This window comes from Saccostrea cucullata, unplaced genomic scaffold (assembly GCF_032062105.1).
Source record: "Saccostrea cucullata isolate Sc308-1 unplaced genomic scaffold, CSIRO_AGI_Scuc_v1 ctg961, whole genome shotgun sequence".
Taxonomy (NCBI): domain Eukaryota; kingdom Metazoa; phylum Mollusca; class Bivalvia; order Ostreida; family Ostreidae; genus Saccostrea; species Saccostrea cuccullata.
In genome coordinates, this window is record NW_026941621.1 from 59,064 (window position 1) to 131,152 (window position 72,089).

General features: G+C 32.4%; 2 protein-coding genes across 2 annotated transcripts in view; both read left to right on the top strand.

The window, feature by feature from the left end:
* Nucleotides 1-9,208, top strand: part of LOC134258176 (multiple epidermal growth factor-like domains protein 10) — a 16,259-nt gene extending 7,051 nt beyond the window's left edge. Inside the window, exons 4-9 of the mRNA XM_062740721.1 lie at nucleotides 5,204-5,338; nucleotides 5,424-5,561; nucleotides 6,664-6,804; nucleotides 8,085-8,228; nucleotides 8,699-8,804; nucleotides 9,006-9,208. Of these exons, the coding sequence (XP_062596705.1) occupies nucleotides 5,204-5,338; nucleotides 5,424-5,561; nucleotides 6,664-6,804; nucleotides 8,085-8,228; nucleotides 8,699-8,804; nucleotides 9,006-9,141 (800 nt within the window). The 3' untranslated portion in view covers nucleotides 9,142-9,208. The remainder of the gene's footprint in view (nucleotides 1-5,203; nucleotides 5,339-5,423; nucleotides 5,562-6,663; nucleotides 6,805-8,084; nucleotides 8,229-8,698; nucleotides 8,805-9,005) is intronic.
* A 25,383-nt stretch (nucleotides 9,209-34,591) lies between these two features.
* LOC134258177 (receptor-type tyrosine-protein phosphatase alpha-like) lies at nucleotides 34,592-49,534 on the top strand. The gene is made up of 20 exons (XM_062740723.1): nucleotides 34,592-34,702; nucleotides 34,812-34,949; nucleotides 38,556-38,664; nucleotides 38,903-39,003; nucleotides 40,480-40,667; nucleotides 41,615-41,702; nucleotides 41,930-42,003; nucleotides 43,159-43,195; nucleotides 43,602-43,699; nucleotides 43,860-43,982; nucleotides 44,324-44,533; nucleotides 45,887-46,045; nucleotides 46,620-46,772; nucleotides 47,053-47,146; nucleotides 47,336-47,406; nucleotides 47,530-47,664; nucleotides 48,132-48,251; nucleotides 48,354-48,502; nucleotides 48,650-48,785; nucleotides 48,886-49,534. The coding sequence occupies exons 4-20, from the start codon at nucleotides 38,952-38,954 to the stop codon at nucleotides 48,997-48,999; spliced, it is 2,001 nt and encodes a 666-aa protein (XP_062596707.1). The 5' UTR covers nucleotides 34,592-34,702; nucleotides 34,812-34,949; nucleotides 38,556-38,664; nucleotides 38,903-38,951; the 3' UTR covers nucleotides 49,000-49,534.
* The last annotated feature ends 22,555 nt before the right edge of the window (nucleotides 49,535-72,089 follow it).

Sequence of the window (72,089 nt, forward strand, 5' to 3'; positions counted from 1 at the left end):
CCTCTCTCATATTCACTTATTTCTGTAGGCATCTCATGAAACATTTGGCACCACCACTGCACATATTGTCGCGCATTGGAAAATGTTGCAATACTATGCATGACAATGCTTCTATGAAAAATTGACTATTCATTGCTTTATTTTTTTGAAAAGAGTTTGAAAGAATACTCTTATATACCAATATCCCTATTGTGGCCTCTTCCTTGCATTTGGAATTCATGATTTGAATACAAATATGCAATACTGAAGATGCTTTCATATTTACATATACATAAACTATCACAGGTCTACACATGTTTTCAATGGTAGATCGAGAAATTTGGAAATTATGGGGGGAGTAGGTCAGAATTTTTCTTTGACAAGCCACAATTGCTATAGTGTGTAATGGAGTATTGCTTTACACGTTAAGTATACGTGATATGAACAGGACGAAAAAATGTCGACAAAATGATCCGTTACAATCACGCTGAAAGAAAGAGCATTTAATACACGAAAGGTTTTACACACCCATTACATTTTCAAACTACCCAGAAGGAACAAAAAATCTCAAAAATTCATTTTTATGGGACAACAATATGTGCAAAGAATGGAAGGCAAATAATGAATACCTTTAGAATAGGTTTTCAGAAAAAGCACTCTTTGTTGACTGGACATACCCACAGTGATCCCTCTGTATTTATCAAATTAATTATGCATGTATAATCAAAGTCTTAACAAGTCAGCTAAAATACGACCCATCGATGGGTCATATTGCTAACAAGGCACTCTACTGTCTCTCAAACTCACTTATAACTGTAGGCATCTCATGAAACATCTGGCGTATGAGAAAAGTTCCTCTCTCAAATTTAATCATTTCTAGTTAAATCTTATACTTGTTCTTACCTGATACTTACATTTATGAGGAACGTTCCTCTCTCAGATTTTAATCTGTTTATACCTTATTCATATTAAATCAAGAACGTTCCTCTCACAAATGGTTGTATTTCTGTTTATTACTATACCTCATGACGCTTGCGACCCGTGCATTTAAGGAACGTTCCTCTATCATATAATGGATATCTGTTGATACATTGCAAAGTCCACTTAAAAATAATTTTCGAGGAACGTTCCTCTCTTACAAAATCATGTTCCTTGTGATATCCTTTTATTATCAACTAATCAGTGAGTAGCACGCCTCGATTTAAAAATTGAATATACTAAAAGCGATCAAATCCCTGAGTATCAAATGAGTTGAGAAATGTAAATACTATATACAGGTGACTGTGAGAAATATCACTGCAGAACAATTTTCATGCAATTTATTTGTTGGTCCTTATTGTGTATAGCCAGTAAATATGAAACAGATATGGCAGGCTCTCTTGCATGATTAATTTCAAGTTAACTGAGATATATCAAGTCGACATATAATCAAAGTACTGAAAGTACTGAAAAGCGGTTAGCGTGCTTTCATCGAATATGTACAGTGTACAATAACAAAAAATGTATTGAATGGTGTTATTAAAGTAAGCATGCATATCTATGTCCAATGTCATCAGCGAAGAGAAGACACACTGAGTTTTGTAGTACTTAACTAAATGGTAAAATCAATAACATCCCAGACTGATGTCACAAATGTATGTTTCAAAATTTTCAGTTTGAAAGACAGGAAGTTTAATTTCAAATATTTCTCCCTAATTGTCTTCCTTGGTGGCGTCCAAAATGCTCAGAACGAAAAAAAAATATGTTGATGTTGCAAATTTAATTTTCTTTCATGCTCTATTGATTCTGAAATTAGGTAACTGTAAAGGCTACTAGAGCAAACAACTAAAACGAAAATAAAATGATAATCTAAATTCTTTAGATTAATTGATTTGGAGTACTGTACATAGATCTTTAGCTGGCTAGTCTGAGAAAAACGGATGGACGAGCAGAGAATTTGTAAATTAATTAAATTCAGAGAGTTTCAGTTTCGTAGGCTCACTGCGGGTCAGCAGGTGTGACCTGTCATTGGGGAAGCTTACTTCTCCTAGGCACCGGAACTTTCAAGGATCCGTTTTTCTTTTCAGACTGATCACTGTTCATTCTGTATTTTGATACAGATACTGAGTACATCTGTTTATCAATATTATGAACTATTTCTCTCACAGGAAGAAAGACAAGTAAACAAGATAATAAAGTTTTTAGAAATGTACATTATTGACTTTTCTTACAATTAAATGTTAGAATAATTAAATGGTATATGACAATTATTTAAAGAAGAGTCTTGCACGATATGTATAAACGAACATAAACTCAGTATTTGGCAAATATTTTTCATGCAATATTGATATAAAAAAAAAAACGTGTGAAAAAGGAAAGTTGTTGTTTAATCCATCAATACTAGTGTTTTAAAAATTCAAACATTCACTAAAAGTCAATGTATAACAAACAATTTAATTGTCCATTGCAAGAATTACCTAGGTATCATTGTCACTTTCTTCAATATGTCGCATAAGCAATACATTGGTTTTTTTTTTTTTAACTAAAAACAAGTATGCGAATTTCTATCAATATGCCTCTAAGCATCTGTAGTTTAATTTTTATTTCTTCTCAAAGGCTCAAAATGATAATTAACAAATTGGACAAATTCAAATTTAAAAAGTATTTTTACAACTTATACCTTGCATAGGAATTTTGCAAACTTTCAAAAATAATCATTTATTAGATATAATTTTCAATTTTGGCTAATTGTCAAGATTTTTCATGCCCCTTTTTTCTGTGCATATTTAATATCGGCTGATTATTAGAAGAGGATCGAACGCCGAATAATTTTTTTTTCAAATTTTTTAAAATTAATTTTACTATTTTCAGGGTCCCATTATTTTTTTTAATAAAAATGTGATCGTTTATAATCGTTTGTAATAATTAGACTGAGTACAAAATTTATCCCTGGAAACAAAACTTTTATCTTTTAAATAATTTCAATTGAGAAAATAAGGAGAAGAAAACAAACGTTTCATTATGGAAGTAATCCTATTGTTTCCATAACTGTACAACTTACAGATGTATTAAGTATTTTTATATAAAGGCTTTCTTCATGTACTAGTATTACTTAAGTTAATTAAAGGGATGCCTTAATATTTTGGCAAGGAAAATCACACTCGATCGAGAGATTCTCCGATGTTTTGCAGTCGGTAATAACCTTCAACCCCTTTAGCCAGTAATTAACCCATCCTCCCTATGCCCAGTAGCATAATTAGGTCAAATATTTATTGTTCATGAGGGGTACCTTATAATTAATCACAGGCACCTGAATTTTTATCAGTAAGTCTATAAATTAGCCAAATATCGAAACATTCTACCCCCTCTATATATAAATACACAAGGTGTGCAACGCCATCTTGACCCCCTGTTCGATTCAGGCTTCAATTTAACATATAAATCGGATATGCCTACTGGTTTTCGTGAAGCATTGGGTTCAAATATATTTTTCTCGCTATACATTTCTTCCTAAAGTTAAAATCCAACGCGTTGATTATGTTATCAGCTAAACTTCATGCTGACTTCGAATTTCGTTACAGGGCCCGATCGCCGTCAGCTGACGTCAAGGAAATTTAATCTCGACACCAAATGCTCCTATACATAAACTTTTTTAATACAACAATTAGAAATTTATTTCATTGACAAACAAAATCAGAAAAAAAAATTAAAAACCGAAAACTTATGTTGTTTGATAGTCTTGATTTTATTTAACATATGTTATAATTATGTTTTAAAAACAAATCATAGGTAGAGGCTTTGTTGAAGTTTCCGTTGTCGATAGGTAGCGCCTTATGGAAGTTTCCTGTGTCAATAAAAATTGCGTAATATCGTTGGACACATGCCATAAAGCGGTTAGCGAATACGCTAACCGCTTAAAAATAGCTATTGTTGATTGATAAATCACACAGATTTGTTAGGGCTTCCCGGAACATTAAATTCCATTCAAAACATATAATAAAACTGGAAGCTTTGTTTTGCATTTCAGTATGTAGACAATGAAGTTAACTACAGACAAAGAGATCTCTTAACTATCACATGGCGCGTTTGAACTGTGACTTAGTTTTTTCTTTCAAAATTTGCACATAAATCGATTTTGCTCGTGGGAATAGCACTAATTTTATCTATATCTTTATCTATAAAATGTAAATGAAATCCTTACATCCGAATGTACATGAAGAGTGCTTGGGACGACCCGTTGTATTTGTAAATGAGCTTTTTCATGAGAGCTCGAACGGGCCAAAAAATTTGAGAGTAATTTCTCTCTTTATTGATTGATTGATTGTAAATTGTTTAACGTCCCTCTCGAGAATTTTTCATTCAATGGAGACGTCACCGATGAAGGACTACAAATTTTGACCTTTTCTCGGCACTCAGGGCCATAGAGCAGTGAGGGATCTTTATTGTGCAAACGCCTGTCGCTGACACGGGGCCTCAGTTTTTAGGGTCTCATCCGTAGAACCGCAACCGAACTTCAACCACTGCTACCCATATTTTATGGACTTAGGTCAGTTGCAGCCGAGATGTGAACTCACGACCTCCCAATCACGGAGCGAGCGCTCTACCGACTGAGCTACCGTTAACGGTCTCTCTTTATTGAAATGCAAAGCGAATATACGTCCATTCCAAGCAAGATTCATTAAAAGAACAATTTTTTCTTATAACTTTTCACATATCTAAAATTATTTTCTTAACCTCTTGCGCCAGCCTCTTTTATTTTGCACACATTTCACCTCTAAATTACGGTCCACTAAACGGGGGCATTTCAATACATATGATTTAAATCAAGATAAATTGTACAAAGTCAAAATATTCAAAAATAAATACACAACCTCTGACTTTAAACTACAGTCAAGTTATGTTGATTTTACAATAACGCTATGGTTGGGAAAAAATTTTTATTACACTTTCCACGCCATATTAACTAAATACAATTTACTTGGCAATTGCGGGTATTAATGTACATTGCACATTTACATGCATGAAGTATGTAAGGATTTTTACAATTCATGTTAATGTCAGTATGATACGTATACCACGAATCATATCGGAAATTGATTTGCATGGGGAAGAGATCTATAAAAGATTGTAATATGTCGCCTAAACGAACATACCACAAATGAAAAAAAAAATTAGAGTGGAAATCTCGAAATAAGCATTTAATAAACAAACAAACAATGAAAGTATCTTTTATTTTTGCAAGCAGAATGTCCCTCGGGCTTTTATGGTACAAACTGTACAGCACAATGCAGCCCTAATTGCCTTAATGGATGCAATCACGTGAAAGGAACTTGTAAAGGCGGATGTAAAATTGGATATAAAAGGGAACTTTGTGACAAAAGTAAAAAAATAAATGCTTTTCTGCTATTTGTCTAATGTCTTATATTTCAATAATGTTTTACTTTTGCTAAACATTTTATATAAAGTTTGTGACAACGGACGCTTCTGGTACAACTGTTCGAAACAATGCAGTCAAAATTGTGCAAGTCAGTCTTGTGAAAAGGAAGTCGGCACATGTATTCATGGCTGCAATCCAGGATGGAAAGAATTGAATTGTTCTGAAGGTATTTTAAGACTTCGATTGCTAAAATTCTAAAAGAAAAAGTAATATATCTTTACTTGAACCTGTAAGGTTCTTTTAACTTTGTTGCTTTTGAACATTTTTGTATGCTATATACAAAGGCAAAAGTGGCTCGCATGATATTCATATGAAATTCGGATGTGGAACTTTTCGCATGGTTTTTATATGATTTTCGCACGAAATTTATGCGAAAAGGCATTCACATGAAAATCGTGCGAGCCACTTTTCCCTGTGTATGTATGCAAACGTTGAACGTCTCCACACTTATATGTGTAGATAATAAGAATATGGTCGTTCATGCAGCCCATATTGAGAACGAGATCTACATTAGTTCTGGATAGCAAACAATCTTTATTGAATAGCCCCGATTATCCTTTTTTTTATCCCTTCTTTTTTTAGTTACTCTTGAGTTGTTCTCTCCATTTCATGGTCTCTATAGCCTACATGGTTGTTTAATACTCAGTTGATCGTTTAAACCCTTTTACCTTCTGATCTTATTGATGAAAAAGTCACTCATATTATTTGTGGATTTCTTTCAATCATATATATATATATATATATATATATATATATATATATATATATATATATATATATATATATATATATATATATATATATATATATATATATATATATATATATACATATATATATCATCTTATCTTAAGTCTATTATACCTTCATAGATTTAAGATCTAACCTTTAATTAGTATTCCTTTGAGACTGCAAGTTATGGAATTATTTGCACCGGAACCAACCTCTCATGTTTTGAAGGTCTGTGTTTGATCTGCTCCTATTTGCAATATTTTTGAGCATGAATACTGTTCCTTATCTCCATATATTTCATTAAACATGTAGGAATATTCTGATTTTTTCACATTTTGAAAAAAAAGAGTATTTGGGTACACACCTTCATAATACTAATAGTAAATCGTATTAAACTCAGTTTAATAAATTAAAACGGCTTCTTTATTTTGAAATTTCTTTATTTAAACACCGGTGCAGATCAGAGATTACAAGTAACATAAACAAAATACTCTTTATCCTTATTATCCCATACAAAGATAGATTTATATTTTCAGCGTGTCCACCAGGAACGTATGGAAATAAGTGTCAACAGCATTGTAGTGGTCACTGTGCCAATGATGAGACGTGTAATCACGTGACCGGGTTCTGTGAAAATGGGTGTGTAGATGGATATAATGGGTCATTATGTGATTCAAGTAAGTTTTATGTCACGCAACATAAATTGTTTGTTTTATACCAGTATAAAATATGCTAAACAAACGATTTCATGTTACATGTTTCACGATAAACTATGTTTGTAGCGAAAAAATCAAAGACCTTGGTCTATGGATCATGAAAAATATCTTAGACTTTAATCATTTTTATGTTGTATTAAAATGTTGTAAAAATCAAGTACACGTACGGCTTGATCAAAATAACTTTCAACAATTGTTTTCATAGTTATGCTCATTAAAGATGTACATAACATAAATACACAAACATGTTTGCACGTCCTCCAAAATGTCATGTAAGGAATACTTTAATGTGCAAATATTGAATGGAAAAAAACTCAATCACAAGTATTTCAAGTATTTGAAGATAGAAAATTATATATATAATTTTTTAGGGATGTCAACGAATATTCAAATATTCATTCGATGAGTTGATATTCGAATATAAATTTATGATTCAAATATTGGTTTTTTAAGTATATATGCATTTAAAACGGACAAAAATCTGTCAAATTTCAAAAAGGTCTCTTTTGTCTTGCAACTAGACAAATAGAATCGAGCATATGATTTAAAACAAAATTAGAATACATTCAACTTGGATTTTTTTAAGGTGTGAAGAGTGTTTCTTTTAGAATAATTCGTTTGATAATTAAATTAATGGTATAACAGTGTCCCGTAATTACAATTACTTTTTATTGTGGTATGGACGCAGTTTTACACATACACATGGATCCGTTATGTTTTTTGATCAAAAATCATTATCAGGAAATTAATCAACTAAAAATAATTGCTTTTAACTTGTTTTAAGTTATTTGTTTTTATTTCAAAACAATAGATCAAGATAATTTTGTCCAGTAAGTAATTGTTATGCGTAGTATAAATTTGTACAAGTTATCAGTGAAGTTTTGAATTTTCACAATAATTTTTGTTTAATTATGTTTTAGATGCTTACCCTTGATATAATCCATAGAATATTTTGAAATATAATTATAAAGACACTTTAATAACTGTACATTTACAAAACTCTACAAAAATATCATTTCATAATAATGGTATATGATAAAAAATATACTGGTCAACAGGAGAGTGAAGATATATATATATATATATATTAGAATTCAAAACGTATTTATTTCATTTCGAATATTGAATTAGAGTATATGTATATTTGAATATCAATTATTGACAATTTTGACATACCTACATTTTATACAAACTGCCTTAGTTTATTTTGAATTCAATATTATGGTTTCTCCTCGTTTTAGAATGTTCTCCGGGGTTTTATGGTAAAAACTGTCATTGTAAGTGCACAGGACACTGTTTCGAAAATACAACCTGTGATTCAGTAACGGGATATTGTCTGCAAGGATGTATGGAAGAATACAGTGGGTCGAGATGTGATATACTCAGTATGTATATTATAAAAAGGTATCCCCAGAATAAACGAACAATAATCAATCGAATAATAATTATGTTTCTCAGTGTTGTTATTATATCGTCTGAGTCCGTAGATTTTTAGGATATTATAAGATTTTCTGTGGACCTGTCCCACTAACTTTAGTCATGTATTGTGCAAAGCATTTTTAGCGAAGGGGAGCACTAGCGGTTTTTTTTAACTTTGCTTTGTGCCACTTACTTAGACTCTGATAATGTATTTGTGTAACTTAATTTATTGATGATTAAATCGAACAAAAGAATTTCAATTTGTTGATCCTTAATCGTACTATTTTTTGTTTGGGAGCGAACTATATCCTATTATCAAGTGATTATGTTGAATATTGCAACTATTCAATTCATGCATCCTTTGAATAGCTGTATTAAACCAAGGTGACCGTTAAAGCAATCTTGGCCTCTTGTTCATTCCCGCTTTTCATTGCAGCACAGATGACTTATATAGCATACTTACATAATTGGATATATGGATTATCAGGCAGTACAGCTGGACTTGCTTTGTTATTTGTATGCTGTGTAATAATATTTTGCAGGTAGAGTTTTCATTTTCGTTGATATAGTTTTTCTTATCTTTTTGTGACAATATTTTGTTTCCTAGACAAAAATTCATCCTACAAAAAGAAAAAAAGTTTTCCCCCTTTTTTATTGAAAGGTGTGTTAAATGCGAGGATTGTCTTTTCATTACATAAATTTATGGAAAAAATACAATTACTCAACATTTATTTGATTTGTAGACAGAAAAATAAAACGAAGAAGAGCAAAGCCAAACAAAACGCTGCTCGTTATGTGCAGAAAGAAGTAAAGTTGACACCTTCAGATGTGACAAAAACATATCGCCAAGCTCCACATGTTTATCTAGAGCTTGAATAATCTTATATTCAAAATATCTTTATTTAGCATTGTAGTATTCGTAAAAGCTTTGGAAATAAATACTTATATTATGTACCCAACTAGTGAAAGCTAAATGAAAACCATTTTCTAATTGATTTGTTTAAATATATTTCTTCCATAATGAAAATTGTATGAAAAAAACGCTATTTAACAGTGAAGTTTACATTGATTATTTGTTGTTAAGCTTAAGATTATAAAAACGGCAAAATTGAAATCTTTTTCTATATACATGTAACATTGTACTAAAAATGAAACGATTCAAATATTCTTTTAAAAACAATGATCGGCATATTGCATGAAATTATAAAGTCTGCATTATAAAATGTCCTGACTTAAGTTTACATTTATTTGAATAAACTTATATTTGTTTAGTATGATATGTAAATATAAATATCTGGCTCTTTTTTAATCATGAGTAAAAATTCTCAAAATGCACGGACCTTTAATTTCAAGCAAACAAAATCATTATGACAGAAATACTCAAAATACTTCTAATACTGATCTTTGAAAATTTAGCGTTTCTGTAAAATAGATAATTACTGCTGAAAATCCACGATGTTGTAAAGATTCAAGAGAATAGAATAAATGTACAAATGCGTCGCACTTTCTTAATTTGATCTGATCCGAATGTATATGAACAAATAAAGTTCTTCCTCTACAGAAATGCACTATCAGATGAAATTGTAACAGAGCAATCGCCCAAGTTCATTAATTGTTAATAAATGAGAGAACAAGAAGGTCTGATAAGGTTGCAGGTGCACGACGCTGGCGTTGTACCCGTGTTTCCCAAGAGTGTCATTTTAGCTACATTTAGTTAGAGAGAAAGAGAGTGAGCAAACATGGAATTATAACTTGTTGTAGACCATTTCTGCTGTCGTTTATTTATAGTGCTTGATAGAGTTCTAAGAGATTAACATTAGGTTGAATTTTGTAAGAAACTGGGAGAATAAGTTTGAAAGTCAGTGAGAGTGGATGTGCCTTTTAGTTGTGAACTTTGTGTATTATTATAAATATATTTATGTATTCTTATGCTTATAGGCAAGCTCACCGCAGCTTGTTTTTGCTAATTTTATATAAGTCAAATAAAACACTTTCATAGAGATGAATAGTGTCATTTATTAAAATGGCGGTATAAATGTGAACAATTTAAAAAACAAGAAGAGGATCAGATTCACAATCTTTGATTAGCAGTTACGTAAAATATGATGTCTGATCCCACAAAACTGATTAGAAAAAAGTATCTGTAAGACAAGACAATCAAAACATCATATGAAAAAGTTAGCAAAAAGATGGCACATCAAAACAAAATAGGCCAAGGATAGTAGTGAAACAAAATACATGTACATAAAAACAGTTTAAACAAATTGAGTCAAAACAAATCAAATATATGATTTTACATGACACATTAATAACCATTTTAAGGGGTAGGAGTGCAGGGGTGGAGGAGGGTCTTCAAAACAAACGTGCCTGATGTTAGCGTGGTCAGCATGCGGGTTATCACAATACAACTGAATGACTCGCTGAGCTGACCACGTGACCTTACACCTTCTCTTACATGTAATCCATCAACCAAGGCGTGGATCTAAGAATTTTCACAATTTGCTAAAATTAATCCTCCCGGAAATCTCCAACTAAGTTATCGCATTCAATACATAAATACAATTATTATTCTAAAATTTGTTGTTTTATGTATTCCTATGCTTATAGGCAAGCTCACCGCAGCTTGTTTTTGCTAATTTTGTATAAGTCAAATAAAACACTTTCATAGAGATGAATAATGTCTTTTATTAAAATGACGGTATAAATGTGAACAATTTAACAAACAAGAAGGGGATCATATTCACAAGCTTTGATTAGCAGTTACGTAAAATACGATAATGTCTGATCCCCCAAAACTGACTGGAAAAAAGTAACTGTAAGACAAGACAATCAAAACATCATATGAAAAAGTTAGCAAAAAGATGGCACATCAAAACAAAATAGGCCACAAGATGTGACATGCATGTCACATCCATGTTAGATGTGACATACAGATCACATCCATGCCATCCAGTAATATATTGCGGTGTTGTAAATATGTAAATAAACTATGTAAAACTACGAGGGTTGTCCAAGAAGTCGAAGACAGAGAAAACAGTTTAGTTTCTCTTTCCTTAATCAAATTTATTTTCTTGTCATAGTAAAAAGTAAAATTCTATGATCCTGCATTTCATGTTTAATTATGATATCACATTTAATAAGAAACTTATGAAAAAATAAAGAAAATATGAACGAGTACATCGGAACACGAAAGCAAGCATAATTTTCTACTTTCCTTTTCTTGCAGATTCAAATTTTAGTCGAAATTTAGTCGGAAGATCATCTTACATTGTGGACAACAGAGAATACACATTGTTTGACGTCATTCGTAGCCCAGAAAGTTCCTCACTCTCTGCATTTAACAAACTGCACTCTGCATCTTACATGCCGTAACTACTTTCGGTATAGAGGAAAATCTATCATTGAATCTCATACCATTTAAAAACAACTTCTCTATTAGAATCTAATGCGTTAAGGCACTTCTGTACTCTTTTTCCGTTTCTGATGTATAGAAACCATATCCAAAACAATTTATTACATCCCCGTGCGCTAGTTACGCGTTTGACGACGTCATTTTCATCAAACTCAATTACAACAACACTTTAAAAATCATTATACTAATCGTCTGATTCTGATGCTATTTACATGAGAATTTGATATGTTATTAAAATCTTATTTCTGGTTTCACTGATTTAAATTTGAATTCATTATTATATATAGTAGCAAAGAAATAAAAGCAAATGTAATAGGTATACGCGTAAATTATTCCGAATTTGTTCGTGTGCCGACAGACCTTATCAGCCTTCATACAGTACCGACCAGACCCAACCTGACACAAAGCAGTCCCGGAGCAGTAAGGGACTGCTTCTGGACTGCTAAAGCAGTCCCACAGCAGTCCCAGAGCAGCAGTCCCACAGCAGTCCCAGAGCGGTCCCAGCAGTCCCAGCGGTCCCAGAGAGCAGTCCTAGCAGTCCCAGAGGGCGGGGTTTATTTATTTAATGGGCGGAGCTAACTCAGAAATGAGATTCCCAATAAACAATGGAACTATAAAAGGCTGTAGAATTTGATTCTGGGTAGTATGCCTGGAATCCTTACATGTGTGCGAAGGTGATTTATGAACAGTACGCGCATTGAAACAAAATTGAAATAATACTAATTGAATGAAGAAGGCTTTCACACGTACATGTATGAAATTAAACTGAACATGAATATTACACCAGAGCAGTCCTAAATAAAAATTAATTAAAATTTATTATTTATTAATTAAAATAAATCACAATTATCTGGTATATTAATAATTCGGTTTCTTTTTTTTCTGCAATTGATACCGTTTCCCATATTTATTTTTTATACAGAAAATTAAACGTGAATTAATTATTTTACACCAGAATAAGCTTTAGATAGATCTTATCGTTATATGGCCAATTTCCATACTATCGGGATACTCTTATAAATTTTCTTAAGTATTCGGGCTTTTCAAAAAAAAATTCTTTGTTGATTTTGCCAAGTATTAATTTTCAGGCATGATTATTTTTACTGACATGTCAATTGAATCATTTTAAATTTCTCTGTCTCTATAATATTGTGCTTTAAGTTTTAAGTGCCTCTTTTGTTAATGTTAGAGTGTATATCTGTAAATCACACGAATGGAAGCCTTAGATTATGTTCAAAATTAATTAATCGTGAAAGAAATTCATACACATTTCATTTATCAATTTTATTTTTGCTTTACATAGATTGAAATTAGGATCATTGTTGACCAGCATGTTCAATGATGTGAAACGCTGATATGTATACCCAAATAACATACACTGATTTTCTGCCCAAAAGCGATTGAAACCGCGAGTGTTGATACCATTCTTATACACATTAATCGGCGGTGTAAACAGGAGCAATACAAAAAAGAATTAAATCACAATTCCCGGTATTTTCAACTGTTTATTTTTTAAATTGATATACTTTTTAATAACTTGTTTATAAATCAAAAACTACCGGTAATTCATTAATAATTTCCCCAGTGATTTTCCACATTGTTTATGTTACGGAAGAATTAATGGAAGCATTAATTAATTTAATTTATTAATTTTATTTTATGGTCTTTTAATAAAGTGTGATATTTTATATTTGAGGGTTAAAAACATGTACCTTTTTTAATTAAAAATCATTTATCAAACTATAATAATTATTTTTAAATAGTACAATGGCAAAATTTTAGGTTTTTATTTTTACATTAAATACCCCCATAATAAAAAGGCCTACATGTGGATATTTTTTTTCTCATAAATCTTATCTTATATTTAGGGAAAAAATTATTCTTCTCCTGACTTCCTTATTTAACAAGTTTATTCTAAACTACATTTGTGTAAATATACAGTCTAAGTAAATATTTATATATAATAATCTCTACTTATTAAAAGATTGTAAGAAATCCTTGCTTTTTAAACAGTTTAATTTCATCTCTGCTGCAAGTAAACAAAACAACAGGGGGCCTGCAAATTCAGAATACACAAAGGGGCGGAGCTATCATGTCACTCAGAACCTTTTTTCACACATGAGTGAACAAAGCAGTCCCAGAAAGCAGTCCCAGGGACAGTGGGACTGCTACACTGCTGGGTCTGAAGCAGTCCCAGAGCAGTCCCACAGCGGTCCCAGAGCAGTAGAGAAAGAAAAATAGTGCTTTCAGAGCGTCCCAAAGCAAGATTGCTTTCTTATATGGGTGTCAGGTTATTCTTGTATAGTGAAGCAATATTATTAAAATGAAAGATATTTAAGAATTCACCATTTTAAAGAACATTGAATACCGTATGTGGCAACGCACTTTGAAAAAATTACGCACTTTGAAAAAATTTTTCAAAATAAACATTTACCAGGTTAACGCACTTTGAAAAAAAATTTTTTTTTTCAACAATCACATTAACGCAGAGTGAAAAAAAAAATGGCTTAGTCAATATTGAACAAATCTTATTCATGATAACTTATCATTTGAAATTTGATACTTTTTGTCCCCCGCTTGAAAAGTGGGGGATATTAATGTTTTGTTAATTTTTTTCTGTAACGCTTTCGTTTCCAACGAATTCGACAACCCTTTGGGCTTTTGCAATGAAATTTAACATAACAGAATCCCTGTAATTAAAGACCCCTTTTGAATTTGGGGTCAAAAGGTCAAAATTCAAGGTCGTAAAGAACTACGAACGATAGTATTTTCTTCCGCCTATCTCTAAGTCAATTCTCAAAAGTTAACATCTTGGAATGATTCTCAAAATTTTTATACATATTTATATGAATTTTCATAAAACCTTACTTATTTGGGATACCAAAGAGAGAAAATAATTTTGGCAAAACTTGTTTTTTCCACAATAGAAATCAACGGAAAACTGAAAATATTTTTAAAACAACTCCCCCCCCCCCCGTGAAACAAAAATTCCTTTTTACAGATAATATGGACTGTCATTTTACAAATTTATGCCAAAGCTTTTTGTGTTTCTCATATGTTTATAGACAAAAAACGAAAAAAAAATGCTTATTTTTCACCAATTTTAAAGCTATTTAAAACTAAATAATTGTATTTTATTAATTTATATATGCTTTATTTATTTGCGTAAAACATGAGAAAAGATATAGATACATGTTAAATGAACAATTCCTATGAAAATATCATGTAAGTTAAATACCTGGAGGTTAACAGAGAGATTATCAGATATGGTATCAAATTAACATCGAAAAGCAGACAGGTACTTAATATAATTAAATGTAATTAATGTTATTAATATTCTGATTTTCCTGAAAATGAACATAAATAGACTTTGAGATTTAAAAGAACAAAATTTCGATTTACTACAGACTTCCTTGTACAGTGCTTATACTGCATTTAGAATGCTCTTTTTTCCAAATATCATTGACACTTAAGTTTACGAGTTATAGAAATAGATACATCTGGGTGGGAATGATAAAGAGTTAAGCTGATAGACCTTAAATCAGCCAGTCTTTTCTTCGTTGTCCGTTTCTAGGTTTTCTTCAATCCATCAGTTTTTAAAGAAACACATCAAAGTAAGGGCACCGCAAAGCGGAGCATTCCTTCCCAAAAAGCATGTTCAGTAAATCAAGGCAGCATTTGACATCGATCGCGATACATACAAATTACGTCAATTCCACACAGATAAAAAAAACATACACATAAAGTAATAACACACATAATCGCATCATATATCCCACATACGTTGCGAGGAGGTAATACTGTTGTCTATTTCTAAAATATACATGTAAGTCTAATTCCTTTTGTTTCATGAAAATTTTTTCAAAGTGCGTTAAATGTTTACATGGTGTAAAATTATGATGTACAGTCTTAACGCACTTTGAAAATTTTTTTCAAAGTGCGTTGATTTGGTCCCAAATTCAACGCACTTTGAAAAATTTTTTAAAAGTGCGTTAACCTGGTCCCAAAAATTAACGCACTTTGAAAAAATTTTTCAAAGTGCGTAATTTTTCAAAGTGCGTTGTAACATATGTGGCAACGCACCCGTATAAGCAGAATTTGGCCAACGTAACGCCAACATGTCGGTGTACAAATACGTTGAGCCTACATTGGGACAACATGAGAATTATCGTTGTATGATACTGGGCCAACGTAACGCCAACATGTCGGTGCAACGATGCGCCGATGAGCAAAATTACATTGGCCCAATATAATTTTCCGACATTGGACCAACATATCTGACAACGGTGGCCCAACATTGGACCAATGTAAGCTTGCTATCTGGGTTTTTCGATTTTTTTAATGGCAAGGAAGCAACTAGTGTTTGTTTTATTTTTCTGTTTATTCTGACCAGGATGTTTATGTTTCTGAGAAATGTGAATAATAACGCTGCTTGTATGTAAAGGGTCAGTGGAAAAATTCCCCTTGTTTTCGTTATTTCTAAATTATATTGACATTCATATTATATTTATAAATGTAATTGTATCGGGGAAATAAATATTTCATATTACGAAAAAAAATAACAATAAAGAGCCATAATTGTATACCTATAGATTGGGGTATACAGAAAGTATTTTTACTATAGAAAGAAAAATAGTGCTTTCTTCATAAAGATTGCTTTCTTATATAATTATTCTTGTAAGTGAAGCATTAAATAATGCAAAAACCATCAAGGTCATAACTGAAAATTGATAATTCAAAATAAACATTTAATCCTTAGAAACAACACTCACATAACAGAGTTAAAACAAAAAAGTTACAATTCTGACAAGCATTCGATTGCAATTTCGGTTTCCTGGTGTCACAATGTTTTGTTTATTTATTTATTTTTTATTTTAAAACTATATGTTTTTTTGAAACGCAAAATCATTTAATTAAAGCTATTGAAAAAAAAATGAAAAATGGCTTTCTTCTCTTTTTAAGTATTTAAAACCCTTGATGATTTTTCATACCTTAATGTTATTTATGTATCTAGATCTGTACACTATTAATTAACCTTTTTCCCTCTACTTCGCAGAAAATATTGCATTGAAGTTTGAAACCAACCAATTCATTTTAGATTTGTTTGGCACAAACTGATTTCAATTACTAAAGCTTTACTCTATATCAAGGGTGTTATGGCCTAAGTGAATTACATATTTACGTCATTTTCACATTGTGACGTCACAGACATGGGTCAAAACATTTCATTACATATGATATTTATAGAAGATGTGTATGACTCTATGTGTGCAAAATTCAATTCTGATCTCATTTGTGGTTTTGTAAATAAAGAGATTCGCGAACTTCCTGATCAACTCTCGTAAACAGGCTTTCATGAGTTTATCTATATGTGAAAAATCTACATTGCATTTCACACACGTTGATAGTATATCTTCAACCTTTTATTTGAATTAGTCTTTTACGATAATAATGTCAACGACAAGAAAAATTGCACGCATGACAAAGTGGTTACATCGTCTGCTCTAGAGTCGCAAAGCAAGAATCTGATACTATATCGTCGCTGGTTTATATCTATTACAGGAAGTGGCGACCGATCCACAGGATGAGACCATATAAATATGAGGTACCGTGTAAGTGGTTATTGGCACGGAAACAATTTTCTCACTGTTCCAAAACCCCGAGTGTTGGTATAAATTCGAGGCCCTCAAATTGGTTGCGTTTCAATATGACTGAGGGAAGTTAAACATCAAATTAACAAACACATGACCGGATGAGTTAAAGTAAATAACCGATAGGGAAGGGTGGTGCAGTAATATCAAATTTTTGATATATTTGATATATTGTCCCTGTATTCGGGCATTGGATTCAAACATTTATGCATATTTTTAATTCATCGTTTTTTATCGAAATTTGTCCATTGTCTGTCGTTGTCGCTGTTGTTGTCAGAGTTAACGTTGTCGTAAACTTTTCACAATTCCATCTTCTTCTTCTGCAGAAATACCGTACTAATTTCAACCAAACTAGGCACAGGGCATTATGTGTAAAATGGATTCAAGCTTATTAAAATGAAGTGCAACGCTCTACTCCAAGAGGTGATAGACATAAAAATTAATGGCATCATTGAAATTTTCTTCTTGATGTCAAGATCTAGTAAATGCCTTCAGACTAATTTTTCAGTGCTGGATCCATTATGACGTCATAATCACTTTTAACTTTCTTTTTCCCGCACTTTACGGTTCCAATAGAATTGTGAAGAATATAAGGTATTTTCATGGAATTCAATTTGAAATCATATACAAGATAATCCCGATACCTATATTAAATTCGATATTATTTAAAAGAAGAGGCCAAGAACATGCAAATCATCGTTTTCTGAAAGAGTGTAGGCAATTTTGGATACCTTTTCTTTGTCTGATATGGAAAAATACTTAATTAGATTCATGACTGATTTTCTTCGTTTTTCATTGGAAATGATAGTTTAAAATATTATTTTTCTTCTTGTTTACATATAAAATATGCCATGAAAAACCTAATTTAACTAAGCTAAGATTATAAATCATCATTAAAGGAATTTCTCAAATTTGATAAATCTGTAGGCACCTCTCATGTACTAGATCTTGACCTTAAGAACCAACTGGCTGGGAAGATAAAATCCATATGGAATTATTATCAGATAGTGCAGATTTTAGTTTGTTCATGTCATGATCCCCAGAAAAAGGGTAGGACCACAAAGGACGATCGAAATGATAGAAAATAAAATTTTCTAAAACTTCTTCTCAAGAACAGCAGAGCTATAATTGGTCATATTTATATGAGAGTATTTTCAGGTGTTTTACATTCAAGTTTATTTAATATTGTAGCATAGGAATATATAGGGATAATTTTCAAAAATCTTCTTCTGAAGAACAGCATAGCTGATTGATTACATGTATATTAATATGGAAGAACCGCCAGTTATTAAGTTTATTCAAATCATGACACCCATAGGTAGAGTGTTGCCACAATAAAGGTTTAAGCAGAAAAGTCGCAGTTAATAAAAATATATAGATGCATGTTTTGTTCAAATCATGACCCCAAGAAGTTAAGTGCCATAACAATGAATGCTTTGAATAAAAAAAATCATAGTAAAAATATTGAAAAATTCTTTTTGTTCAAATTACAACCCTTTCCTTTAGGGTAGGTCGGATTACTTTTCCATTTGATCTTTTCAATACTAAACTGATTTTTGCTTTTTCCTAGCCACAGTGCTCAGGTTAGCGATATAACCCTTGGGCCTATTGCTCTTTTCCCATTGTTAATGGCATTCTATACTAAAAGTGAGACATGCAGTACTATTACATTTTTGTTAAAAAAGGAAATATTTTAGAATTTAAATGACAGTGGATAGCATATTAAATTCAACCTTCCGTATCTGCAGTCTTCTTAGTTATCAACATTACAACTCCTTCACTTATCATTGTTGTGCGGATATGTTTGTAAGATATCTAATGGTTCTAACTGTATGTGGAATTTATTATTGTTCAGCATATGGTATGTATACCTGAATGAATGTTCTTTTTTCTCCTTTCAAATCATTGTCTATGGGGGCCATCTTAAAAAAAATGTTTGCTTCAATAACCTAATCAACGCACTTTGAAAAAATTACGCACTTTGAAAAAAATTTTCAAAGTGCGTAAAATTTTTCAAAGTGCGTTAAATTTTGGACACACTCAACGCACTTTGAAATTTTTTTTCAAAGTGCGTTAAGAATGCACATAATAATTTTTTCCCATGGAGGCATTTAACGCACTTTGAAAAAAAAATATGAATGAAAATAAAAATTCTAGACTTAGATTTTAGTAATAGAGGAAATCAAATCGTAATAATTTTATCTTTCGAAAAACTTTTTTAAATTTACATGAACTCATTTAACCTCATTGAGAACAAGGAGAAGACGAGTAGAAGGTCTCTCATCCAAACTCTTTTTTTCTTAGACATTGTACATAGCCGTCGGCAGCAAATTGAAAGTTGACCCCACAGGTAAGCCCCAATTTTAAATGCATACATGTTTTTTTTATGTATATCTTTGCAAAATATTTTTGTGCCTACATGTAACTCCCCTTTCCGTACTGATGCCTATGCTACACCCAAATATATGTGTTTACATAACTGGTATGACGTTGAAAACTTTCAATAAATTTAAGTTTACATAAAAAGAATGCAAACTTGATAAAAATTTAGTACAGTAAAGCATTTAAGCGAGAAAGAATTTTCTAAGTATGGAAAAATCAAAATCGCTTACCTTCACACCCTGATGTGACCTCTTCACAGAAGACCTATCAAACAGGTTCAATTATTTATCATACCTAAGATTTGCAGGAATATTGACAAATCCATACACAGTTTTTCAAAGTGCGTTAATATGGTCCATATTAACGCACTTTGAAAAGAAATTTTATTTTTTCAAAGTGCGTTGACTTGGTCCCAAAATTTAACGCACTTTGAAAAAAATTTTCAAAGTGCGTAATTTTTCAAAGTGCGTTGTAACAGAGGTGCAATATAATTTTGTTTAAATAAAAAAAAACATTGTAATTGTATATGTTTAAAGGGACTTTGAATTTAAACTGTAAATATAGAGTTTTGATTGATAATACAAATAATTTTATTTATTTCTAAAATGGGTTTTTTCATCAATTCATAATACATGTGTATGTAGTGCAATGAGGCAACATTACATGGATATACACATCTGTGGAGAAGTTATAGTTTTTTTTTTTATTTTAATCCCTCAAATTCACACATTGCTCGTCGTTCGATGAGCATTGGTATTGTAACTGTTTAAGCAACATAATGTTGGATAGCATCAATTCAACATCGTGTTAACATTGCTGTTATTATAACTATTAAAAACCCTAGTGTTAGATGACATCAAGTCGACATTGTGCCAACATTGCAGACATATTGACATTATTCCTTCTTTTTCTTGTTTACATCGGTCAAATGGTCGACATCATTACGTTAAACGATATTGAGTCGACATCGTGTCCGTTTTTGTTTTTTGTTTACATCGTCGACATTGCTTTGTTGGACTATATCGAGTCGACATCGTGCCAACATTTCCTTCTGTTTTCTTCTTTTCACTGGTCACATGGTCGACATTGAAGTGATGGTCGATAACGGGTCGATATCGTTTCAACGTTGAACTATATTTCTTGTTTACATAGTCTTCATCGTCAACACCGCAGCATTAACAATGTTAATTCAGTATCAAATCAATATTGTTTACACTACGATGTCATCGTTGTAAACATGGAAATTATAAAATTGTAGACGATGTTCACTCGATATCAAATCAATATTATCTACTTTGCGATGTCGACATCGACGATGTCGACAAACAATGTAGAAATAATAACAATTAAGACGATGTAAACTCGATATTGCGTAAACGTTCTTAACTTTGCAATATTGATGATATCACCATAATAAAAAACAATGAAGACTATGTAATCACAATATCGTGTCTACAGTGCCGACATTGCAAAGTTGACAATTTCAATAAAGAAATACTAACAATGTATATGAAGACGGTGTAAACACAATACCTAACTACTAACAATCTCTACCTTACAATGTTGACATCATCGAACTGACAACGTGAACTGCACCTGAATGCGTATTTAAATATTTGAGTTTTTCCCCAAGTTGGAGTCTTTTCGGATGAAGTTTCAACTGAATTCCTTTTTATATTTTATTTCCAGCATAATCGAAGATATGTAGTTCATGTCATGTCTACCTAGACGTCGTTTTATAAATACGATAACCTTGTCAAGAACTTTTGAGTGGTTTGGGCTATAACTTTCATATCTCTTAGAAGCTACCTTACTTTCAAACCCTTTTTTGGTTACCACCAAATTTGACCATTAGCTTTTACCCCACTTTTTGCAAAACAAATTCCACCCTCTTGTCTTGGCCTTAAATTTTGATTAAATGATGCTAGGGCTTCAAATGTATATTCATTGTGACAAGACCTTTCAATGGGTTTAAAAACTGTAGATTATTTAATTTTTGCGAAACCTTACTTTCGCAAAACCCTATTATTAGATTGCTTTTAGGTATTTATAAACGAGACAAAAAGCAAAAAGCAAGACTTTTTTTGTATATAATCCCAACTGTTACAAAAATATACGAGAATGTAATTTTGTCGAGCAGAGAAACTTGCGAAATTGCGTGAAAATATGGATCTGGCGAATAAGAGTGACTTACAGTATATTTGATTTTTTGACATTTTTGACATTTACCTTAGAGTTTGGTTCTCTTTTAAAAACATTAATCTGTGCAGAAAATTCAAAAAGTTGGCTCTTTAGATGTCATATTTTACAGGTGTATTACTTGTGACAAGACCTTCTATTAGATACCAAGATTTTGACCTTTTGACCATGACCTTCGGGCTTTGATTTGTATTTGAAAAAAAAATTTAATCCTCACAAAAGCTGTCATACAGGGGCTTCAGTGTTTAAAAAACATATCTTGTTTTCATTTTAGAAATACAAGGGTAAAAAATGATTTAGATGATAAATGTTATAAGTTTATTAAATTTACTGTGGAAGTGCAAAATATTGAACATTGTACATTTTTATATTTCGACCTTGTTTTTCATTCACATCAATAATTTATCTTTACAGATATTTTATCTAAAGGAAAATCAACAAACCAATTTCCAACATGGCCATGTGTACCAAATTGTCGTCAATACGAATCACACAATGCCGTTGATGGAAACACTCAGAGTTGCATGAGAACAGACGTAATTAACGCGAGGCCTAAAACATTTACGTGGTGGTATGTGGACCTCGGTGGAATAAAAAGCATATACAGTGTTAGAATACTGTTCAGTCCTTTCAGTAATGGTGGTAATACGTTATTTAACGTCTTTTTTATTTCGCTAACATACTTTTCAATCAACATGCTTATATTAACAAATGGCTTTATGTTCACCGAAGTTCAGGCAGATTTAATTTTAAACAATGAGTGTTTCAAGGTATGAGTGGTAGAAAGTCATAATGAAAAAAAGTTTCCAATCTAAATGGGTTTACCATAGAATTCAAATTGCAGATCTATTTTACTGAACAGAAATCAACAATTAAAGACTCGGCTACGATAAGGAGGGTACTAGTTCAAATTCGTAGTGCATCGTATTGGAAGTTTAATTGTGACATCATGAAAAATTTAACAAGCGACAAAACTCAAAATAACGACATGATGATAGTTAAATATCAACTTGAATCTATTAATTTTATCAATTATTTTTGAAATCTTGTAAAAATTTAAATAATTGATAACAGTACTGTAAAGTATCTGGGTATGTTAAGGCAGCACACAGATAAGAATTCGGCGAATTTTTACTTTTTTTGTAATATGTAACACAATAAATCGGAAAAGTAATGGATTACACTTTTGCTTTCATTATCTATTCTATAGACCTCAATGGGACCTACACTACAGTAAGCACTCCCCCACGACGTCATCATGTGACGTTTATAAATAGAAAATATGCCCTAATGAAAAAGTGAAAAGTTCATCACTACGCCGGGGATAATTAAATTCTATTTGTTATAATAGTTATGCAAAATAATCTCTACACCATGAAAAGTGCTGCTAGAATCCTACTATCCTATCACAGAAAAAGTCATTCAACACTTTACAATGAAATCTTACCAATTTTTTTTTTACATTTTGTATATATGATCGAAAAAATTTCATTAAAACCCGTTAAGCATACGATTCTAACAGCACTTTCCAAAAACTATAGGATAAGAACTTTTGATAGAAATTATGTGTCAAAGTATGCGGAGTAGTGTTGAACTTTTGCATCTTTTGTGACGGCAGAGGATAGGCTGATCGGGGAATAAAAGCACTGTCTGTTGTCATTATACGAAGAAATCGTAGAAATATATTTGCATTCTTTATTCATAAGCTTTATTTATTTACTGCAATAAGTATTTTGATACCCCAGTTACATGTACCCATCAACTGGCTAATTTCTTTCCATAATCCTTTTAACGCTAGAACACCTTATCTTATCCTCCTTCAATGAGTAAAAAATCTGTCAAACAGTTTGTCGTGTGTTGCCACCTTTGTGACGTTTAATAATTTGTTTGAAATTCTCAGAAGTATTATTAACAATGACATATAATTTTAAGCAGACACAGGATATCAAGATGAGAAATAAACCAATTTTGTAAAGGGAGATAATCCAAAGAACTTTATTCGGTAATAAGCAATATTTGCCCCCCAAATCTAACTTTGATGGAGATATATGTAATTAAGTTCTTAAACAGGGGAGTATATGCTGACTTCAAAGCACTGAATATTTTCATAAGTAATGACGCCATATGTACGTAATGACGTCACAAACATGACGTAATTTTCAGTTTTTATGAATTTTACAGAAAAATGTACATATTTCGTCGATATTTTGAGTAAAAGTCACCGAGCGCATGTGTGTTCAGGATCAATATTTTGATATAATGTGTAGAATGATAATATCAATGAAATATGTCAATATTGTTCCTGAACAAACTTGCGCTCTATAAAATTTAAAGCTAAAATTGTTGAAATTTTGTCCATTTTGTCCTCTTTCTGAAAAAGGATATAAAATTGGACTAGTTTGTGACGTCATAAAAACAAAAATCGTAAATACACTGCTTTGACACTATAATATTTTCTGTTAATTTATATTTCTCATACAATTTATTGAATTCAGCACATTTCAGGAAGTTTTCAAAATTTGACTTTTATGGGGGCAAATATATGCAATATACCGCATATAGTTCTTTACAGTTATTACCACTTAGATTTAACAGAAAATCATGAAAATTTGTAAAGAGTTTGGAATTAACCCCCGTGACAAATACATAGCTATTTGAACCACAAAGAAACGGAAAGTTTTGTCCATATTCAAGTTATGCACATTTCAATTAATTTCTACGCCATCAGATCGAGTTTAAATACTGTAAATTCCTCATTTTTCGAGGGTACTTATTATCACGAAACAGCTCTTTACCGTCAAATCGCAATAATAATTATTCGCGAATGAACGATTGATGAGGAGAATTTACATGCAATTAAGCACAATAAAAATAAAAGCGAGTAACTTAATTTCGCGTTTAATGCTTCTCGCGAGATTACGCAATACCTAATTCCTAGGTAATAATTAGGAATCTACAGTATAGATTTTAAGAAATCCTTATCTCTAAAGTTCACGTCAAATAGCTGACTTTGACGTCATATTGTATAAGCAAGTAGAATATTTTGTCGTAGCCTTAAGATATCCGTGTAATAGTAGAAAGTATTTCGTCAAATATGACGTCATCAGCCTTGACATGTCGCAAACAAGTGATCCAAAGAATCACTGATTAAATAGAAAAAAAACGCTTTTAATAAAATTTAATATGAAATCATCGCTAGCCTATCTTTTTAACCTAATTATTAAAACTGAAAGAAAATAATGTATTTAATACAATGTTTATCGCTAGAACAATTAACGTTTTCTGATCAACAAAAAGTTCAAAGAACTTGACTGGTTTGTTTGAGATGAAATATAAAATATAAAATTGCTTATATATAGGGTATTTTTGAAAAGTACTGGGAGCTGATTCCGGCAAACATAACATTTTTTTATAACAGAATGAAAGAAAGTGGAAATTTTTAGCTATTGTACGCATTTTCGCCAAAATTTCCAGTACTTTCTAAACAACACTAGCTCCCAGCACTTCTTGGGTAGGGGAAGTAAACATCTTCAATGTGTACCAATTACAAGCGTATGCCCTTGCACTAGCACTGTCCACATTTCCTTCATTCAACTCAACTTATTTCCATTTTATACTAGTCACGTGACGAACATCTGATACATGCTATATAACTGACACCCTGTGCAGCCTAGGCCGGCCTATCCATAATGGATACACTATAGCTATATTTCATTTTCTGCATGTATTCAGCTACGTTGTTGATTAATTTAAAAAAGTAACGCATATTAAAAAGTGCTAAATGCAAGACCACATTCTCCAATTTGGTGCTTTACAAAGTTGAGGAATTTTTTTTTTAGATTCTTATACAATGTATATTATTCCGATGAAGTACTTATTTTCAAGGGTCAGTTCCTGTACAAACATAAAAAAATCTTTCTGTTTTTTTGAAAATGACCATGACTGCTCGTATCACAGATGAGAAAATCTTAACAATTTGAATGACAGACAAAAATTAGGAAAATTGAGAAATATCACTAACAAATTAAATTACATCTCTGAGTTCTTTGTTTTATATAAAGTAAAAAATTTATTTTAACATTTTTAACACAATGCAAGTATTATTATATATTTTAGACTTTTATCTTGTGATAATTTTTGTTTATTTGGACTCTACAGTTTCCGGAGAAATTTGGTCTGAACCATCCAGGTCCACAACAAGACACATCTACATGTAACTGATCATGAGACACGGGCTTGTTTTGATCAAATTGACAGAGAGAACATTTGAAAGGTCGATTTTTGACTGAACACAATACCACCATGTGTCAAGAGGATTAAGTTGAAAGAACTCTGCAAAAACACTCGCAAGATCACTAAGAGTTTTTGTAACTGTTTCAGGAACTACATTTTTCCTTTTTTTTATGTTGGTGTCTATGGAGCGCACTATGGGTTTCTGATATTCCCCTCTTCTTTCCATCACTTATTAAATAGGACATAATATTTATTATTCACTACCTGGTATCTGTAACACTCCCTGCTTAATCCTCTGTGTGATTCTTATCCAGACCCATCAACAAACTGATACATACATTTAAAAACCAACATCATCTCTGACTATTTTGAATGTGTTTCTAGTCATGGTTCTCAAAACATAGAGAGTATTTATTTAATATCAAATACCGTAAAATTTCTGGAGGTCTTTCTCAGATGCTTTCCTTTTTTCAGGTCTGTAGATACTACTTTAAAACTTTTGTGACTTTAATTACATCTTGAGTCTTTCTGGATTTCAATGGGTTTTTTTCTAATTAAGGTCAGACGACATGTTCCTCAAAAATATATAATTTTTCCTAAGAATTTGTCTTTGAAGTATAGGTACTTATACAAGTTTCCTCACAAAAAATTAGGGTACCTTACCAGGCATTTGGCCAAGATACCGTAGGGGCATATTTCTTATATAACCCTTATGGGTAATCTTCTAAAAGGCCTATAACACAGTTTTTGATGTACTAATGTTTAAAAACATTTTGAAAACAATGTAGAAATCAGAAGAGATTGACAAACATTAAAAAAAATATATAAAATACCAAGAGATACAAAACATTTATTTGAGGAACGTGTCGTCTGACCTTAAAAAAAACACTTTTAACCATACCGAATGTTCTGTAATGCACTTTCCTTTAAAATATATCTTGACGTTATTCTTGCACCACCGACGTTAAAGGATTTCAACGTTTCGTTTAAATCGTTGTCGGGTAAATCCTCAGAATTCGTTGTCAAGGTATGTCACTCATCATTTTTTTTTAAACATGTAGAACCTCTTACTTCGAAACTATTATAATTCAATTTTTATAACATACACTGAACCAAACCTCTAAGTGTTCACCTAACAATTTTAAGTTTTAGAGAATAAATTCACATAGTAAATAATCTCTTTAGTTCATGGATATCGATGCATATTTCAGTTCGAAGTTGCGTAAATTTCATGCAAGTATCTTGTCAGAATTGTAAGCATTAAAATGATGATTCACATATAACAATCTCTATGGAGTAAGATTATCACTTGTTTTTATGACTGCAGGGTAAAATACTATGTACCCCTTAATAGGAGATTGACCCGTCTGCTTCCAAACCGTTGAAATTGTGTGGTAGTAGGGGGGGGGGGTTTCTTTGACATTCCTTATAAAAAGATATAAAAATCAAAATGTGTTCAATGGGATTCAGATCCGGGGATTTGGCAGTGCATCATCACACAAATGCCTTTTGGTCAATATCCTTGGGCGTTTAGCACGTAAGTGCACAGCCTTAAGGGTGATTCAGACAGATGATATTAGACTGCCACGAGCACCGATTTTTTATCATTTTCATGCAATTGAAATTTTTTGTTTTCATGTTTCGAAAATTGTTTGAAGACAATTTAACACTTTTTTAACCAGGTGTGACGCAAATGGCAAATAAATAATTCTGTCCTAAGAAATGCTTTCTGAGAAATTAAATACAATGTAATTTGATTTTAACCTGTTGTACCTCAGTGAACCACTCCTAAGAAATCACGAGTTTTCGGGTTTGGGCAGACCCCCCCCCCCCCCACCCCCTGTATGCACCTTAGCCTCCGCGCAAATCACATATAGAGGATCCCAGTTCACAAGGCTCGAAACATTTCTCTCTTGTTTGAACAAGGCGAAAATTTGAGTTGACCAATGAAATTCTTCGAAACAAAAAATTAAACAAACCACCGGATACAATACAAATGTAAAATTATCGAATACAAATAAGAAGTTTACACTACACATAAGAAATTATACAATGCAAATGAAAAATAATACAACACAAATGGAAAATTACAGAATAAAAATGGAAAATTATAGAATACAATTAAAATTATACAAAACAAATGATAATTATACAATACAAATTAAAAATCATGGAATACAAATAAAAATTTTGACAATACAGACATGAGAAATTATACAATACAAAAATAGATCAAATATTGCAACGTTTGAATGCCATAGTTACATGTAAGAGCTTCTTTTTCATTCAATGATAATGCGAAATCCTTACTACCAGGCTGGTGAAACCTTGCCATTCTTATTGTCGTCTGCGTCTTTCGGAACTCCAAGGGTTTGTTTATTTAACCGGGAACGAAAGTGAAACAAGAGATACCCTGGTACATGTATCCGAAGGGGTGGAACACGCAGTTTTGTTGGAAGGCAAACTTGACGGTCACGTGACAGACTCTACCAATAAGATTTTTTTACTAGTTATTATTGCAACCCGGAGGACCTGACTGCTCTAAACATATAAGTTTTAAGTTTTTGGTGTATTATATTCAGGTGGGAGAAGTTATTCAGAATTAAAGGTTATCTAAAATAAAAAAAATATTATACATCAAAAAGTTCTTACCTTTATAAATTACAATATATTTACTTCCATAAAGTGAATCTTTAAAAATAAATATGTTTTCCATATTTAATATATAAAGTTGCTTATCATTAACTATTGAAAAACGACAGGTCCCTTTTTTTAGAACAGCGAATTTTAATTATTATCGCATAAAAACGTACAATGTATGTAACACAGTTCGTGTTTAAATGTAATGAGTATAGACAAATTTGCTTTACATTGAATTGTTAAAGTTTTCTCCCAAATACTTCAAAAGAGCATAGAACTAAAACCCCGAAATATAGAGAGTCCACAAAGAGAGGTAAAGTGAAAGAGTGATTTAAAGGAATTAAGAATGAATCCAAAGAATGCCGTATTCTGGAAAAACAGGGTATTTTGTAGCCTCGGATATAAAAGTTTCATTGGCTGTCTTACCATTACACACAACCTACGCTTTGTCCAAAGGTCTTTCCATTGGCCTATGGACCCCAACATGGCACCGCCCTCAAATACAGGTAAACACTCATTACTAGTATTTATGGACTCAGTCCCCATCTTCTCACCAAAGGAGTTCTAACGCTAAACTCTTTTAACTATCTACTTCAAAGTTGCCAATTTTATTACTCTTGGTCAAGAATCTTAATTGTGACGTTCCATCACCGTGATATGAATAAAAACCAAGTTTGAAAAATTCAAATAAAATGTCCGTTCTAAATCCTATAAGTTTACACGTCATCTGTTTTGCATACAAAGATTGCAAAGTTTAATCTGACGTTGTGCCTCAATAATAACAACTTGGAGAATAGGAATATATCGTATTTTCATGAAATATCTCAAGTGAGTGTCATTCAAATCATGTTAACCATTCACAAATTAATGATTATATTGAAATCCCTCTTCTTTGAACATTGAGTTTGTTTTAATGCTGTTTCAGACATATTTCAACATGATTTTAAATTTGTACCATTCGAGTTGTACTATGTGGCCTTTTCTCTCAATATTTGGTACATGTCTAGATCTTTTGCAGTTTGTGTTCTTTTATTATTTAACTATCTAATAATAAGCGACTGTACAAAAGTCCTTAAATTACGACTACCGCTATATTTAGAACGCATTCATTGATATTTAAGGTAGGTTGTTTCATAAAGAAATAAGTCATATTATTATAAAAACTTTAATTCAAAGTTTATGACAATTTGACCCATGACCTTACAAACTATCTGCAAACAATTAGGACCACGCACATTTCAAGAATTATTACGTTTGAACATCCAAAACCAAACTTACTAACTTTGAGGTTAAAAACCAAATTCCTTGGTTACGATATGTGAATCTATAGCAATTCAGTACGACAGTTGTCATTGTTTGCACTCCTTTAAACTCTGAACATGTACGTATTATCTAAGTTCTTATTTAACAGTAACGTAAATCTTTACATGCAAGTTATTATACTCATTTCATTGATAAAAGTAGAACATGGTAAATGCAATTTTTTTTATAGATAAGCTACGACAAAATGGACGCTTTGCTGGATTTTCCCTTTATCTCTCCAACACCACAAAGAAAGAAGAAGGTTACCGTTGCTATATTGACGGTCCAGAGTTACCGCCCCTGGACTTTAATACAACATGTATTGGTCATGCACGTTACGTCATCTACTATAATGAGAGACTTCCTGAAGGACAATATCTAGAAGGATATCCATATGGCTATCCGGACGGTTTCCAACAACTTTCAGTTACAGAGTTGTGTGAAGTAGATGTACAGGGTGCACATAAATTCTTGTTTTAATAATGCTTCAGGACATATTTACTGAAAAAAATGGCTTCATTGATTTTAGATACATAAATTGATATTTTTCCATTCACATTCTATAAGGCTGTGAAAAAATTGGAATGTATGGTCAGAACTGCAATATTGAATGCCCAGAAAATTGTCAAGAAAAAAGATGCCGCATCTTAGACGGAACTTGTCTTGGGTGTAAGCCCGGATGGTTCGGGGATATATGTGATAAAGGTATATATTTATCTATTCAGTGTATTCTACTTGAAGATTTCATTTCTTACAAAAAACTTTAGACTAAGCTTTCTAAGCAAACCTACAGTGTGTCCATTTGGGAGGTATGGACTCGAGTGTAATCAATCTTGGGCCAAAATAAAATTATAGTTTGTTTGGAATTGCCACCCGCCTCATTGAACACCCCCCCCCCCCCCGCTCAAAAAATTTTATTGGCAAAATATTGGAAATATTTTTTTTATCCTCTTCGCTTTTTACAAGTTAGTTCGTTCTTCGAAATAGCTTTTTAAAGTCGGGTTTGAGCTCACATAAATTTAACAACACCGGTCAATAAAACGCTTTCTTCATAGTATTTATGATATAGGGAAAATAGGTGGCGATTTGACAAATTGAAAGCCGCCAAATGTCTGACCAAGTTAGATCAGGGGATGTGAAAACATTCAAGTGTTGAAGACTAGAACATTTATGCACCTTCCTAAAAATAAAACCATTCACGGTAGCTCAGTCGGTAGAGCGCTCGCTCCGTGATCGGGAGGTCGTAAGTTCGTATCTCGGCCGCGACTGGCCTAGTCGTTAAAATGGGTAGCAACTGTTCCTTCGCCATGCGCTCGGCACTTTGAAGTGAAAGTTGGGGGTCCTTCAGATGGCACGATAAAGATCCCTCACTGCTCAATGGCCCTGAGTGCCGAGTAAAGGTCAAAATTTGAAGCCCTTCACCGGCATACGGTGACGTCTCCATATAAGTGAAAAATTCTCGAGAGGGACGTTAAACAATATACAATTAATCAATCATAAAAATAAAAGGTGAATAAAATATTAAATGGAATGATACACCGATACCTGGAAAGAGCTATTGTAATAGATTGCCCTTTGAACTTGATAGGATAAGTCCATCATGTTGAAATTAAAAATGATCGTTCAGTTCCCAGTTAAAAAATTACATGGGTCAGAAATGTTTATTCCAAAATACAAAAGGAAAAATATTGTCTGTCAGTATGACAAGTCTTTGAAACCTTATGTTAAAACTGATTAATGGCGAACACTCTAGAACACACTTAGCACTCCCTCCCGTTTTTTTCACAAAACATCACAACTATTCTTAAGAAATTGTGTGTGGTTTTCACTCTTTGTAAGGGTTGTCTTAATGAAGGGCTAAATTTCAAAGGGAAATGCTATGAAATACACTAATGAAATTGTTTTAAAAAGATTTGAAAAGGAATTGTTTTAAAAAGATTTTTATAATAAAGTAAAAAGTTTGACGCTGAAATTTGACTTTTAATAGATAAGCAAATCTAACATCGAAGAAAGATTTATGCTTGAGTGCCGTTCTGTGTATACATTAGACAAAAATGATATTAATCAAATAAAAGAAAGAGAGAAATTAATGACAATCACCACTGTTCATTGCGATTTTTTTTATTTCTATTAATTAGCTTCAATTTGTAAAAAAAAAAAATCCCTCCCTCCCTCCTGGGTCTAAAAACTCCCAGGCGGCAATTCCAAACAAACATATTTTTAAGGATTTTTTTAAGGATGGCCTTGTGTTGGACATTGTAAGGACAATGCCAGCTGTGATCACGTAACAGGTCATTGCAATAGATGTGCTGCTGGTTGGATGGGAACTCTATGTGATAAGGGTAAGATATAATTATATTTATATTAAGAAATCATTAAAAATAATTTCGCTGAATACATTAAGCTTAGTATTGCTAGTCTGCATAACAGAATCAATAGCTTACTTAATCTAATTTTGATTGTCAAAATATCGGTATTTTTTCAATATATTAATTAATGCTTATTTTTTCTTTGGAGTATTTATTTTCATCAATTAATGCCAAGTTTTGGCGGCTATTAAGATAAAAGAAAAAATATTAATTTCTTTGTAAAACCTTGTTACAGAAGTTTATCTGAACAAAAAATTCCTTAGTTTGATTTTTAGAGAAAAAATCTTTTAAAAAGACCATATGAGCCATGCGCTTCTTCCGCGAAATTCATAGAATATGCCAATCACATTTGAGTTAAATGTTCCCTAATTCCATAAGTGTAATCGAGTAGATTAAATTACTTTTATACATATTTATTAAGGAACATTCTAATGACGATAGGGTTTCTTGCTTGAAATGTAAATAAGATTTAATACCCCCCATTTCAAATAATGTATTAAAAACGGAAAAGAATTCAATTTGATTTTCTTATGATAAGATTAAACACAGGCACTTGGGTATTGACCTCTCTTGCCTTTTTTTTTAAATCTGGGGTTTCGTCACCTTTTTCCTTTTATATATTAATTATGCAATACATATTACAATACTATAATCCTTTGTTTCGATAAAAGAAACTGTTCTTAAAATTCTCATTTTCGACTGATTGAAAACAAGATTTAATTGTCGAAAAGGCGAATTTTAAAAACAAAATATACATGTAGATACTAAAGGTTACCTGATTGTTAACATATAAAAGAGTTTATTCTCAAATGATTTAAAAGTGTGATCAAGGTAAGTAGATAAATGATGAAAAATGTCATAGTGTTATTTGATTCCAGTTTATCAATATCTTGAAGTTTTGAGAAAACTTATTTTTTGGTGAAAACTGCATGTTCAACTGTAGTGGACATTGTCTACATAAATACCATTGTAACAAAATGTCCGGGAAGTGTGTCAATGGCTGCAATCCTGGCTACACGAACGATAAGTGTGATCACATAAGTAAGGTGATTGAATACCAAACGGGTTACAATGGGTTGATATTCGGAGACATGTCATGAAAAATGTCAAAGTATTATTTGATTCCAGTTTATCAATATCTTTAAGTTTTGAAAGAAAGATTCATAGCAACAGAAATGTGAAAAACCTGCTACATGTACACCCCTTCCTTTCCTCGCTTCTTTAAAATCTAAAATTAAATCTAAATTTCTCTTCATTTAAGAAATAAACAAGTTTTAAATCATCACTAGTGATTGACATGGCATTACCTTTAATTTGATTACATTTTAAAGGTCATATTTACGTGAGCAAACTGTCTTTAATATCTTACTTTCCTGAATTCTTCAGGTCGAAGTCCTTTACAGAAGATAGGATCACGTACAGACCCAACTTGATATTTATATATACATATACATAGTAAAACTCGGTTATATTGAAGTTGTCGGTACATGTATCTGTGAAATTACTTTGCTTTAATCGTAATTCTTTATATCCGTATAAAAAAATTATTAAATTTACACAGCTGGGGATCCAAGATAACTTCGCTATATCCATTAATTCGCAATATCCGTATTCACACTTAACGAATTTTACTGTATATTGTTATTAATATAAACACATTATTTTCTGTATTTATTTTACAGAGTAGGTCAATGATAAGGATTCTGTGTTCAAGTAAAAAAAATATTCACGGCTATACACATAATTTTCTTATAACAGTTTGCTTCATATATATGTTTTAAAGGCAAATTTAAAACGGGGCGATTTAATATAGAATGCTTTATATTATCAATATTGATTATCCATGAATAAGATACTGGTTTAGAAAAAAGAATTTTTGACGCACATATCAATGATAGCTTATGATCATGATTCCTCTCTCTCTCTCTCTCTCTCTCTCTCTCTCTCTCTCTCTCTCTCTCTCTCTGCGTCTCCATTTGAGTGAAAAATTCTCGAGAGGGACGTTAAATAGTATTCTCTCTCTCTCTCTCTCTCTCTCTCTCTCTCTCTCTCTCTCTCTTGTTAAAAACAATTTGAAATTGTCAGAACCTGGCCTTCAATCTCTAATACAGAGTGTGAGTCGGGATATTTTGGAAACAGATGCGCGGAAAATTGCAGTACAAATTGCCAAAATAAGAATAAGTGCAACCATATTACTGGAATCTGTGAATCAGGATGCAAAGATGGATATGTTGGGGAAAAGTGCAACGAGGGTAAAATAAAGAAAAACATTGCTTACTATTAATGAATATAAAACATCTTATCATCATTTTTTAAAAATCAATTTGAAAAATATATAATATTCTTGAAATTTGTTTTAAGCGTGCAGTCATGACCGTTACGGACCAAACTGCTCCAAAATTTGTAGCAGTACCTGTTCTAATCATTCCTGTTCAAATAAAGATGGTAAATGCAGCAACGGATGCGAACGGGGATATCAAGACTTATACTGCACAGAAAGTAAAGTATTGTTATTGTTAGTTTTATCTCTATTACTTATGCTAACATTAGTTATTATTTCCTTTATTTTAAGCTATCATAGCATATAGACATTAACTGATTTAATTGATATTTTCCAAAACTTAAAGCTTCTGAATTTTATTCAATAGAATGCAGGGTGCAGAAATATGGCAAAGATTGTCGAGAACATTGTAGTAAACACTGTGTAAACACTATTTAATATAATGTGTATGTAAATTCAAATAATTTATAATTTTGCAAAAATTACTGATAATGACTGTAAATGAAAGTAGAATTATTCATATATATCATCCAGTTCACATTGTTACATAGCAAAAAAGTTAACGGGAGATTATTTTCTAAATACAAACAAAAATAAGGACATAGTCTTTTTACAAATAATTTTACCATGAATACATAAAAGGAAGTGAACAAAACACCGCTCAAATTAAAGGTCTGATTATATGATATGCATCAAGTGAATTTCATTTTTCTTTAATGCACATGTTACATAATCAACTTATGTTTTATGCAAAAACACCTTGGTTTTTAAAAAGTTGACTAAAGGTAATTCGGTTAATATGATACAATATCTTTGGCACATAAATATATTTCAACCCATGAATTTGTAGGAAAAAAATAATATGTCCATTGAAAATGAAAGAGGACACTCGGTGTTACTGTGGGGGTTTTTTTATTTTTTTTATTTTATTTATTTATTTAATATTTTTTTTTTTGTACAAACAAATTTTGTAACAATGGCCAACATTTTCTTTCCAGAATATCCGATCTTCAGCCAGGAAGGACAACTTTTAAAATTATTATTAAATTAAAAAGTCTCAAAATTATAATAAAAAGCTTGATATGGAAATCTTTTCGTGCAACATTTTTTATTTCATATACCTCAGTGGTAGAACCTGTCTTTAAAAAAAAATGATATTTGTTATTGTCCCCATGAAGTACAAAAATGTATGCATTTTAATAGAAATCGTGTTTTCTTAAATTTAGCCTTTGATGCCAGTGTTTATTAACATGGCAAGATATTTGATGTGATTTGTGGTGCCATACAATGAAATTATTATTTGGTAATAATTTATGTACGTGGGCTGTCCCAGCCGGTAAAATCGTGGACAAGGCGTTTTTCTCCAAAAATAATGAGCGCACTAAGCTGAAATTCTCAGTTAATGTTAATCATATTTCATTGCATCAAATTTTTGGATAAAATATAGACAAAAATAAAGATTTTATAATGCTTGAATGGGCACAGGGTAGGGTCCTACGGCGCACGATCAGAAAACCAAGGTTTTATTAGATCGATATTAAAATTTAAAATAGATAAGATTGGGGTAAAAATTATCCTTATTCGATTTCACAATATATTTTGTCGTCTTTTCAAAGATTTCAAGACACTCAGTTAATTTTTGGCTGTTTCCAAGCATTCGAAATTCCACTGGTAAACACAACACACAAAAAAATGGCGACGTTTGATGACGTTACGGCACACCGTGGAGCAGTTCAGTTTGATTTAGATGTTGTAATGACACCTTGAGAGACTTTAAATGAATACAGAAAAAAAAATATGTTAAAATATCACCAGATCTTTAGTCCTCAAATGAGATGGGAGTTTTCGTAGCAAAGTCTTTTTTAATCGAGTCCACGGGTAGTACAATACATACGGACAAACTGCTATGTGTAATAGCAAAAGACGCTGTCAATGTACAGCTCAACGCACATTTTAAACTCACATGGTTTATCGCGCAAACTAAAGTAACATTTTTCTTGCAATAAACTTTAAATTATCGAGTTTCAGTACGAGACATAACCCTTATATTTTTAAATATTTCATGTTAAAGGTGCATATACTCTAAAATTATTATGTAAAGTTTTAAAAGTTTATGTTCTTAAATGGAATTTGTTTATAAATTGTATTATGTTAAATGTGTATGATTCTATCATAGGTTTTACAAATTATTTAATCGAACTTTCTTTGATACTATTTGGATAAAATGTTCAAATTGATTTCTTACAGATGAGTATTTTTCTAGATACTTTGCCAATTGTCCATACTTGTTTTGGTTTTGTCAAAATGCAGCGCCGAAAAATGACAAAACTGCATAAAGAAATCATGTGAAAGGATAGGATAATAAAGTACTTTTTATCTTTCAACATAGTAAATTATAAATATTGAAAAGAAAATTCTTTTACTTTTATGGTCTGAAACTGAAATTTTGCGGTGGACGGTATCTTTCATTATGCTAGAGTTTAGGAAGTTAACCTGAAAAAAATGCCATTTTTTACATTGAAAGAAGTCGTCGAACAGATGAGAAATATTTTTATCATCTTGCGCCTTAGTGTCATATCAATGTACAGAAAGTACAGAAGTTACATGAGCTGCATTGTTTCTGTATGAAGGCATAACAAAAGTATCCTTTAAAATGAACGGATACAAAGACGGTTGCATTTGACGAAAAACCATGAAAAACCATTTGAAAACTCTCATAATATATCATCCAAGAGCATATAAAAAACATACCCATTATTGTTGTGAATTATGTTTAAAGTAATGGAATATGATCAAAATTAAATTATAAATAATTTTTAAAATATATTTTGTTGTCACATTACACAATTTTGCATTATAAAAATGTGAACTTAATTTGTCAGAAAAAACATATGAGCTAAAAAGGGCGTTGAGCTGTACTGTCGAGCTTCGGTATAAGATTGTCTGTTAGTTAAATGATGGTTAGTCCGTAACTTACTATTAAATCTTTAGTAGAGTGCATGCGTGTTCCAGATTGGTTTCTAAACTGCTTATGAAGACTCAAGTATATATGCATCAATGGAAATCCCAAATTTAAGTTCTACTTATCCAACTTTATTTTTAGCAAAAGATAAAACATGACTCTGTTTTAGACATTTTTGTGTCATTTATTTGTAGACAGATATTGACAAAGAGAGGATTTAAGTTTGAATTTGCCCCGTTTTCTTGCCCTTAATGTTATATAAGATCAAAATAGGTTCATTTCTGCATACACTGTCACGTGAATAGAGATAGCTTTCTGAAATTTTTGCGGATGAGTATTATTTTTATTATAATGTAGAATAAATAAAGGTGACCTGTCAAAGTAATGCTTATGAGTTGAAATGTAGAGAAAAAAGGAATGATTATCTTATTAGTATAAAATATTATATCATGGCATAATACAGGATATAAAAGGAATGTTCAATAATCTCTGTCAAACAGACATAACTGTCCAATATCTTCTGCTTAAATAATGTAAAGTGGTAAGTCATCAATTCAATATTATTAAAATATTTTTGATATATAAACATAGTATGCATTCAATAAATAGAGGATATTTAATCTTTTGTAGTTGAATATGTTATGTGTTTCAAGAGAAAGGCAGGATTATTTTATATTCTCACGAGTGAAATAAGTAAAACTGCTTTTGTTTTAAGAGAAAAGCTTAATTGCATGCAAAGAATTTTGAGTCGTTACCTTTATCATTATATAATGGTTTCACTATTTTGAAATTCTGAAAATTATTGAAGCCCCCTGACTGCTTTGAAGCACACATACAGTAACGTTATTTTGTATTTATAAAGTTACAGTTACTGTAGCAGAAAAGGATAAACATGCACTTCTCCTTGAAGTTTCTATTGGTGCAGGGTCATTTTTCCTGGTATTACTAATAACAGCATTTCTTCTTATTCGGTTGGTTTGTTTAAATAAATCGTTTAATTCAGTGTGTTCTTTTTCAATATGATCTTTTCATTATATATGGATGGAGACATATATTCAGTTTTTGAAAAATAAAGAAAATGAGAGTAAAGCTGTCTGAATAATAATAAGGAAAATGTATATTTAAAATATAATTCAATTTTAATCCAGAAATAATAAGAACACAAAAGAAATGTAAAATTTGTACATGTATATATATTTGAGCGTGAAGGACGAGATGTAAATCAGGGAAACATCGCAGACTTGTTAACCAAGAAGAAATGATAGAACTTCAAACAATTGCTCAAAGGAAAAGTACCATCCGAGACCGTCGTAAGCATATTTTCAACTTAATTGACGATTTTAATTAAGTAATATATTATTTGTAACAACGATGATAGACGATGAAATATATGGAGATAGCGAAGAGTATTCAAGCTCAAAAGTCCAATAAACAATACAAAATAGGAGCAGAGCAAACAAGGACCACCGAAACATCTGCGGTGGGATCAAATGCCATGGAGGAGTGAGAATCCCCTGTCGACCTATCACACCAGCGGTGTTATATTTAATGTAAAATTAGTTATGTTTTGAGTAAACTAAGAAAGAGAACCATTTGTGCCCTTAAACACAATGACTGAACATAACGCGAGCCTTCGGAATCATAAAATGTTGATCTGGCTTAGTGTGTGTGAAACTTGTTGGTACATAATGTACATGTAGCTTTTATCCACAAGTTTACATTAAAGTATTATACATATAAATAAATAAAATTTACTAAGTCAGTTTTATTTTTCATGCCCCGTAATCAAAGATTCGAGGGTACAATGTATATAGTTTTTGTCGTGTCCGTCCTTCTTGCTGTCTCTCTGTCTGTCCAGCTGTCTTTCTGTCTGTCTATTTGTTTCTTAGCAAAATATTAAACTTAGCTCATAAGTTTTGATCTATGTTGACTTTCATTTTTCACATGTATTCTTCGTGACAAGACCTTTCTTCGGGTACTACCAAATTTGACCTTTTAACCTTAGTCTTTGAGTTTGACACACGCTTCAAAAATTCCAAACCATTACTTTGGACATACCTTTTGAAAAGTAGACAACAGGATTCATATTTTTTTTTGTGGCAAGACCTTTTATTGGCCACCAACAACTTTGACCTTTTGACCTTGACCTTAAGAATTCAGTACTTATACTTTAACTTAAAAATCTTATTAAAAACTTTAACCTTGGACACAACTTTTGTAAACTAAGTGCTAGGATTTTCATACTTTACACATGTAATGCATTTGACAAGACCTTTTATTGGATACCAAGATCTTCGACATTTTGACATTGACCTTGGAGTGTGACCTACTTTTTAAAAATATACCTTGACCATAACTTTTAAAGGGTACGAGCTAAGGCTTTCATACTACACATATTTAATCCTTGTGACAAGATCCTTTATTTGATAACAAGAACTTTGACCCTTTGACTTTGAATATCGGCCTAATTTTTAAAAACTTTTATCTTGTCCATAACTTTTGAATGGTTAATTAGTGCTAGGGCTAACATATGCAGTCCTTGTATATATTAAACATATTTAATTTGCGTTTATGAAAGGCTTATTTAATTTGTTTATGAGGGAATGCACGAAATTTCATACAGGTACAAACTAAGCAATCCACAAAAACTGTTTTTATTATTAAATTGTTTATACATTTTTTCAGGTAATATTTCCACCGTTTAAACATGCATTTGTTTGTATGATTTATCATGAACAATTTTCCCTCGAGCTTATTTGTACTGCATGTTTTCTTGTCTATTGCAGGTACTATTTTCTCTGAGAGTATTGACGTTGCAGGGAATTGGGCGCCTTTGTGTGCAGTGGACCCCTTTGCAAATGACCAAAGAGGTTCTTTTTCTCGTTTAAACAAAACAATATCGATTAAGGACTTGCAAGACATTATAGGTAAAATGTCAAAATATGGGGATGCAGGATTCAAAAGAGAGTATAAGGTATATCTCTTTATATCAAATATGTAAGTTTAAAAAAATACATTTATTATATAAAAATACAAAATATCCCTTCTGCTTTAAACACGCAATCTTTCACTAATATAAATTTCTATGTGGCACCTGTGAATAGTTCCTTTAAAATAATATTTTATTGAAACATAATGCATGACTAAAGATGTTACCGTCTTAAGTAATATCAGTTGCATTGTAAAAGAGTTAAACTATGTTTTATTTTTTATCTGCATCTTAATTTAGTCTTGACATAAGCTAGAGACATAAGCCTGTTTCAGTTGTGTTTGAAAGATTGTTTAAAAAACATAAGCTACAAAATACGAATTAAAAAGTGATGTAAATGTACGTAACTATTTTTATACTGTATTCTTTGTTTAAACTAACCGATTTTTATTAATATACATGAACCCAAATAATATTTTACATACTTTACATATTTATGATATAAGTATATACACATGAATAAATATGCATATTAAATATATATACATTTGTGTAGAAATTCACAAACGGATCACTACTAACACTTTTTGTTTGCTCTCATTTTATTCTATACATATATTACATAGATATAATTTTGAAATAAAGGACCTCCAGTTGATATAAAATTATGCACCCTTACGTCACTTTAGGATTTTCTTTCTTTTATTTTTCATATGGATGTTTGATGTCTTGAAACAGTTATCTAATTATTAAACGTGTTTTGTGATCATTAGTATAAAGAGGTCTCAATATCATAATTTCAGTATATTTAACAAAAAAGATGCAAGCTCCAATGCTGATATAGTTGATATATTAAACTCTAATTTCTATAAAACCTCTTTGAAAAAAAAATTATTTTAAATGTATTGTTCAGCATTTTCTAAAATAATCTAATCTTAACAAATGAATCGATATCAAATTTAATATCCAAATTATTTTCGTTACATGTATAGCAAATAAGAAAAGGTAAACTGTATCCTTACGATGAGGCCACGAAACCAGAAAATATTCCGAAGAACAGATACAAAGCTATATATCCCTGTAAGTATCACGGTTGCATGATTGATTGTACATTTTTTAACGTCCCTCTCAAGATTTTTTCACGATATGGGGACACGTAAGTATATCGAAGTTATAAAACAATGTTTAAAAGCAAACTGTTATCAACCCCCTTTCTATCTCTCTCTCTCTCTCTCTCTCTCTCTCTCTCTCTCTCTCTCTCTCCCTCTCCAATCGAAACTCCTCTTGACATCAATCATTTTTAACAGATGATCACTCTCGAGTCGTTCTTGAATCACTTTCACCAGACGGGACTGACTACATCAATGCTAGCTACATAGAGGTAATGTTATTTGTTATTCAAAAAAGGTTCTTTTTAAGTCACCTGAGTACATATGTAAAACCCAGGAGACCTATTGCTATCCGTTTTCGTCCTTCGTCGTTCGTCATACGTGTAGTAAGCTAACATTTGAACATTTCCAGGTTCTACTCTAAAACCGCTAAACCAATCTCAACAAATTTTGGCATATAGCATCTAAGGGAGAAGAGGAACAAAAACTGTAAATTTCATGGTCGCTGACCCCAACCCCACTTGGCGTAGGGGAGGGGCCAAAACCACTAAAATTAATGCAAACTTTAAAAATCTAATTCTTTACTACTGGACATCAAGCAGTCAAATTGTTAATCGGTATGATTGTAATCAGCATTGAGTCTTCTTTCAAAATTATAAAATTCAAGGCCCCAGAGTAAGGGGTTCTAGTGCTAGGATGGGGCTAAATAGATCATATAGTGAAAATGCATTATTTCTTTGATATCCTTATTTTCTGCTCTGGGCATTAAATAAACTAGCCAAGTGTATATTTATGTTGAATAAGACTGCCTCTTTCAAAATTGTTAATTTCATTGCCCCTGGGTAATTTGCCAATGATCTAAGTACATATTTATGGTGAAGGAAGCTGCATCTTCAAAAATGGTTAATTTTCAAGCCTCTAAGTCTGGGGTACCTAAAGGAGGGAAGGCTTAGTCTGAAAATAAAAAGATGCTTTGAATTCTGCACTTTGGTAATGATCAACAGTTTATGATAAAATAATAATGAAAAAAAATCTCTTTGTTTGATTCACCTTTCGGTATTAGGTAACCAAAGTAAGCATTTTATTAGAAGTGTAAAGTTATGAAAAGTAATAGTGCCTCTTTCAAAATTGCGAATTACATGGCCTCTGGTTAAACATAGGAATCAAATTCAGTTTCTGGAATGTTATTTTGTAATACTCAGGTGATCTAGAAGGCCGAATGGCCTCTTGTTTTATTTTATTTTTCCACTTTATATAATTTTAAATTTCATTTTTTTAGTGTTTATTGTATTTTTAGTTGCTGTTTGCTACATCTATGTTGTACTAATTATTATTGCATTTTTTTTGTTATTTCCATGTTGTAAAATAGCCTCTAGAGGTTATATTTTAGTAAAAAAAAAAACAAAATCATTGTATTTTATATAAAGGACGTAGAGGAAGAACTGTCATATATAGCTACTCAAGGTATGTGTGAGAAACTTTGTCTTTCTGTCAACGCGTTTGATATGTGCTGTAAACCTGTATCTCCAAGGAAAAAACATATACGTAATGTTTTATCTTTCTGTCATGTTTTTAACAAAAAAAAAATTACGCTTATGAAAATTCGATCGTACGATAAAAAATCCGATTAAAAAAGAATATTGCTTTCAATAAATATTCCACAATGATGTTGGTTTTGTGTGTAATGTTCTAAAAGTTTTATAAATACAGTATATTTTAAAAGCGGTGATTTAAATGTCAAAAAACGTCCTTTACATATAATTATCAAAATTTCGAATGGATATGAAACCGATTTTTTTTATCATGATGTTGGATATTAAAATGCTTTTTTTTTATTATGATGTTGGATATCAAAATGCTTTTTTATTAGGGCCAAAGGAAAACACAATGTACGATTTTTGGTCCATGGTTTGGCAAGAGTATGTAAGGGTAATTGTGTGCTTGACAAACCTGACTGATGGAATAAAGGTTGGTACATGTAAACGTTGTTATTCTTATTGAAGAATGATTCATCGTAATTATCTGAGTGAAATAGTTCCACAGACGGTGTATATGAATGATCGTTCTTTAGATTAAAAATGTCTTGCTACGGAGGAAGAAATCTACATAATTATGTTGTGTTGTTTAGATCAAATGTGCCCAGTACTGGCCAAATGCAAATGAAACCATGAAAATTGGACATTTTACTATCCGCACAAAGACTGAAAAAGTATACGCAAATTATACTATAAGACGCCTTTATATAAAGAAGGTGAGATTTCTGAATGAAAAATTCCTTTTGTTTAACAATTAACGATTGCCTCAATCCAAAAAAAAAATATTAAAGTGCATATACTGTACAAACTTTTATTCGCGTACGAGAAATATTCGCGAGATTTGCAACCAACTTTAAATCGCGAATATCTTTCGTCGCAAACCATTTCTTATCCTTATATTGATAAAGATTGGTTTCCTTGTCGTGAAAATTGATCGCCGCGGAATGAATTTAACCTGACGAATCGCGAATAAAAGATGGCGCGTATAAAAGTTGGTTTACAGTATAACATTGATCTTAATGATTATTTTTTTTAACGGAATATGTTCAAATTCCAGGGCCAGAAGGAATTGATGGTGATGATGTGTCAATACACAGAATGGAAAGACCAAGATATTCCTGAACCCCTCAACCTTGTGATTTTCCATCGTCATGTGATGAAAATAACTGACTCTTATCGTGGATATTACATTCTTGTCCACTGCAGGCATGAAATAAAGAAATCTCTCTCTCTCTCTCTCTCTCTCTCTCTCTCTCTCTCTCTCTCTCCTAGCTGCAGAACTGTAGCTCTCCGAAAAATATATATTGACAGACCGGAGAGCTTCAGTGCCACCCATTGAAAATCTGTATATTTATTGCGCACAAAAAAGTGCGCATGAATCTTTAAAAATCTTCTTCTCAAGAACCACTGGGCCAGGAAAGATGAAAGTCATGTGGAATCATCCTCAGGTAGTGTAGATTCAAGTTTGTTCAAATCATGACCCCCAGGGGTAGGGTGGGGCCAAAATGGCCGATCAAAGTTTTACATAGGAATATATAGGAAAAATCTTTAAAAATCTTCTTATCAAGAACCACTGGGCCAGGAAAAATGAAACTCATGTGGCATCATCCTCAGGTAGTGTAGATTCAAGTTTGTTCAAATCATGACCCCCAGGGGTAGGGTGGGGCCAAAATGGCCGATCAAAGTTTTACATAGGTATATTTATAGGAAAACTCTTTAAAAATCTTCTTCTCAAGAACCACTGGGCCAGGAAAGATGAAAGTCATGTGGAATCATCCTCAGGTAGTGTAGATTCAAGTTTGTTAAAATCATGACCCCCAGGGGTAGGGTGGGGCCAAAATGGCTGATCAAAGTTTTACATAGGAATATATTGGAAAAATCTTTAAAAATCTTCTTCTCAAGAACCACTGGGCCAGGAAAAATGGAACTCATGTGGCATCATCCTCAGGTAGTGTAGATTCAAGTTTGTTCAAATCATGACCCGCGGGGGAAGGGTGGGACCAAAATGGCCAAAGTTTTACATAGGAATATATAGGAAAAATATTTAAAAATCTTTTTCTCAAGAACCACTGGGCCAGGAAAGATGAAACTCCTGTGGAATCATCCTCAGGTAGTGTAGATTCAAGTTTGTTCAAATCATGATCCCCGGGGTAGGGTGGGGCCAAAATGGCCGATCGAAGTTTTACATAGGAATATATAGGAAAAATCTTCTTCTCAAGAACCATTGAGACAGGAAAGATGAAACTCCTGTGGAATCATCCCCAGGTAGTGTAGATTCAAGTTTTTTCAAATCATGACCGGCGGGGGTAGGGTGGGGCCAAATGGCCAATAAAAGTTATAGGGAATCATCCTCAAGTAGTGTAGATCCTATTTTGTTCAAATCATGACCCCCTGGGGGTTAAAATTCAAGCCCCCCTCAATAAACTTTCAGTTCTGATCTGATTTGTGCTTTTTTCCTAGCCAATTGCTCAGGTGAGCGATGTGACCCCTGGGCCTCTTGTTTCAGTTGGTGCCACTGCAGTTCTCCGGTCTGTCAAAAAAAAAAATCGGAGAGCTATAGTTCTGCAGTTATCTCTCTCCAGCAAACATTAAAAATGAAACATGTTATGGATGTTTTTTTTATATTTTATTTATATTTATCAGCGCAGGGATTGGACGAACAGGGACTTTCATTGCTTTGGACGCCCTCTATCGAGAAGTTTTAAAATCAGGGAAAATTAATGTACCAAAGTATGTAGAAACAATGAGAAGAAACCGAGTAAATATGATACAGACATGGGTGAGCCATTATGAGAAATACAAAAAAATACTAGTACAGTGAAACCTGTCCAATTTAACATGTACTGGGAGATTAATTTTTATCAGAATAAACAGGATGAAGGATTGCACAGTGTTAAAAACAAGGAAAATTCTAAAATAGGGAAGAAATTATAAGTCGGAATTCCCAGTTTGTCGTATTTATCAGATGTCGGATTAGTGAGTTTTCACTGTATTATGAAAAGAAATAATTAGCCATAATCTTCTTATAATTGAATACAGGAAGTAATATAAACCGGAAAGATGAATAATTTAAGATATAAGAAAAGTTGTCTTTTTTCTCAAATAAAGACATTTTCTTCCCAGAAAATGGTGGTAGGGACTTTTGTGATTGTGTTACTAAGATGAGTTTGGTTATATCTTGGACAAGTCTCAAAAATGTGCTTCCTTCAAAAAAGGAATATATCTTTCTCCTCCTTATTCAAAATACAAATGTAGTATAGTAGAACCTAGTGAAATAACTTTAAACTGTTTTAATTCGGTGAATTGAAATTTATAAAAAGTTGCTTAAGTTTTATGATTATTCTCTTTTTAAGAATCAATATAAAATTGTCTATTTGGCGCTTTGTGAGTCCTTTAGTGGAACATCGACATCTTACTCACCTAATGAGTTTTTAAAACAGCATCTGAAAAGCAATGTAAACTGTAGAGGAAATCTTTCTGAATCACCATTTTACAGGGAATACGAGGTATATATATATATATATATAGAGAGAGAGAGAGAGAGAGAGAGAGAGAGAGAGAGAGAGAGAGAGAGAGAGAGAGAGAGAGAGAGAGAGGGAGTAATAAATGTATTTAGAATGTCTGTATCTACAGAGAAACACACATTTCTCGTAAATTGATTTACAGAAAAATATTACAAGCTTTATACATTTATGTAAGATATAAAACTACATAGTAATACATTTATACAAAAAAAAAATTAAAAAGATGAAGATATATTCTCATTGTGATAATTAATATTGTAAGGAACTTATCAGAGTCAGAAGAAGGTACACCTCCAATGATTTCTTAACTGGACACGAAAATACGTATGCAAATGATACAGCTCCAGTCTTACCACGTAAGAAGCAACGTTTTCTTACTTGTACACTCTCTTTTTCCGGGTCAAGATAATGCCACTTTTTAATTTCAAACGCAAATTGTCCATTTTCAATTTTCGTTGACTTCATAAATTAGACTTTTTCACTTTCCTTTGTATTAACATATAGTCTTTTGTTGGTCATGAATTTTAGAAATTATTTATTTACAGTGAAGAAATATGCATGTCAGCTTACATACACGAAGGAGAGGGAAACGTATTATAACGCAGTTCTTCTTCAGGTCATTTTATTTTAAAAGTCACTAAATCATAACATCGGAAATTCATTCTTCAAATGAAAAGATCTTTAAAAGAAATTAATTCTTTGGCTCATTCAAAGCTTTCAAGAATTTACTCATTTTTAGTCTTTCACGAGTAACGACTGCCTCATCAGTGCACCGTACCCACTTCTTGACAACACTGAGGATTTCTTAAGGCTGTTGAAAGACTTCAATGTCCATATTGTGATATTTACGTGCCCTCTCAGAGATGTTGCATCGGTAAATATAAGAAATGTATAATAGATCTAGGATTATAAATGTACATTTCAATAATATAAAAGGAAATTCGAGTTATCTATCTGCAAATCGATGTCAATTTTGTTTTTCTTTAAAAATTGGTTTTATTATATTGTATACTGTGAAATCTTTATTTTCGTGGGGGTTTAATTTTCGTTGTTTTCGAGGTATATGAAGAGACTCACGAATTCATTCCCACCACGAAATGTAAATTTTCATATGTTCAACCACTAAAAAGTTCTTCATCCACGAAATCAAATCCCCACAAATCAACATGTTTTCCTCCAACCATGAAAATTTGACCCCACGAAAATTTATGATTTTACAGTATATAGATTGTCCGAACATTGCAATTTATGAAAGATGCAGCTTACTTAAAAACAAGTGCAAGATTGAATATCTATTTATCATAATATATTAATAAAATTAATATTCAGTTTTAATTTCAGTCTACGAAATGGTTTCCCTTTAATTATAAAAAGAAAAGAGTTGGGTCATTCAAAATAGAATTTACAGACTCGACTCCATCGAGAAAATTCACAAGTACAGACATTGTGCTAAGAAGCAAGGTTAATTAAAAAATCATCATAATTTGCATTTAAATCGTGATTATTCCTGTAATATTTTAATATGCCCTTTGGAACACAAAAATTTTATTTAAAATCTTTTAGGGATGCCCCGATATGAATTTGAAAGTAATTGAATTTACCTCATGGAGAGAGGAATTGTCTTCTACAAATTACAAGGTGCTGATAGATGTTGTAAAACAAACAGTGGTGGAAAATATCCAGTCTGACTCAAAACTCTTGGTTTTGTCGAGGTATGTAAATAATTGTTGCTGTTGTTTTCTTCTCTTTCCATTCAAGACTACAATGATTCAGAAATCATAATTTATGAATAACGACAAATGTATTGCGTAACAAATGGTTTTATTCATAGATGGATAAATTTTTTTCATGTTTTACAGTGATGGTGCAAAACGTTGTGGTCCTTTCTTTGTTGTGTTCAATGCTGTGCAACAGTTATTTCGTGATAAAGAACTCGACATTTTCTTAATTACGCGTCTCCTTCAAATTAGAAGACCAGAATTTATTTCCACCTGGGTATGTCAAATGGAAGAAAAATAATATCTATGAATCTTTAAGATATATCTTATTCTAGTCAGGTATTCTTTTTTATTTTCATTTTTTTTTTTTGATATAGGAAGAATACGAATTTTGTAACAGCGTTTTGGCCGATTATATACAGAATGGATTGGTTTATGTAAACTCTAAGTACCGATCTATAAGGAATACTCTTGTTTCTTTCATTCGGTGATTTGCACGGGATGTTCACTTCTCAATGTCACCTGATCCCGCCTCTGACGTTTTGGTCCGTGTTTACTCTGCTCAAATTTTGTAATGTTTAATTGACTTTTGGGCCTGAATATTGTATATTTTTTCATTGCATCCATGACAGTTATTTATATATTTGTTAAAAATACCGATTGTGCTACCGCCTTTTTCTCCAAATTGTTTTTTTTTATTTTCTTTGTTAATATTGTCTAGTTATATATATGAACTTATTTCAGTCCTAGTTTTCTTTTCGCTCCTTTCGACTTAGATTTAAATGTATTTATTCAAAACATCCCACCTTAAACCAAATTGCGTCTATATAATAATGCATGAATCAATATAATCAAGTTTCGACTTTTCAAATTTTAAAAATTTAATGTAAATACTGTTGTTAAAATTATGGAATCTTTAAAATTTACATAATTATTCACTCTTTCCATCCATTTAAGTTGTTAATTTTGCCACATTTAATTAATGTAACAAATGCCATGATGATATGATTGTGTTATCAAATTTGCACATGGAATAATGTATAATTTCTTATATATTTTTTTAGTTACTCTTTCACATTTTGCTTCGTGTAATATCTTATATAAGTAAAGTATCGATTTCACTAAATAATACATTTTTTGGTTTTAAGGACGTATTGATATTTAATCTCTTTAAATATACATATAGTTAACAAGAAATATAATATAAAATCAGTTATATAATGACATGAATTATGGAAGCTCCTATTACATAATATGTACATTTTTGTAATTCCGTTTTTTTAGTTTATTTTTACGATTATTTCAATGGCAAGGAAGCAACTAGTGTTTGTTTAATTTTTCGTTTATTCTGACCAGGATGAGCAAGTTCTAATAACGATGCTTGTATGTAAAAGGTCAGCGGGAAAATTCCCCTTGTTTTCGTTATTTTTCAATTATGTTGACATTCATATTATTTTTATATATTCTTGTATCGAGGAAATAAATATTTCATATTGTGTAAGAAAATTTAACAATAAAGAGAGTCGTATTTGTATGTCTATAGATTGATGTTTACAGAAAGTATTTTGCAATAGGGAAAGAAAATCAGTGGTTTCGTCGAAAAAATTGCTTCCTTACATTATTATTCTTACAGGTGAAGCTTTAAAAATCAAATCATGGAAAACCATCAAGGGCATTACTTAAAATAATTATTGATGATTCAAAATAAAAATTAAATCCATTTAAACAACAATCGTATAACAAAACTATGAAGTCTGCTATTGCAAGCAATAGCGTATGTCGCCCCGAACTGAACAAGACTTTCATTTTTTCATCACTAAAACAATACCCATCAGCTAAGATTGGAAAACCATCAACTCGTATCAGTCCTTTCAGTACTTTCATTTAAAAATCAAAGTTAATTTTCAGTTTCCCCCTGTTTCCATGGCAACTATTGACAATCAACAATTTTTAAATGCAATACGCACAATTACAGACACTAAGGGGTGTTAAGAAAGTTCGTTCCATGATGAAATATTTTCAAAAATTATAAAGTAGTGCTTAAATAAAGAGATGAATTTTCAAGTCTGACAAAATCACAAGAGTGTGCTTTAGATTAAAATCAATTTATTTCTAGAAGTAAATTATAGGATTTTTCTTCAATATGAAAATATATAAAACATCTTCAAAGTACTCGAATGATAGAAATGCTGGTCATTTTGAGTTAAAATAAAAAAATAATTTACTTTTGTTTCTTCATAGCTTATCTTCCATAAGACAAGCTGATGAGCGAATGTATAAAAAAGATATATCATTTTTAAGCAATGAATTTAATAGCTACCCATTTTATACGGTATAAACTGGGATGGGACAGTTTACGCTTTTTTATAAATCGCGAAGCTAAATGGGTAGCTATTATATTCATTGCTTATAATTTAATTTTCATTCATTTGATGTAAGAAAAAGAGATGATTGGTCTAACAAAATGACTTTAATTTGTACAAAATTTGAATGTAATGTCAGGCGGATTGATACGTTTTTGACGCAATTCATTGTGAAGTAGGCAACCCGTTTTATACGATATAAAGTAAATTTTTTATCCAATCAAATACAGCGTTACAACCAGAATTAAATTATTTTCAAATGAATACAGTACCGACCAGACCCAACCTGACACCAAAGCAGTCCCAGAAAGCAGTACCCGGGACTGCTTTGGGACCGCTGTGGGACTGCTCCGGGACCGCTATGGGACTGCTTTCTGGGACTGCTTTGTTCACTCATGTGTGAAAAAGGTGCAGGAACTTTGAAGCCAAACGTCAGTCTTATCCTGTAAAACTTTAACATGTGTACAATTAATATTGATTGATTAATTGTTTGTTTGTTTGTTTGTTTGCTTTTATTGGAGGTGTGCCAAAAACCAATTTGGTCGGCACCCACTCTACACATGTATTTAGCATAAATTGATTTGAACCAGCCGTGGCCATTAAATGCCAAACTTAAGAAATAAATAGTTAGGAAACAATAAATTCACTTTTGTTTTTATGTGGAGTCTGTGATAATAATATTTTCAGAGACTGTATTTTTACACAAATGTAGTTTAGAATAATTCTTTTAATAAACTTGTTAAAAGGAAGCCAGGAGAAGATTTTTATCCTTAAAAATAAACTACAGGTTTATGAAAAAATATCTACATGTAGGCCTTTTTATTATTTAATTTAAAATCATTTGTACTCAAAATTTGCATTGGCACTATTTCAAAATTATTATTACAGTTACATATAAGATTTGTAATTGAAAAGCTGCATGTTTGAAGAGTACCATGCTAAAAAAGTAGTCCATGCAACCTCCAAATAAAGCCTTAACAATTTATTAAATGACCATGAAATGAAATTATGCTACCATTCTTCCGTAACTTAACAATGTGAAACAATGTGAATAATCATTGAGGAATTTATTAATGAATTATCGGTAGTTTTTAATTTATAAACAAGTTATCAAAAGAGTACATTTATTTTAGAAATAAACAGTTGAAAACACCGGAAATTGTGATTTATTTCTTTTTTGTTTTGCTTGTGTTTACCTGGCCGATTAATGTTTATAAAATGGTATTAACCCCCCGTTCACACAGAGCTGCGACTCTACGGCGATCATCCCGATCAAGCCACGATCTGAAATTTTTTTTTGCCGATCGGCGTCAAAATAGAGCAATTTGGCAAATTATGGTCTTCGTTACGACCGTACTACGATGTCCCTACGTCAAACGCGCTGCTAACAAGCTTCTACTACGATGTTACGCAGACCGTTGCCGACAAAGAGCCGTGTTTAGTGTGTTTACGCTACGCTGCCACTACGACATTGAAGACCATATACGCGTAGCCAGATGGAACATTTTATTATGCAACGTCGATTTTGGTGATGATGTAAATATATCTTGAAACTGCAGATTTTTGTAGTACAATTTTAGCGATGATACATATTTTGCGACCGAAGTTTTTTTCCGGCCTTTACCACATGGTTTAGAGCATTCAGGGGCGTAGCCAGGGTACATTTTATTATGAACGTCTGGATAGACTGGGGTTTGGGGGCCGCCATAAGGCCCCCAAAGAGTCCAGGGTGAAGCCCTGGTTGGGGCCCAGGGGGCGAAGCCCGCGAAAGCTGGTGAATTTTCGACGATTTCGATGTGCATGTTTGACCCTTCTAAAAGCATTTTTCTAGCACTTTTTCAGTTTATTACGCAGCCACATTTAAGGTCTGTTCTTTCCTTGTACAAAATGTGGACAGTCACACAAAAATGAGAAAAGATCTGTCCAAAAGCAAACCCACTAAAACAAATTTTAGACTTTTGAAGCTCGACAAAATACGTATGGTAACATACGGTAGGTGGTTAGAGTGGTTGACTGGTGTAGACAGACCACGTAAGCATTGACTGATAGTCAGCTAGGCTTACATTAATATTAAGAATTACTCTCTAAAGATTGAAAATAACAAAGACATAAGAATTCTTTTCAACACATTTTCTTGCACGTTGCCTATGTACATTCACAAATATGGTATCTTAAACCTTTTGCAACAATTATAAAAACATGTAAAATATACTACTAATTTTAAGGTAGTGTACAGATGTCAATACTTTTAAAATAGGCCTTATTTCTATTTTTACGAATTTTACCAATTTTTCGATTTTTGATGTTCAGATATAAAGCTGAATTATGATTTTTGAAGCCTTGCATGAATCCGATATTAGGATTAAATTGGGGGGGGGGGGGGAGGAAGGGGGCTACCGTTTTAGAAGTTAAGCATTGTGATTGGAAGTCAATTTCCATGAATATAGATTGAAATTTTTGGCATTAAATAAAATTATCGTTTGTTTTAAGGGAACCGACTGGGGTTTTATTGTGTGACATCTACAATAGAGAAATTCTTTAAGAATGTAATTACACTTGGAAAAACACTCAGCAAAATTCGATAGTAAACCAAAATCCGAGAAAATCTTTTGATTTCAGTGAGGTGTATAATATTGTATTTTCCCCCAAAACTGATTCTGTTGATTTTCATTTTTTTCATCGTTAATTCTTAATATTACCAAGTATTTTTTTTTTTTTTATTTTTGAAATAATTACTAATATTTTGCAAAAAGGGTGGGTACACTTTACAATATTACACCTGCTTTGTTCTCCTCTCTTCTCTTTCTTTCTTTTTTTTTCTTTTTATTTTTTTTGGTGAAAATGATGTGAACGTTTTTGCGTACAAACGTACGCCTGGCTACGCGCCTGGCATTTTCAATTATTATAACTGTAACAAGATGTGAAAATGCTCAATTGTAAATGATCATCAAGTATAGTGTCACCCTTTACATGTAGTTAACAGATGATGACTGGTCAAATATCAGCGGAATAAGAACAAACTCTTGTCTGATAGGTCGTAATATGATCGGCGTAAGGTCATTGTAGGTCTTCGTAGGATCTTCAGGCACGTAGAGAGATCGTAGTGAGAACGTAGTACGAACGTAGAGGGAGCGTTGTATGAGCGTGCTTTGTAAGTTCCTACGCTCTCACGGCGCTTTTTCTACGATCATGAAGATCTCTCTACGATGCTTCCGCGCTGCTTGTACGATTACGGCGCTTCTACTACGCCCTTTTTACGACTTCACCCCGATTCTTTTGGCCACGATCCCGCTACGCTTGTTTTGAACATGTTCAAAATAAGCGTGGTGAGAGCGTAGAGCTCTCCGATCATGAAGACTCTACTGCGATCATACTACGCTTCTGACGACCCCACGACGTTCCTCCTGCGATTTGTCACGATCGGCCACGCTTTTGACCACACTTTGATCGTAGTAGAAGCGGCGTCTATGTGTGAACGGGGGGTAACATCCGCGGTTTCAATTGTCTCAGCCCCGTGGGGATCCGGGTTAGAATAGGTCCTCAGTACCCCTTGCTTGTCGTAAAAGGCGACTAAATGGGGCAGTCCTTCGGATTAGACCGTATAAACCGAGTCCCCGTGTCACAGCAGGTGTGGCACGATAAAGATCCCTCCTTGCTCAAAGGCCGTAAGTGCCGAGCATAGGCCTAAATTTGCAGCCCTTCACCGGCAATAGTGACGTCTCCATATCAGTGAAATATTCTGGAGAGGGGCGTTAAACAGTATATAATCAATCATTCAATCAATTGCCTCAAGGCAGATAATCAGTGCAAGTTATTTTGGTATACGTATCCGCGTTTCACATCATTGAACATGCTGGTCAACAATGACCCTAATTTCAATCTACCGGCATGTAATGAAATGCCCCAATACTTAAGAAAATTCCTTTTGAGTATCCCGATAGTATGGACATTGGCCATATAACGATAAGATTTATTAAAGCTAATTCTTACTGTAAGAAAATAATTAAATCGCGTTTAATTTTCTGTATAAAAAATAAATATGGGAAACAGTATCAATCACAGAAAATAAAGCAAATGAATTATTAATATACCCGATAATTGTGGTTAAATATTCATGTTCAGTTTAATTCATAAATGTACGTGTCAAAGCCTTCTTTCTTCAATAAATATTATTTCAATTTGTTTCTATGCGCGTACTGTTCATAAATGACCTTCGCATTACATGTAAGGATTCCTGGCATACTACTCAGAATCAATTTCTACTGCCTTTTATAGTTCCATTGTTTACTGCAAAGCTCATTTCTGTGTTAGCTCCGCCCATTAAATATCTCCGCCCACTGGGACTGCTATGACTGCTTTATGGGACTGCTGGGACTTCTCTCTGGGACTGCCTTGGGACCGCTGTGGGACAGCTCTGGGACTGCTTTAGCAATCCCAGAAAGCAGTCCCGGGGACTGCTCTGGGACTGCTTAGTGTCAGGTTTGGTCTGGTCGGTACTGTAGGTTGTCATTTGAAATATTTTACAGATCTGATAATTTTTGCATAGTATTTTGAAAGGATGTTTTGACCTGTGTGCTTATTATTTGTCACAAATAAATACGTCATCCCTGATTTTTCTGAACAGACATCATCTGTTTTAATACCTGCCCTCCCCTAATTAATTCAACAAAAGACAGGTAAAACCTTATCAGTAGCAAGAATGGACTCTGTAAACATGAGATATCAAAATTGTAAATATCTTTTCATCGCATTTCTTTTCGAATATAAAGAAAAATGTGGAACGAACTTTCTTAACACCCCTTAATCATTACATCAATAAAGAACTATATGCGGTATATTGCATATGTTTGCCCCCACAAAAGTCAAATTTTGAAAACTTCCTGAAATGTGCTGAATTCAATAAATTGTACGAGAAATATAAGTTAACAGAAAATATTATAGTTCCAGAGCAGTGTATTCACAATTTCTGTTTTTATGACGTCACAAACTAGTCCGATTTTATATCCTTTTTCAGAAAGAGGACAAAATGGACAAAATTTCAACAATTTAAGCTTTAGAATTTATAGAGCGCATGTGTGTTCAGGAACAATATTGACATATTTCATTGATATTATCATTCTACACATTATATCAAAATATTAATCCTGAACACACATGCGCTCGGTGACTTTTATTTAAAATATCGACGGAATATGTACATTTTTCTGCAAAATTCATAAAAAACTGAAATTTACGTCATATTTGTGACGTCATTACGTACATATGACGTCATTACTTATGAAATTATTCAGTGCTTTGAAGTCAGCATATACTCCCCTGTTTAAGGACTTAATTAAATATTACTCCATCAAAGTTTGATTTTGGGGGGCAAATGTTGGTTAATACCGCATATAGTTCTTTCATGAAGAATGTTCAAAGGAACAGAGAGAACACTCTCGAACAAAATTCGTCGCTTTTTGCAGGTTTCCATGGCAACGGTAGACATTTTGAAACTAAATGACCACACAACACATCTATAACCAGAGATACTCCTTTAGGGAAAGTTTCAGGAAGATTGTCTCAGCCATCTCTGAGAAACAGCCCGTAGAGCAAAACATTCATACAATCGCAATATGTCACCTCCGACTTCGTTCGGGGCGACATCATTAAGACATAAACTGCTATAATTCTGCGAAACATTTAAATGCAATATCTGTTTTAAATGCCACGTGCACATTGTTTTTTTATTTATTTATTTTTTCTTTAATTTAAAATTTTTACCTTTTTGAAACGCACAGATAAATGTAATAGCTCTTTAAAAAATTTATAAGAAAAAAAAAAACTCTTTTCTCGTTTATTCAATTTAGCACCCTTGATTATTATCTAATATGTCAAGTTTATTTTTCTAGATCTGCACACTGCAAATTATTTTTTTTTCCTTCCACTTTGCAAAAAATTTTGCATTTTAAATTGAAACTAGCTTATGCCTGCTGTTTCATTTTAGAATTGTTTCTTTCAAATTGATTTTAATTCCTGTCGCTGGCGTGGCGCGGTGTTTAGAGCGTCTGCTCTAGATTCGCGAAGTAAAGAGTTGATCCTTACGTCACGGGTTCGAATCCCACTGTGGGACGTGGTGACAGGTCCTTCGGACGAGACTGTACAAACCATGGTCCCATGTCGCAGTAGGTGCTTGCATGAAAAAGATCCCTCCTTGCTCAATGGTCCTGAGTGCCGAGTATATAGACAAAATTTGCAGCTCTCCACCAACAAGTGGTGGCATGTCTATATGAATGAAAAATTCTCGAGAGAGACGTTAAACAATATACAGTTAATCAAACAATCAAACTTTACTCATTATCAAGGATGATAGGACCTATAAAAGCTAATTCCAGCCTCTAGTGGAAGATGTGGATCAGTGTGGGTAACATTCCTTTGCTTAAACTTTAAATAAAATACAATATCTTTACCTTTATTAAATAGGAAAGATTTGAGTGGAAATGTAACAGAATAATATGGTTCCCTAAAGGACGAAAGAGAGTTTATATTTAAACTTGGTTAGGTTCCATGATCAGGACACTCTAGAAGAAACAAAGAGTGAAGTCCGTGAATTGCGGGTCTTAGTGGTTAATAAATGACCCATTAGTAAATCTGCATATATCGATCGCCAATTGATTTGGGTTGAAAGTTCTTTTATTTATGACCTTAAGGCTCTGCACCCATCACAGATTCAGGTAAGTTTTACAATTTATGTTCTGTCAAAAATATTATATGAAAATTGTCTTCCAATATTGTCCAGTTGTGCGTTATCTGTTTGCAAAGGTTTAACCATTTTTGGAGCGTTTTAGCTCACCTGAACCGAAGGCTCAAGTAAGCTTTTCTGATCAAAATCTGTCCGTTTTCTGTCGTCGTTAGCGTTGTCGTCAACTTTTCGCAATTTCATCTTCTACTCCAGAACGACTAAGCCATTTATTATCAAACTTGGACCAAGTATCTTTGGTTGGAGGGTATCTACTTTTGTTCAAATGAACGACCATACCCTCCTCCAAGAGGAGATAATTACAAAATAGTCAAATATTTATGGTTTCATTTAGAAATCTCAATAACCGATGGGCCAGGAAAGATAAATCATTGTTACTGTGTGGATAGTAATTTGTTTCAATTATGACACCTTGGGAAGGGTGGGGCTACAATGGACGATCAAAGTTAAACATAAGCGTATATAGGAGAAGTTTTGATTTTTTTCCTTAAGATCAGCAAACCTATGATGGGTCATATTTATATGAAAGCATCCTCTGGTGGTGAAGATTCACTTTTCTTCAAATCATGTCTCCGGGGGTAGGGTGGGGCTACAAGGGGTAATCAAAATTTTACATAGCAATATATGTATATATAAAAACTTTGAAAATCTTCCTATGAAACTATGATTAGTCATATTTAAATGAAAGCTTCCTCAAATGGTGTAGATTCAAGTTTGCTTAAATTATGTCCCTTAGGGGGGAGGGGGGTTAAGGTCTGTCCACAATGGACGATAAATGAACAAGGTTTACTTATGGCATTTTGGCAATATGAATTTCTGTAAAACTGAAACTGCTTAGTTTTAGTTAAGAATGCATTTAATATCATTTAGATCTTTGGTGATATCAATGTCACCAAATGTGTCATTTTCTTCATATTTTTAAAAAGTCTACAAAAACAGCCAATTTTTATGTTATTTTTCGATATTTGATTTAGAGCGCAACCTCTGATCTAAAATATGGAAGTATTAACTATTAGACTTGTTTTTGAGGTATACAACACATAATTTTTTAGATCAGAGGGTGCGCTCATACAATTTTTTTTCTCTGAAAGTACTCAACTGTACCTGGCCTGTTTTCCTTAAAATCCAAGAACATTGCAATTCATAAGGCTGGTTCGAAGACCTGGACTTTTAGGAAAAAATGTTTAATAGACACGTACATGTATGTTTTAATCTACAATTAAACTTTGCTTAAAATCGTAGTTTTAATCTTTTAATGTTGTATAATGAATATTAAAATGTCATATATGTACATGTAACACCAAGTTTTCTAGAACAATTCGAAACCATTGACACCTGGCCTGTTTTCCTTAAAATCCAAGAACATTGCAATTCATAAATTTTTAACAATTAAACCAGTTTTAATCTTTTAATGTTGTATAATGAATATTGGAAAATTGACAGAATTTTTATGGTTGACGAATATGTTTTTCATAAACATTCATAGCAAACAACCAATATGGATAGATCATCACTTGGGATCTTCAGTCAAGCATATGTTCATGTTAAATTCATTTTGTCGTCACTGTTAAACATTTTCCATAGGGATATACATTAACCTCATTAAATGTTAGCTAGGGCAACATATTTATGTTCAACAAATCTTAATGATAATGTTTGAAAACATTCGCGCTGAAAAAATGTAATTACTTGAACATTTACACCAGCATGCATATGACAGAGTCAAGCTTAAAGTGAGTAGTTTTCACTTTGTTGGTTCTAAAAGGCATTAAAAATATTGGATGTAACATAATACATTAAGATTTTAAAAAAAAAACAAAAAAAACCCTTAACACCAAGCTATTTAACTGTGCGTCTTTTTTATAATAATTTATGAAAAAAGTCTTTAGAAATTTTAAAAAATAAGGAAATTGTAATCCTGATGTACAATTATGAGCAAATAAAAAACAAATTTTTATTTAAGATTTCATCATCGAGGTCGCTTTATTCTCACTTTAACAAGTTTCAATTGGAAACGGTTGATACGAAATGAACACGTACGAAAACATAAAAGACATTACGAGGGTCTTTCTTATCTCAAAGTCATCAGTATCTCTTAGAAATCAGTATAACATGTCTATATCTCTACTCAAAAATCTGTTTGAAACATGAGAGCTTTATAGTTATTTACTGCCAATAGTAGATTTTAGCTATCGGAGACCTTATTAGAATGTTAATCAAAATTGTTAGAAATAGTTAATTATCGTCCATAGTTTTTTTTTTTTCTTGTTTCTTTTCTGTTCTTTATAATCCTGCTAGAATGGGATCCATTGTCCCGGAATGCCATGAAATATATGGAGATAACAAACAGTATTCAAGATCAAAAGTCTATAAAACACTACAAAATTGGATCGTGCAAAATCGGACCTCCAAAACATCAGAGGTGGGATCAGGTGCTATTGAGGAATGAGCATATCTTGACTATACTGGTCATACCCATCATGTGCTCATTGTTATGATCCGGAAATAACAAAAAAAATCCGTCGTCAATTCAGTGTATATATAATGGAGAGTGTATAAATAATGGACATTTAACACATTTAGTGCGGCTTGATCATCATTAGAGTCTCCGTTATTTCTTTGCCATTATTGATTTTAGGGTACCATGGCAGATACCAGTAAGAGGAACCCCAGAGGCCATTGAGGAACGCCAGGCGACAACAGATAAACCACCACCCCCCTCCGAAACCGGAAGCACAATGGCTGCTACATATATCATTGTCTTTGTCACGTGTACTGAAGGCCATTCCATTTGAATCGAAGTCCTTATGACTATATAACATGCTGTCACCTAAAAGTAAAAATACACAGTGGCTTCAACAAATAGCATTGTACTAAAAGTCTATTAATTTCAATTCAAGCTTTCATGATTATATTGCATACCATTTGCATACCATCATCAAAAACACACAGAAATGCACAGTGAGTTATAACATATCTCGCTATCAAGGGCAATTGGTATTGTCGAACATTAGAGACAGGTCCATATCACTTGTGTATGTTTCATACTCTTATTTAAAAATGAAAAAAACGTACAATGTATATAGAATGATAAGAAATTAAATGACATATTAATTGATATATCTTAATATGAAATATCTTTGTTCGTACAAAATAGTACAAAATAAAAGAAAACTTGATTTCTTCAAAAAAGATTTTTGGTTTTTGCTTATCGATAGATGTACCATGGTTAAAAAAACGGCGGAAATGGAAGAGAAGAGATACATGTAGGTGGATGGGGTGCAGATAGAGCATTCTAGCCTAAGGAATTAGGAAATGAAATAATTCTTAGTTTTGGTGGTTTTATGTTGATGATCAAGCATTTGGATTGCATGATATTTTTATGCGTAAAGAGCACGATTATGCAAATTAACACAGCATAAATGGTTATTCTTCAGAAGAAGATTTTTTCTAAATATTTCAATGTAAAACTTGAATTCCCTATTGCGGCCATGCTCTACCCCCGGGGGTCATGGTTTGAACAATTTAGAATTTTCACTACCCCAGGATGCTCCCACATAAGTTTCAGCTTTTCTTGCCCAGTAGTTCTTGAGAGGATTTTTAAAGCTTTTTCTATATATTTCAATGTAAAATTGGATTCCCTATTGCGACCCGCCCTACCCCTGGGGGTCATGATTTGAATAGTTTAGAATTTACACTACCCAAGCATGCTTCCACATAAGTTTCAGCTATTGTAGCATAGTGGTTCTTGAGAAAAAGATTTTTAAATGTCCACAACTTATTTTTTTCTTTTCTTGATTATCTTCCATTGTGAGAGGACTTGGCCGTTCATTTTTAAACTTTAAACCCCCTTTACCTAAGGATGCTTTGTACCAAGTTTAGTTAAAATTGGCCCAGTGGTTCTTGAGAAGAAGTTGAAAATGTAAAAAGTTAATAGACGGACAGACAGACAGACGGACGGACGGACAGACGACGGATAAAATGTGATCAGAAAAGCTCACTTGAGCCTTCGGCTCAGGTGAGCTTAAATGAAGAGAGATAAGTTACAAAGTGGTTACACTTATTTAATATTTCCATTCTCTCTCTTTTCGTAGCTGATTGTGTGCGAAAGCTGTCATAGTCTTATACTTTATTTCTCACTAAGGGTTCGAATCCTACTGGGAGACGTGGAGACCGGTCCTTCGGATGAGACCATAAAAAAACGATGTCCCGTGTCGCAGTAGGTGCTGACACGAAAAAGAACACTTCCTGTTCAATCGCTTAGAGTACTGAGTAAAGGTCAAAATTTGCAGCTCTCCAATGTCAAGTGGTAGCGTCTCCATATGAGTGAACAATTCTCCAGAGTGACATTAAACAATCAATCATATTTTTCGCTTACCCAAAGTTCCTGCAGATGGCCCTCTAAGAAAAAGAGTGTAGTTGTCTTTCTCGTCCGAAACGGAAAACTGGTCGTAATATTCATAGAACGTTGTGCCATTTTTTAACGTAATGGATACGTAGAGGGAGGAGTTTCTTCCCTTCGTTAGTTGATGAATCACGTCATTACCTTTAAGTTTATAAAAAGAAATATGTGTAAATTCGATGAGTGAATGTATAAAGTTTTAATATAATATTTTTAAAAATTGACTTGCAGCCTTAAATAGATTTGTTACGTTGATAGTCTGATCTGTAAGCATTAATTAAATTTAATGAAATTTTCGGAGAATATTGAAACCTTCCCTAAGATATATTTTATAATTGATATAAATATGTACCGATCCAATAAGAGTCCTCCAGGTTTTCGAAGCCTTTTTTGTAGTCGTCCCATACTCTGTTAAAACTCACCGCCCCACTCCTCCTGTTCTGGATAACCTAACAAATCAACAAGCCTTGACTCATTCACAGATTTAGATCTTTTTTCGAAAGAAAGGAATGACCATTTATAAATCAGACGTATGCCATAAAATGCATATACTTTTTATCAATACTCAGGTATTTACAAATGAAGATAAAAGTTTTCAAGGAATGTGGAGGTCGGGCCTCCAGATGATCCATTGAACAGCAAAGACTTATTTTTATTTGTTTCAATTATTCTTCACTATTTAATGTAATACGTTCATTAAAATAGTTTGATCATCTTCACATTTATTGGAGAAATTTGTCTCTCTTAATGAAAGTAATATTTGCTTCCAAACGTGGAATAAACATTTTGCAAAACAGAAAGGAAATTAACAAAAAATTGAATTTAATTCCAGTAGATCTTCCATCATAATCTTATCACTTGGCCAAGCCTACCTGATATGGAATGCTTATAAGTAATAACTAAAAGGGATACATAAATCGAATAATACTGAAAAGTTGTCGTATGGTCATGGAATGGTATCTAGATGGCGAGGACACGAATTGAAAGATCTTTAAGAGATGAAACAAGGATACATTAAATCTGTTAATTACTTTCTTAATGAAAACAGAGTTACGCAGATAAAAAAAAAACTATCAAGATATATCATCAAGCTGTTCTGCGACGACTCGACTGAAAGCAATTTCGAACAGTCGAGAGGGAATGCTAATTTCTCCCAGGCATCAGGTCCGACCTAAGAAAATTCTGGGAGTTCATGTTTATACCTTTTTCATAGATTTATATTGTTTTAAATAAGGAATAAAGGACAAATAAATAGATCCTACCGTCCACTTTCTACCAAAGTTGTCCATTTTACAAGACACGTCGATAACAAATGTATTGTCACTCACAAATGGATAAATCTTGTCCATTTATAAATTTATAAATGGATAAAATATGCCAGATTGTTGCTGTCCACTATCAAAGATGTCCCTACAGTCCCTGGGAAAAGGTTTTCCGTCTTTGTCCTCGGGAGGAGCTGAAAATGTTTTGCATAATAAGCATTTACATGGAATTAAAAGAAATAAAGTAATTCACATTTTGATAATGCTCAGTGAGGTATTGAAAGATCGGGATTTCTTTTTACCTTCTGGAAAGTAGTGTTTCCAGCCATTACCTGATACAGTTATATCGGTCTGGTCAAATGAATTGTGAACTTGGCACTTTTCGTCTATCGAGTTAAATCCAAAACAGCCGCAAGTGACGTCACAGAGAGCTGCGCAAAATGACAACGAGGGGACACTTAATTCTGCTAGAGATTTGTTGTCTGACTTTTTTCCATCAAAAGCCAAATTAGGCAAATACCTACGAGACAAGGCTTCTGCTAATTGTAGCGAGAAAATTAACAAGAAACAACCGCAAATAACGCGCATGATGCAAAAGACCTTGAAAACAGCGATGAAAATTTCCACCTAGCTGTAGATGCAACTTTGCAAGACTAAACATAAAGCTACCTTTAAATATAATTTTCAATTATGAATAATTCTGACGGAAAGGCCTGCAACATTGATTGATTTTAACTGACAAATACAAACATATCTTATAATTCCAAGGCGTAACTGGAGTAATTATACTTTAAGGATAAAATAAATACGGCGCCGTTTGTTTTGGTAACTCAAAGCAGGATAATTGCAGGATTGTTCTGAAGGAAATGAAATGAATATATTTCAGAAAACTTAACTCATAGGTGTTGCATAAATTTACCCATAGATAAATCTCACATTAACCTAAGGGTACATACTATCATGTATTACACAAAACTCATGCATTTATATACATAATTACTTTTTTGATTGGTTTTAAATGGAAGTGACGAAAATAATAAATCCCTCAAAAGAAAGAAAACGTTGTTTTTCCTTTTGGCTTCTATGTGGGACTTTATATCGTTTCGTAAAATTAATTATATAGAAAAAATTTTTAAAAAATGGAAAGAACGAAAAATAATCGAATTCAAAACATTATTTAAACAAGGCTTACATATAAAATGCATTTGAAATATATTTTCATAATTTGAGATGTTTTTTATTTCAGTATTGAATTACGGGGTTTTCGGATGAGACCTTTAAAATTGACGTCTTGTATGTGTCATGGAAGGTATTTGCATGATAAAAAACCCTCCCTAATCAATGGCCCTTAGTGCCGAGTAAAAGTCAAATTATGAAGCCTTTCACCGGTATTTGGTGACGTCTCTACATGTGGGTAAAACATTCTCAAATTCGACTTAGAACAACATGCAATCAATCCATCAAATATAGATAGACGAGAGAACTCCATGAAGAGTTGTTTAAGGGTCATTGATACTCTGATAAGAGAGATAACGCTTAATGACATAAATGTTTATTAAGGTCTTCCGTCTTCACGGAAGACCTTATAGTGATTCTATTGTTTCGTATTATTATTAGGGTCTTCCGTCTTCAGCGGAAGACCCTTCTATTATTCTTCGGTTTCTTTTTTACCTTTATTATTATTATTATTTTTATTCTTTTTTCTTCTTACAAAATTTGTGCAGACGATTTCTCGGAGATGGCTCGTTCGATTTGCTTCAAATTTTCACAGTCGATGCGATTTTATCTGAAGTTAATTCCGGCAAATTTTTTTTTGGAAATTCACTTCCGGTCGGGAGTTATCGCCCTTTAATCAAAATTTGGAGGACCTCCTTGTCTGTGATGGAACTCAAAAACGGCTCAAGCTAGAAAGCTGAAATTTTTAGTGATGATAGAGGACATGTTGCCACGTTGCAACATGGTCAGGATATTTTCCGGAAGTGCCTAGTATGGAAGCTCGGTAGGGGTCAAAATTTAGGACACGTTTAATAGTGATTTTTTGAGACATTTTGTATCATATCTTTTAAAATATAAATATTTTGTTAAAACATACTGAACAACATTTGTGCAAAATATCAAGATCTTTCATATGATATCAAGAAAAATGTGCTGACTTATCAAATTAAGGGCTGAAAGGGGCCAACGGTTTTTATTCAATAACTTTTTAAAAGTCAATATTTTGTAATACATTACTGAAGCAAAGATGTTCATCTCAACCATCTACAACTATTTATTATGATTTCCATGTCGTATGGTACATAATTAGGGGCCACAAGGGGCCAGAATGCTAAATCTTTGATGCTTTATATCTCGAAAGGGAGAAATATTTTGATAAGCAATATTGAACAAAAGTTGTTCAAAATAATGTTCTAAACAATATGCAACCTTTCATTTTTTGCTAAACGTCCCCATTAAGGAGTTGAAGGGTTGGCCCCTAAAAATTTCTTTTTCTAATATCTCAAAAACGAAAACGAATTTCTGAACAATTGTTGAACACAAAATGTTCAAAATCTTAAGATCTTTAAGATGAGATCCCGAAAAAGGGGCTGGGCACTCGAATTAGGGGCCAAGAGGGGCCAAAAGTCTTCAATCGATAACTCTTTATCGGTTAATATTTTGTAATACATTACTGAAGCAAAGATGTTCATCTCAACCATCTACAACTATATATTATGATTTCCATGTCGTATGGTACATAATTAGGGGCCACAAGGGGCCAGAATGCTAAATCTTTGATGCTTTATATCTCGAAAGGGAGAAATATTTTGATAAGCAATATTGAACAAAAGTTGCTCAAAATAATGTTCTAAACAATATGCAACCTTTCATTTTTTGCTAAACGTCCCCATTAAGGAGTTGAAGGGTTGGCCCCTAAAAATTTCTTTTTCTAATATCTCAAAAACGAAAAAGAATTTCTGAACAATTGTTGAACACAAAATGTTCAAAATCTTAAGATCTTTAAGATGAGATCCCGAAAAGGGGGCTGGGCACTCAAATTAGGGGCCAAGAGGGACCAAAAGTCTTCAATCGATAACTCTTTATCGGTTAATATTTTGTAATACATTACTGAAGCAAAGATGTTCATCTCAACCATCTACAACTATATATTATGATTTCCATGTCGTATGGTACATAATTAGGGGCCACAAGGGGCCAGAATGCTAAATCTTTGATGCTTTATATCTCGAAAGGGAGAAATATTTTGATAAGCAATATTGAACAAAAGTTGTTCAAAATAATGTTCTAAACAATATGCAACCTTTCATTTTTTGCTAAACGTCCCCATTAAGGAGTTGAAGGGTTGGCCCCTAAAAATTTCTTTTTCTAATATCTCAAAAACGAAAAAGAATTTCTGAACAATTGTTGAACACAAAATGTTCAAAATCTTAAGATCTTTAAGATGAGATCCCGAAAAGGGGGCTGGGCACTCAAATTAGGGGCCAAGAGGGACCAAAAGTCTTCAATCGATAACTCTTTATCGGTTAATATTTTGTAATACATTACTGAAGCAAAGATGTTCATCTCAACCATCTACAACTATATATTATGATTTCCATGTCGTATGGTACATAATTAGGGGCCACAAGGGGCCAGAATGCTAAATCTTTGATGCTTTATATCTCGAAAGGGAGAAATATTTTGATAAGCAATATTGAACAAAAGTTGTTCGAAATAATGTTCTAAACAATATGCAACCTTTCATTTTTTGCTAAACGTCCCCATTAAGGAGTTGAAGGGTTGGCCCCTAAAAATTTCTTTTTCTAATATCTCAAAAACGAAAAAGAATTTCTGAACAATTGTTGAACACAAAATGTTCAAAATCTTAAGATCTTTAAGATGAGATCCCGAAAAAGGGGCTGGGCACTCGAAATAGGGGCCAAGAGGGGCCAAAAGTCTTCAATCGATAACTCTTTATCAGTTAATATTTTGTAATACATTACTGAAGCAAAGATGTTCATCTCAACCATCTACAACTATATATTATGATTTCCATGTCGTATGGTACATAATTAGGGGCCACAAGGGGCCAGAATGCTAAATCTTTGATGCTTTATATCTCGAAAGGGAGAAATATTTTGATAAGCAATATTGAACAAAAGTTGTTCAAAATAATGTTCTAAACAATATGCAATTTTTCATTTTTTGCTAAACGTCCCCATTAAGGAGTTGAAGAGTTGGCCCCTAAAAATTTCTTTTTCTAATATCTCAAAAACGAAAAAGAATTTCTGAACAATTGTTGAACACAAAATGTTCAAAATCTTAAGATCTTTAAGATGAGATCCCGAAAAAGGGGCTGGGCACTCGAATTAGGGGCCAAGAGGGGCCAAAAGTCTTCAATCGATAACTCTTTATCGGTTAATATTTTGTAATACATTACTGAAGCAAAGATGTTCATCTCAACCATCTACAACTATATATTATGATTTCCATGTCGTATGGTACATAATTAAGGGCCACAAGGGGCCAGAATGCTAAATCTTTGATGCTTTATATCTCGAAAGGGAGAAATATTTTGATAAGCAATATTGAACAAAAGTTGCTCAAAATAATGTTCTAAACAATATGCAACCTTTCATTTTTTGCTAAACGTCCCCATTAAGGAGTTGAAGGGTTGGCCCCTAAAAATTTCTTTTTCTAATATCTCAAAAACGAAAAAGAATTTCTGAACAATTGTTGAACACAAAATGTTCAAAACCCTAAGATCTTTAAGATGAGATCCCGAAAAAGGGGCTGGGCACTCGAATTAGGGGCCAAGAGGGGCCAAAAGTCTTCAATCGATAACTCTTTATCGGTTAATATTTTGTAATACATTACTGAAGCAAAGATGTTCATCTCAACCATATACAACTATATATTATGATTTCCATGTCGTATGGTACATAATTAAGGGCCACAAGGGGCCAGAATGCTAAATCTTTGATGCTTTATATCTCGAAAGGGAGAAATATTTTGATAAGCAATATTGAACAAAAGTTGTTCAAAATAATGTTCTAAACAATATGCAACCTATATTTTTTGCTAAACGTCGCCATTAAGGAGTTGAAGGGTTGGCCCCTAAAAGTTTCTTTTTCTAATATCTCAAAAACGAAAAAGAATTTCTGAACAATTGTTGAACACAAAATGTTCAAAATCTTAAGATCTTTAAGATGATATGAAAAAAGAGGGCCGATTCCTAAAATTAGGGGCCGTTAGGGGCAAAAGGCCGATTTTTTAAAGACTTTAATGTTCAATGTCTTTTTACAGATTGTGGTAAATCATTATTTTAGAATGAAAATCGCAATCAAAATCTTATCTCATCTCATCAAGAATTGGACGGAAGACCCACTCGTTGCTCGCAACGAGATCTCATCTAGTTCTTATTATTATTCTTTTTTTTGACAAAATTTTGTACAGGCGATTTCTCGAAAACTATTCAGCGGTTTTTCATGAAACTTTCACAAAATATGTATCATTATATGAAGTTGTTACATCCGAAGAGAAATTCTAAAAATTCGCTTCTGGTGCCAAGTTATGGACAATTTCCTGATTTTAAAATGCAATATTGTCGCCCCTTTTTCTCGAAAATGGCTAAAGATAAGACCTGGAGACTTATTAGAGACGATAGTTTGTCACTTTGTGTTTTGCGGAATCACCTTCTCGTGCGTCGTCAGTATTTCCGGTTGTTACGAGATGCAAATTTAAAAAAATGTATTTTCAAACTTTTTTGTTTTTCAGTATTTTTCATTTATTTTTGGTATGTTTATAGAAGTCCTCCTTATAATGCTTACTATATAATTTGTTTGAATGTTGATAAATCTAAACTCTAGATATTAGCATTCAAAAATCTGAAGCGGGTCCAAAATGGCGAATGTCTCTGTCAACGCCGACATTTCGCGAGAGGGGTTTACAGAGGCAGCCGAGCGTTTGCTTGAACGAAAGTAACATAAGGATAAATGAAATGTAAAGGAATACTTAGATTGTCATATCGTAGTTTCGTTACAGTTCTATGTCAAACTAACGTCTTCTATAATTGGTAAAAACTAATTGCGAAAAGGAAATTCGACACCTAATATCTTTTGTGCACCATGGAAAAACAGATCTTTAATCATGTTTATAAGTAATACTTTCTCAAAAAAGAATATCAATTAATATTTTAATTATAAATCTTAACCACTGTTTCTCCTATGCACACTTGTGTCATATTAAACTAATAAATAAGAAAAATAAAAAGATTTTTTTAAAAGATCGCTTCATGGAGTTTATTTTTGCATTCTTTGCTCAGAGTTATTGAGCAAGAATGATATCTGATTCCATGACCGTTGTAGGACGAGCCATGTTTTTCGGCGAAACATTTCAACCTTTGTCGACTAACTAATCGGGATAGTTCACTTTGGGGATACAAAGGAAATTGAAAAAAGTTAAAAATTTATAACCGTTTCACCGCTTTAGTGTTACATGCATATATACAATATGGGATTTGTAAAATGTGTTAAATATACTTTCTAAACCTCGAATCTTAGGCTATAAGAACATTCATTTTTTAATTTCATTGAAGCTATCAAAGCTATTTAATACAACATTCCAAAGAAAAGGTGCGAAGATTAAATCGTGGCGTTTGGCGCTAAATTTTGAACAGTGACCAGCCTTTCATAATTTTAAGAGAGAAGCACTGTTTCGTAAATATATACAAGTAGATTTAGAATAGAGGTCCCGATAGCGTAATATTTAGTGCGTTGGAATTTCATGCTGGCGACTTGGGTTCAATCCCCCTTGTGTGCAAAACTTTTCTTTTTACTTTTTCAGCTCCATTTCACGTTTTCTTTGATAAGAGAGATAACGCTTAATGACATAAATGTTTAGTTATTCCTTATTATTCCTTTATAGATTTAACAAGTTGAAGTGTATTTTTTTGTCCAATTTTGCCCCGCAAGCTATGCTATAACTGTTTGTATTTTACTTATAACGTACATTTCGTTTCAAAAATCATTAAGGTTCAAGCAACATTTTATATGAGTGAGCAGGGGGTTTATGAACCTTAACTAAAGTCCGAATGGAAAAAGTTAAAACAACTTTTTAAAAAAAAAAAACAAGCAAAATTGATCGCATTTACATGGTCATTTTATGTTCAAAGAGACTATTCAAATTCGATTTCTCTTAAATTTCTAATTATCGTGCTTCTAAATTATATCGTTTTATGTTACGTTCCCAAATTCAGGAATTATTCTAACTGATTATGTTTTTCAAAAGCATTGACAGTTTCAATGATTGTTCAAATAACAAATGTTGGACTAGCGTGTAAATCAAACATGCAATCATTTTATGAAAACAAGTACTGGTTTTAGAAGTACCTTTTGCAAGACTGAACATAAAGCTTCCTTTAAATATAATTTTCAATTATGAAAAATTCTGACGGAAAGGCCTGCCACATTGATTGCTTTTCATACTACCATGTATTACACAAAACTGATGCATTTATATACAAAATTTTTTTTTTTACTGGTTTTAAATGAAAATGACGGAAATACTAAATCCCTAAAATGAAAGAAAACGTAGTTTTTCCTTTTGACCTCTATGTACAACTTTGTGTCGTTTTGTAAAATTAATTATATAGAAAAAATAAAAAAAAATGGTAAGAACGAAAAGTAATCGAATTCAAAGGATTATTTAAACACAGCTTACATGTAAAATGCATTTGAAATTTATTTTTATAATTTGAGCTAATTGTTTTTAGAACTCATTTTTGGGTGTGACCCTTAGTATACTGGAAAATGGCAGATTCAATGAACTTCAATAAATTTCCTGGACTTGTTTCGTCCTTCTGAAAGGTGTTTTTTTTATAAGTTTAGAAATCGAAACAAGTTAAAAGGTTAAAGATCTGGCGACTTTTGTTTTTGAAAAAAAAATTAACTTTCTGTTTATCCCGAAAACCCCTTTACTCTTAGGGGCATGCGGGTATGGACACTATCATGAAGAAATTCTATGTAGTGGATTCCTGTTTCTAGGTCCTTCCGCTAATAAACCTTTCGATTTTTTGGCAAAAAAATTGCATTCTAGACTTCACCAGAAATTAAGCAATACCACTAACATTTAAGAAAATTGCATATAAATCTGTCTTTGTGCTCTTGCATATCTTTGCAGGGGATGTTCACCTCTCAATGTCACCTGATCCCTCTTCTGACGTTTTGGTCCGTCTTTGCTCTGCTCAAATTTTGTATTGTTTAATTGACTTCTGGGCCTATTTACTGTTCGTTTTCTTATATATTTCATTGTACCCATGGTGATTATATATTTATGTTTGCTAACATTACTGATGATACTGTACCGCCCTATTTTCCCATTTGTTCTGTTTTTATTTTCTTATTTAATATTGTAACATTATACATACAAAAACAAATTTTAATCCCAGTTTTGCTTCTTTCGACCTTGTGGTTTATGTATTTATTCAAAATTTGTCTCCATAAACCAAATCACTTATACATAATAATGCATGAATTGTCATGTGGTGTTCTATTTCTGAAAAAAAAACATATTGATAACTAACAAATATAATTTATATAATCATGGAAGCTCCTTTTATATATTATGTGCATTTTTGTAAAGGCATTGTCTTTTTTTAAGGTCATTTTATGATTATTTCAATGGCAAGGAAGCCTTTATTCTGACTAGGATGTTTTTGTTTATTAGAAATGTTAAATATAGCACTGGTTGTATGTAAAAAGGAACAGCGGAGAAATTCCCCTTGTTTTCTTTATTTTTAAATTATATTGACATTTTTTTCTATTTTATATATACCTTTACC

Excerpts from the sequence above, each read along its gene's own strand:
- LOC134258177 (XM_062740723.1), top strand. The coding sequence starts at position 38,952 with ATGATAGAACTTCAAACAATTGCTCAAAGGAAAAGTACCATCCGAGAC. Across the intron at positions 46,046-46,619 it reads TAAATATGATACAGACATGG|AATCAATATAAAATTGTCTA; the intron begins GTGAGCCATTAT and ends TCTCTTTTTAAG. Across the intron at positions 47,407-47,529 it reads ATAACGCAGTTCTTCTTCAG|TCTTTCACGAGTAACGACTG; the intron begins GTCATTTTATTT and ends ACTCATTTTTAG.